General features: G+C 39.3%; 1 non-coding gene across 1 annotated transcript; it reads right to left on the bottom strand.

Annotated features, from left to right (window-relative positions):
• Positions 1-22,171: 22,171 nt before the first annotated feature.
• Positions 22,172-22,255, bottom strand: LOC149164384 (small nucleolar RNA Z102/R77). The gene has a single exon (XR_016261045.1). It is a non-coding gene; the product is annotated as a small nucleolar RNA Z102/R77 (small nucleolar RNA).
• Between the last annotated feature and the right edge of the window lie 49,834 nt (positions 22,256-72,089).

Below are 72,089 nucleotides of genomic sequence, written 5' to 3' on the forward strand. Positions count from 1 at the left end.
AAGATCTCAAAAGAGAATATGATAATACAAGAACAAGATGAAGAAAATGATGAAGAAGCTACTGTTGGATTTCCAATTGTAGATACTAGAGCAATTCTAGGAGAAGAAGTAAAAATGAAGAATATTTCACCTTCAAGTTTACCAAATTTTCATGGAATGTCTTTTGAAGATCCTGATTTATTCATTTTCGAATTTGATATCTTATGTAGAACTTATGGTTATATTGATGATACACATAAACTTCGTCTTTTTCCTGCTACTCTTAAAGCAACTGCCTTGAAATGGTTTATGGGATTATCAGAACACTCTATCACTGCTTAGGAATAAATGAAGAAAAAAATTCTGAAGAAATATCAAGCCTATTGCAGGCCTAGAGATACAAAAGAATATATTTTTCGAATATCTCAACAAGATGAGAGTTTGGAAGAATACTTGGAACGATTTTTGTATAACCTGCAAAAATCCAAACAACATTCTCTAAATCCATATATCATTAGAACAATCTTTCTTAAAGGAATAAACGATGAGTATCTTGATATTCTCAATGTAATGGGTAAAGGAGATATTTCATACATATCATTTGATGAAATAGATTAATTATGTCAAAAGTACTCTAAAGGTAGATCCAAAATAGGAAAAAGAGAAATAACGTATAGAGCTTTTAAATCAGCAACAGGAAAAGTAACAAGAACAGAAATAGAGTCTGTTACATAACTTTAAAACAGATCTTTTGAGCACCTTAGGAACACAAGTTGATGTGTTAAAAGAAAATAAGAAACAACAAGAAGAAGAACAAACAATGTCAATCTTTTGTCCTAAGTGTAGAAAGAAGCATCTTTTACAAGAATGTCCTTTGGATAACATTCAAGTGTGTGGACTTTGTACAAAAAATCATTCAACAGAAAATTGTCCAAAGCTTAAAGAAATGCAAATGAATCCAATAGAAGAATTACATGGAATAAATTCTCTTTACTATATGGCACCAAGTAGATCTTGGCAACCAAGGATTCCTCGACAATTCTTTCAACAAACTCCCCAGAATTATCAATATCCTCCTCAAAATTCATGGAATGCTCTAATGTCATGGAAAGCATGGCCTTCACAACAATACCAAAACCAACCTGCACAAAGTTGGTGAGGATATAGTTATGGAACTCAACCATCTCAACAAATGTATCCTCAAAAATATCAACAACCATATCCTCAACAGCCATTTTAATATCAACAATTATAGAAAAATCCTCAACCAATTCTATTTCCACTACAAAATCTTGCACCATTATTAACTCAACCACAACAGCTTCAGCTACCTTCTAACCAGCCCCCACCTAGGCTAACTCAATTACCAGCTCAACCAGTAGCAAATCCGAGTAACAAAGTGGAAAGACCAGCTTATAATGTGGAAGAAGTAACATATTTTCCTACATATTCTGTCATTCTTATACAAGATGTCCACTCAAGATCTAGGAAATTTTACACCAAAATTCTCCACCAATCATAGAAGAACAAACTGAACAAGGAGAAAAATATGAAAAATCTCATCTAGAAAATCAAATTAAAAAAGGAAAAGCTATTATGACTCAAACACCACCTTATCGAGAGAAGTTTGTAGAGCAAAAAATCAAAACTCCAATTTCTCTTTGTGAATTCGATATTTTAGATGAATTAAATAATTCTTATGTCAAAATTCCTTTGCTGCAAGCTATAAAAGATATACCAATCTATGCAAAAACAATAAAGGAATTATGCATTAAAAAAAATGGTAAAAATAAAAGAGATCCACCCACAATCCAAGTCATTGACCAATTAGCTAGTCTCATGTCTGTAAAGACCACAATTGAAAAATATATTGATCTTGGGATACCTATGGTTACTATTTTGATCAATGATTTTTCAGTTCCAAATACTCTAATAGGTTTGGGAGCGACTATAAATGTCATGACAACAAAAACTATGAAATATTTGAAATTACCCAATATTCGACTTACCACTACAATTTTAGAGCTAGTAGACAGAGAGGGAATATTAGAGGACATCATTGTTTTTCTAGATTCATGGAAATATTGTGTAGACTTTTTGATCTTGCAACCAAAAACAAATTAGGAAGACATCCTTTAATTCTTGGCAAACCATGGTTAGCCACAACAGATGCCTTCATTGGATACAGATCAGGAAGCATGATTATAGTACATGGAGATGAAAGGAAACATATTAAATTATATCCTCCTGCTCAATCTCCTTCTTTATTATCATGGCTTGATGATGAACAAGAAAACACTCAGCCTATTTTAAGCATTAGTCAAGACTTTAAATTTAGAGAAGAGGAAGAAGATGAAGGTGTAATAGATCTTTTTATCTCAGAACCTGATATTTCTAAACAACTAAGAATAACACAATATGAAGCTGCAAATCATCTTTTAAATCAAATGCTTTTAGGAAAATTGTACTATTCAATCATTGCATAATTCATTTGAAAGCATTTTTCTTGTTAATTCAATTACCAATTATCAAAGCAAAATTGTTGAAATCAATCCAGAAAATAATCTTAATATTGGTAATAATCTACAATCATCACAAGAACAACAAGTAATTGCAATATTACAGAAATATCCAAAAGCTTTTGCATGAGACTATACACACATGCAAGGAATTCATCCAAAAACATGTATTCACCATATCTATACTGATGATCATATCAAACTAGTGAGACAACCACAAAGAAGAATGAATCCTATGATGAAAGAAATAGTGAAAGAGACACTGCAAAAACTATTACGAATAGGATATATTTATCCTATTTCAGATAGTCAATGAGTTTAACCCTCAGTTGTAGTGCCAAAAAAAAATGGCAAATGGAGAATATGTGTAGACTATAGGAAACTAAACAAGGCAACATTAAAAGATCACTTCCCATTACCATTCATTGACCAAGTATTAGATTCATTAGCTGGAAAGAAATACTTTTCTTTTCTTGATGGGTTTAGTAGATACAATTAGATTAAGATATCATTAGAGGACCAAGATAAAACAACATTTACTTGTCCATGGGGAACATATGAATACAATGTTTTTCCCTTTGGGTTATGTAATGCACCTGCTACTTTTCAAAAAGCAGTCCTTGCAATCTTTGCTAATCTAATTCATGAATGTGTAGAGGTTTATATGGATGATTTCACTGTATACGAAAATACATTTGATGATTGTTTGAAGAATCTTGAAAAAAATTTAAAAAGATGCATAGAGAAAAACCTATCCCTCAACAATGAGAAATGTTTTATGATGTTAATTGATGGGATAGTGTTGGGACACCACATTTCTTCTTCAAGAATCAAGGTAGACCCAACAAAAATAGAAGTCATTGTAAACTTAATGCCACCATCAACTCAGAAAGAAGTAGGAAGTTTCTTGGGATATGCAAGCTATTGTAGAAGATTTATTGAAAATTTTAGTAAAATAGCTCTGCCTCTATTTAAGTTACTTGCAAAAGACATTGAATTTCGATGGACTATTGATTGTCAAAATGCTTTTGAAAAATTGAAAGAAAAATTCTCAATAACTCCCATTCTTTGTGGACCGAATTGGTCATTGCCATTCCATATATCTACTGATACATCTAATACAACAATAGGAGCATCACTTGGACAAAAATAAAATCAATTTAATTATGCCATATATTTCATAAGTAAAAACCTATCACAGATAGAATTAAACTATAGAAACACTGAAAAAAGAAATTCTAGTTGTAGTGCATGCAGTTAACAAATTTAGGCATTATATAATAGGCTATCAAGTATTTATTCATACAAATCATTTAGCCATTAAATACTTAATGAACAAAACATTTATTACTAGATGGTTGTTATTGATGCAAGAATTTAATCATTGTTTTAGATTGACCAAACAAAGATAATCAAGTGGCAGATTTCCTGTCAAGACTTCATTCATCTGGTGATCAAATCCCTGTTTTAGACAATTTTCCAGATGAATATTTATTTTCTATAACAACTTAAACCCCATGGTTTGCAGACATAGCCAACTGTTTATCATCTAAAACATTACCATCCCATTTCACCAATAAACAGAAAAGAAAATAATTATAGAAAGTGCTAGATATAGTTGGGTCAATGGTGACCTCTTTTATACTGGTTCTCATCTATTGAGAAGAAAATGTGTTAGAGAAGACAAAAATCTTGATATTTTGAAAGCATGTCATGATGAGCTATGTGGTGGTCATTTTGCAGACAAACAGACAACATATACGGTACTCAAACTTAGTTACTACTCGCCAGCCATCTTTAAGGATTCAAAAGTCTATGTTAAAAGATGTAATAGCTGCCAAAGAACAAAAAGAGCTACAATATCAGATGAAATGCCATTAAAACCACAAGTACTTATAAAGCCATTTGAACAATGGGCTCTTGACTTTGTGGGACCAATTAACCCACCTTAAGATGGAAAGTACATTCTGCTTACAACATCATGTGAGTGAGATAGATGTTTACGTAGCAAACCCAACTCATACACAAACCTTCAACATCACCAAAACAAGGTTGCAAGCACGACATAACAATCAACCTACTAAAGACGACAGTTGATCAAACAGGTAAAAAAGAAGCAAGGCATGTAGAGGAAACACATGAAATAACTTTTGTGTTTGCGCACAAGCATGTTACTGAAGGCCTGATGATATGACACTGACAAGAAATCCCACAAACTCAACTAAGATGTGTACTTCAAAAGGTGTTCTTTACTTACCATACTTACCCTCAAGATGATCATGCATCTGATAGAGTTTGCATGTGGTCTTCACCTTTACCATCACTTATTCTTCTTGATCCTTCTCCTCAACTTCTTGGGAGTGATATCAGCATGTCACCTTTTCATGTTATCACTGAGAGATATATTAGCGTTGTTCAACGGGTAGTGACTGTTGCCGGAATGATGCCCTGGGAGGCCCATCTGTGAAGTTCCTGCATGCAAGACAGACAAGGAAACTTGAACAACAATATTTTGTTTGATGAAAAATGTACAAAACATACTTTTCTTGATGCAACAACCTTCGTGACAAGAGCGAGTGAAGTGAGTGTGAAAAAGGTATATGAGATGATAGCAACTCACGCATGCATGCTTTCCCTTGAAGCAAAACAACATTCCCTTTACATGACAAGCAACAATCCCTACACCCAAAAAAGATGACACACGCTGCATAAAGACGAGAGCATGAACTCTTAAGATCAAGGAGATCATCAACTTACCAACAAGTGACCAAGGACGACCAATTACAAGATCCAAGGTTGGCTACACAATTTGTATGTGAGCCAAAATTTTGGAGGGTAGTTGTTACCACTACAATAGATCTCTTAAGAGTCAGTGAGCATTGAATTGGGTCGCCTCCCTATTTTCTAATATTCCTTAGATGCTCCTAGTCACCTTTTACCTACTAGACAAGAGTAGAACAAGATCATCAAAGATGCCTACAATCATTTCGTCCAGGTCACCTAGGTCAATCCTTTGGGAGGGTTGCACCCAAAGATGATTTTATACATTGAGCACTTCTTGGAGTTGAGAGACAAGCTCATTGTTCAACCCTAGTATACATTTCGTCATTGGATGCATGCTCTTCACATTCCTCTTAAGCCAATTAAGAGTAAATTCTCATAAACTTCAAGTTGAGATGGACCACCAAATTGATAGCCAAGACAAAATCTGCCAAGTATGTTATTTACAAAAAGTGGAGACCAAGGTCCACTTCATCTTTGGATGCCCTTTCCACTACGAGATCAGAGGAAGGTTTCATTACTTGTTCAATGATTCTCACTCACCAACTTTTTCAAGTATCTCAATCAGAGATGTTTGGGACTATATAAGCAAGAGGCTCTCTAGTTCCAAGCCCATATTATTCAACCTCCCATCAGTCCAGACCCCACACAGAGGATCACGACATTTTTCAAGACACTACCTTCAAAGAGGGGAACCAAGAGACTAGTTGACACTAGTTCATATCTAGAGTCTAGATTAATGAGGATCCATGGGACCTCACCCCACCACATGATATTTCAACTGCAAATTCGCCTTAAATCCATTCCTAGGAGACAAACTAGGTCCTCCGAACCTCAACACTAGACTAACTCCCCAAGCAACGATTTAGTGGACAGTCCAAACTTTCCATTAGCACTTCATCAAGACTCGAATGTTAAGAGAGATGGGTTTGAGATGGGTTTAATCCTCAAACCCATTAGCTCTTGGAACTTCTCTGTCACAACATTCCATACATGGTATCTTTTATGTTCTTGCATTGTACCTTTTATTCATGCATTGCCTTTTTTCTTATAGGAGACTATTTGATTCTCCCACATTGTATGGACATCATTGAAATCAATAGTCCCTTTGACCTAATTTGTGGTGAATAATTAGACATAATATAATTAACTTATCTTATCTTGTCTTATCCCTGAGTTTTCCACTTAATTAGACATATCTAAGATGAACTTCAAAAAGCAAGTACTAGGAGGAAAACAAAGCTACAAGGACAATGTTACCACTTCAACGAACATAGGTAGAGCACATCCTAGGGCTCCCTTGATCATCGAGCCTCCAAGGGAGGCCCAAGGGTTAAATATTTTTTTTTAGTTTAGATATGAAAAATAATAACCAAACATAGATATATTAGAGCTCTAATTTAATGAAGCATATGAAGAAAACCCAAAAATACATTACCCACCAACAATCATTTTCTTTTAAGAGCATAACCTCCTTGTGACAATAGGCGAAAGATTACCTCCATGTAGTCTTTGTCAAAGCAATAATAATAAAATCCTAAGCTAATCTCAATGATCGATCAAAATGCAAGGCAGCTAAATATTCTAACCTGTGCAAACTCAAAGGCATTAAGAGTGGATGAAGGGAGGAATAGGAACTCAAAGGCCTTAAGAGTGGATGAATGGAGGATGAAAGGATGTCCTGAAGATAAATCAATGGCACTAAAAGTGGATAAATGGATTCTAAGCATGTTAATCAAGAATGAGACTAAGAAAGATATATAGCCCAGTAACTTGAAGTCCCACTTTGGAAGCCTAAAGATCACAAGTTGTGGGAATTGAGGTATCCTTCCTTGCCCCCTAATGCAGATCTTGCAATAGCCTTAATTTCAATTCTACTCTGGCCCAGGAATAGACCCTACGCATCTATTTTTAGGATGGCCAAACACTCTATTTGTTTGGGATTAGGATGCTAACAGCCTGAAAGAATGTCTTGTGTATGGTTAGCATAGATAAATATGCAATTGTTCGTACTTGAAAGAAACTTTTAACTACTTAGGCAATAAGACTTGTTGGCCAGCATACGCATTCTCACAGAGATAATTGGATGTATATATAACTGTTTGTACTATAAAGAAAAACAAAAAATATTTTTACCCTAGAAAAAAAATGGGCACCATACCTACCATACATGAAAATGTGCAGATGTTTGAAAAAATCAATTGCTCCATAGGAATCATCTATTGGGGGAGATGGCAGGAAATGTGTTTCTGCCACATTTGCCCCTACATTAGCAAAATCTCCATGAGTTCAAGTCATCCCCAATAAAGACACCGTATGGATCATCTATAAGATGAATAGATGAAATTACAAGGCATTGGTGAACAATACATTGGAGAAGATTGCAGCCAACTATGACTGGTTATGAATAATGAGGACTACCTCCATGTAGTCTTTGTCAAAGAAATAATAATAAACTCCTAAGCTAATCTCAATGACCCATCACAAAGGCAAGGTTGTCGAATATTCTAACCTGTGCAAACTCAAAGGCATTGAGAGTGGATGAAGGGAGGAATAGGAATTCAAAGGCCTTAAGAGTGGATGAAGGGAGGATGAAAGGATGTCCTGAATATCACTCAATGGCATTAAAAGTGGATGAAGGGATTCTGAGCATGTTAATCAAGAATGAGACTAAGAAAGACTTTAGTGTTGTTTTCCTTAAATATGGAAAAAGCATAGCCAAGTAACCTGAAGTCCCACTTTGGAAGCCTGAAGACCACAACCTGTGGCAACTGAGGTGTCCTCCCTTGCCCCCTAATGTAGATCCTCCAGTTGGCTTAATATCAATTGTTCTCTAGCCTAGTGACGTACCCTGCGTGTTTGTGTTTAGGATGGCCAAACACTCTGTTTGTTTGGGATTAGGTTGCTAACAACCCGAAACAATGTCTTATTTATGGTTAGCACAGATATAGCTGAATGAATATACCACTGTTTATGCTTCAAAGAAACTTTTAACATAGGCAATAAGACTTGCTAGTTAGTAAAACACATTCTCATGGATATAACTAGATGTATATACAATTTTTTGTACTATAAAGAAAAACACAAAGGATTTTACCCTAGAAAAAAAATGGGCACCATACCTACCATACATGAAAATGCGCAGATGTTTGAAAAAATCAATTGCTCGATAAGAATTGTCTATTAGGGAGATGATATGTGGTTACTGCCACATTTGCCACTACATTAGCAACATCTCCATGAGTTCAAGTGATCCCCAATAAAGACACCATATGAATCATCTATAAGATGAATAGATGAAATTACAAGGCATTGGTGAACAATATATTGAAGAAGATTTCACGCCATTTATGACTGTTTATGAATACTAAGAACTACCTCCATGTAGTCCTTGTCAAAGCAATAATAATAAACTCCTAAGCTAATCTCAATGACCCATCACAAAGTTAAGGCTGCCAGATATTCTAACCTGTGCAAACTCAAAGGCATTGAGAGTGGATGAAGGGAGGAATAGGAACTCAAACGCCTTAAGAGTGGTTGAAGGGAGGATGAAAGGATGTCCTGAATATCATTCAATGGCATTAAAAGTGGATGAAGGGATTCTGAGCATGTTATTCAAGCCTGAGACTTCAGTGTTGTTTTCCTTAAATATGGAAAAAAATATAGCCCAATAACCTGAAGTCCCACTTCGGAAGCCTGACGACCACAAGCGGTGGGAACCAAGGTATCCTCCCTTGCCTCCTAATGAAAATTCTCCAATAGCCTTAATTTCAATTGTGTTCTGCCCCATGAACAGACCTTGCGCATTTGTGTTTAGGATGGCCAAACACTGTTTGTTTGGGATTAGGATTCTAAACGCCTAAAAGGATGTCTTGTTTATGGTTAGCACAGATATAACTGAATGAATATGCAACTGTTCGTACCTCCAAGAAACTTTTAACTAACTAGGCAGTAAGATTCGCTTGCCGGAACACACATTCTCATGGATATAACTGGATGTATATACCATTGTTTGTACTATAAAGAAAAACAGAGAATATTTTTACCTGGAAAAAAAATGGGCACCATACTTACCATACATGAAAATGTGCTGAGGTTTGAAAAAATCAATTTCTCCATAGGAATAGTCTATTGGGGGAGATCACATGAAATGTATTTCTGCCACATTTAACCCTACAATTGCAACATATTTATTGTGTCATCCACAATAAAGACACCGTATGAATCATCAATCAGATGAATAGATGAAATTGCAAGGCATTGGTGAACAGTATATTGGAGAAGATTGCAAGCCAATTATGACTGGTTATGGATACTGAGTACTACCTCCATGTAGTCCTTGTCAAAGCAATAATAATAAAATCCTAAGCTAATCTCAATGACCCATCACAAAGGCAAGGCTGCCGGATATTCTAACCTGTGCAAACTCAAAGGCATTGAGAGTGGATAAAGGGAGGAATAGGAACTCAAAGACCTTAAGAGTGGATGAAGGGAGGATGAAAGGATGTCCATGGGATTAAAAGTGGATGAAGGGATTATGAGCATGTTAATCAAGAATGAGACTAAGAAAGACTTCAGTGTTGTTTTCCTTAAATATGGAAAAAATATAGCCCAGTAAACCGAAGTCCCACTTTGGAAGCCTAAAGATCACAAGTTGTGGGTACGGAGGTATCCTCCATTGCCCCTAATGCAGATCCTCCAGTAGCCTTAATTTCATTTGTGCTCTGCCCTAGGAATGGACCCTGGGAATTTGTGTTTAGGATGGGAAAACACTCTATTTCTTTGGGATTAGGATGCTAACAGCTTGAAAGGATGTGTTGTTTATGGTTAGCATGGATATAACTGAATGAATATGAAACTGTTCATACTTCAAAGAAACTTTTAACTACTTAGGCAGTAAGACTTGCTGGCCCACAGACAGATTCTCATGGAAACTGGATGTATGTAAAATTGTTTTTACTATAAAGAAAAAAAGAAAATACGTAGATGTTTGAAAAAATCAATTGCTCCATAGGAATCATCTATTGGGTGAGACCACAAGAAATGTGTTTCTGTCACATTTTCCCCTACAATAGCAACATCTCCATGAGTTCAAGTCATCCCCAATAAAGACACTGTATGAATCATCTATAAGATGAATAGATGAAATTGCAAGGCATTGGTGAACAGTATATTGGAGAAGATTGCAAGCCAATTATGACTGGTTATGAATATTGAGGACTACCTTCATGTAGTCCTTATCAAAACAATAATAATAAACTCCTAAGCTAATCTCAATGACCCATCACAAAGGCAAGGCTGCCGGATATTCTAACCTGTGCAAACTCAAAGGCATTGAGAGTGGATGAAGGGACGAATAGGAACTCAAAGGCCTTAAGAGTTAATGAAGGGAGAATGAAAGGATGTCTTCAATATCACTCAATGGCATTAAAATTGGATGAAGGGATTCTGAGCATGTTAATCAAGAATGCGACTAAGAAAGACTTCCGTGTTGTTCTAATTAAATATGGAAAAAAAGTATAGCCCAGTAACCTGAAGTCCCACTTTGGAAGCTTGAAGATCACAAGCTATGGGAACTGAATTATCTTCCCTTGCCCACTAATGAAAATCCTCTAGTAGCCTTAATTTCAATTGTGCTCTGCCCCAAGAACGGACCATGGGCGTTTTTTTTAGGATGGCCAAAAATACGCTGTTTGTTTGGGATTAGGATGCTAACAACCTGAAAGGATGTCGTGTTTATGCTTAGCACGGATATAACTGAATGAATATGCAACTACTCGTACTTCAAAGAAACTATTAACTACTTAGCCAGTAAGATTTGATGGAAGACATACACATTCTCACGGATATAACTAGATGTATATACAACTGTTTGTATTATAAAGAAAAACAGAAAAGATTTTTACCCTGGAAAAAAAATGGGCACCATACCTACCATACATGAAAATGTGCAGATGTTTAAGAATCAATTTGCTCCAGAGGAATCGTCTTGTGGGGTGATCGTAGTAAACATGTTTCTGCCACATTTTCCCCTACAATGGCAACATCTCCATGAGTTCAAGTCATCCCCAATAAAGACATGAATCATCTATAAGATGAATAGATGGAAATAGTATTACAGGGCATTGGGGAATAGTATATTGGAGAAGATTGCAAGACAATTATGATTTGTTATGAACAATGAGGACTACCTCCATGTAGTCCTTGCAAAGCAATAATAATAAACTCCTAATAAGCTAATCTCAATGACCCATCACAAAGGCAAGGCTGCCGGATATTCTAACCTGTGCAAACTCAAAGGCATTGAGAGTGGCTGAAGGGAGGAATAGGAACTCAAAGGCCTTAAGAGTGAATGAAAGGATGTCCTGAATGTCACTCAATGGCATTAAAATTGGATATAGGGGTTCTGAGCATGTTAACGAAGAATGAGACTAAGAAAGACTTCAGTGCTGTTTTCCTTAAATATGGAAAAAATATAGCCCAGTAACTTGAAGTCCCACTTTGGAAGCCTGAAGATCACAAGCTGTGGGAACCGAGGTATCCTCCCTTGCCCCCTAATGCCGATCCTCCAGTAGCCTTGATTTCATGTTGGAAGTTTGACAACGAATTATGTAAGTTTGGGTAAAAATGTAACTAGTTAGTTTTATACTGAAATAGCAGTTATGTAATGGAGGAGGCTTGTATAAAACTAGTGAATGCCCGAGAAATGTAATCATGGAGAATAATTTTTGAATTAATAGAGATTCCAATCCCTTACCCCGTGGATGTTTCCTTGACACTCTATCAGGGTTTTACCATGTAAATCCTGTGTTGTTTCTTATGTGTGTGCATTCAGTTTTACCGTTAGTTATATTCGTTTCTTGGTCAATGTATAACTGTATAATCTTCATTCTTTATTCATTCACCTATTAGAACTACAAATGATATGTGAGTGAGGTTACTTGAGTTGCTGCATGCTGGGAAGAAATAGCATGGAACGAGGAGTCTAGAACACCTATGCGTGTAAGAACAATACGTTGCTAGACCTGCGTGAAGACTGACCTCTGCGTGTAAGAAAAATAGTCTGAGGAAAAAAAGCTGCCAGACCTACGTGAAGACTGACCTCTACGTGTAAGAAAAATAGTTTGAGGAAAAAAAGCTGCCAGACCTGCGTGAATAGTCTGAGGAAAAAAGCTGCCAGACCTGCGTGAATAGTCTGAGGAAAAAAAAGCCGCTAGACCTGCATGAATAGTCTAAGGAAAAAAAACTGCTAGACTTGCGTGAAGACTAGCGTGAGGCCATTGTTGGGTGTTAAGAATATCCGTTGTAGAGGAATAGGGTTGCTGGAGAAAAGCCCATTGCTGCCAGAACTCCATTGCTGCATGGAAGGAGTGAAGCGTGGTTTTGCTGCGTGTTAGTCTGGAATGGTGAAAGCCAGAGCCTGATCAACAAACGTGGATCCATGAAGTGTGTGCTGAAGAAGACCCTCTGCCCTGTGTGCTGGAGAAGATCCTCTGCTCTGCGTGCTACCAGAGCCTAATAAGCAGACGTGGATCTGTGAAGTGCGTGCTGAAGAAGACCCTCTGCCCTACATGCTTGAGAAGACCCTCTGCTCTGCGTGTTGCCAGGGCCTAATCAGTAAACGTGGATCTGGGTATTTTCTAAAAGAATTTTTTTGTCTCAGAATTTTTCTTTTTCTCAGAAAGTTATGAAAATAAAAGGGCGGATGTGTGTAAATTGAAGAAAAAAAAAGACAATTTTTTTTTAAGGGTTTTTTCTATTTAAATTGAAAATACTTTGGAGAAATAATGAAATATAAACCCTAGTTGAAGAAAAAGAAAATTTCTTGGAGAAATAAGGAAATATAAACCCTAGCTGAAAGACTGAAACCCTAGGAGAAGAACAAAATGGCCAAGATGTCAAATGCGAAATTCGAGGTGGAGAAATTCACCGGAAAGAGCAATTTTGCTCTTTGGAAACTTAAGGTTAGGGATCTACTTGTGAAACAAGGGTTGCACAAGGCAATCGATGGGGTAGCTAAGAAACCTGGAACCATGACTACTTCAGACTGGGAGGACTTGGATGCCCAAGCTCTAAATACCATCTGGTTATGCCTGGCGGATGAAGTTCTCTTCAATATTGTTGAAGAGACTACAGCTTCAGGATTGTGGGAAGAACTAGAAAAAATCTATATGACAAAGTCATTAACCAATAGAATTTATCTGAAAAGGAAGTTGTACAGTCTTTGAATGAGAGAAGGTTCAGAAATTGCAGAACATTTGAATGTTTTTAATACACTTATATGCTAATTAACAGATATGGAAGTGAAAATTCAGGAAGACGACAAAGCCATAACCTTGATGTGTTCTCTGCCCGAATCATGGGATCACTTCGTAACTTCAATTAGCTTGAGCACTGCTGATTCTTTGAAGTTTGAATCAGTCGTGGGAGCTCTCTTGTATGAAGAAGTACGAAGGAAATCTAGTATTGAAATAGCTGCATAAGAAGCTATGGTAGTAAGAGGACACCCAAAGGAAAGAGGAGAAAAACCAAGGGGGTCTTTCAGATCTAAATCGAAGGGAAAGAAGTGTAAGGCAAAATGTTGGCACTACAATAAAATTGGACACTTGAAGAAAGACTGTTGGAAATGAAAAGAATCTGATAACCCGAAGAAGGAAGCGAATCAGGTCGATTCAGGTATGATAGACAAAGTTTTATCTGTTGAAGAATTATGTATGATAGATGAAACTTCACCTGAATGTAATGTCTCTCAGGGTTTAGAAAGTTGGATGTTAGACTCTGGTGCTTCTCATCACATGTGTCTACACAGACATTGGTTTACTTCGTATGAAAATGTAACTGGTAGTTCTGTGTTTATGGGTAATAATGTGTCATGTCAGACTGTTGGGATGGAGAATATCAGGATTAAGATGTATGATAACATAGTTAGAACATCAATTAGTGTTAGACATGTACCTGATTTGAAGAAAAAGTTGATTTCTTTAGGAGTGTTGGATTCAGATGGTTATAAGTTTACAGGTCAGGATGGCGTCTTGAAAGTCTTTAAAGGAGCCCTAATGGTTATGAAAGCAAAAAGGTCGGAAATCTCTACAGGTTAAAAGGAAGTACTCAGGTCAGTGAAGTAGTGGTTGCGTCAGAAAAGGAAGAAGCAGATACTCATCTATGGCATCAGCGATTAGGTCATATGAGCGAGAAAGGTCTTCAGATACTGATGAAATGTAAATCTCTTCCCCTTCTGAAATCCTTGAAGTTAGATTTCTATAAACATTGTGTGTATGGTAAACAGTGTACGCAGAGGTTTAAAGTCGGAAATTATAATAGTAAAGATATTTTAGACTATATTCATTCTGATTTGTGGGGACCATCCCCTATTGTGTCATATGGAGGTGCTCTATTATTCATTCTGATCTGTGGGGACCATCCCCTGTTGTGTCATATGGAGGTGCTCTATATTTTTTAACGTTTCTTGATGATTTCTCCCGTAAAGTTTGGGTCTTTATGCTAAAAAATAAAACTGATGTATTCAATGTCTTTAAACAATTTAAAGCAATGGTTGAGAAAAGAACAGGCAAATATATTAAATATTTAAGAACTGACAATGGTGGTGAGTTCACTTCAATTGAATTTGAACAATACTGTAAGGATGAGAGAATTATTAGACACAAAACTTCTGTTTATACTCCTCAACAAAATGGTGTTGCTGAGCGTATGAATCAAACTCTTATGGAAAGAGCCAGAAGCATGATCAGCAATGCTAACTTGAAAAGGAGTTGTGGGCAGAAGCACTATCTACTACTTGTTATTTAGTTAACAGATCACCTTTAGTAGCAATTAATTGTAAAATTCCTGAAGAAGTTTGGACAGGTCAGTCTTGTGATTATTCACATTTGAGGATATTTGGTTGTGATGCTTATTCTCTTATTCCTAAAAATTAGTGTTCAAAATTAGATCCAAAATCGAAGTGTTATCTCTTTGTTGGGTGTGAATATGCAGTGAAAGGATACAGGTTGTGGGATCTTACATTTCGGAATATAGTCATTAGTCGAGATGTGACATTTGATGAATCTTCTCTTTTAAAATCAAATGTTGAAAGAATTGAACAGGAACAGGTATCGCCAAATCAACGAGTTTAGTTGGAGGCTAGACCTTTTGGTGACAGTGAAAAGGAAGGAGAGACTTCTGGAGAAAAAGGTGTTGAAGACACAAAGGAAGCCGTTGAAGCTTCTGAACCAGTTCAAGTTTATGAACTAGTTCAACAACCAGTCGCTCTAAGAAGGTCTACAAGGGAAAGAAAAACTCCCAAAAGGTATGAAGATTCTGCTTCATCTTTTGCTTTGATTACTGAAGATGGGGAACCTTCTTGCTATTAGGAAGTAGTAGATGATACAAATAGCAAAAATGGAAAACGACTATGGAAGATGAAATGGATTCCTTAGCTAAGAACAATACCTGGGATCTTGTAGAGCTTCCTGAAGGGAGAAGTGTTGTTGGATGCAAGTGGGTCTTCAAATTGAAACAGAAAGTTGATGGAAGTATCGAAAGGTATAAGGCGAGATTGGTAGCAAAAGGGTATTCTCAAGTTGAAGGTATAAACTTTCATGAAATTTTTTCTCCAGTTGTAAAACTTGTTTCTATTCGTACTGTGTTGGCACTAACTGCATTGCTTAACCTTGAGTTAGAACAGTTAGATGCTAATTTTTTTTTTCTACATGGTGATTTGAATGAAGAGATATATATGGAACAGGTAGAAGGTTTTGTACAGGGTCACAACAGAGGATTAGTTTGCAATCTCAAGAAATCATTGTATGGCCTGAGGTAATCTCCTAGATAATGGTACAAGAAGTTTGATTCCTTCATGGTGAGCCAGAACTTTATTAGAAGTGAGTATGATCATTGTATATACTTCAAAAGTTTTAATGGCATATTCATTATCTTAGCTTTGTATGTTGACAATATGCTTATTGCAAGCAAAAGCATGGAAGTGATCAACAGGTTAAAGGCTTAGCTTTCTAGGACATTTGATATGAAGGTTCTTGGAGCATCAAAACATATCTTGGGCATGGAGATACACAGAGACAAGAAAAATGGTAAGCTTTGGTTATCACATCAGAGGTATGTGGAGAAAGTACTTGAAAAGTTCTCTATGAACAATGTGAAACTTGTTAATGTTCCACTAGCTTCCCATTTTAAGCTTTCTTCGATTTTGAGTCCTAGAACTGATGAAGAAAAGCAGTATATGTCTCATGTACCATATGAAAATGTTGTAGGCAACTTAATGTATGCGATGGTATCTACAAGACCTGACATTTCACATGCAGTTGGAATTATTAGCAGGTTCATGCAAATCCAAGTAAACAACATTGGCAAGTAGTGAAATGGGTGCTTCGATATCTAAGAGGCACAAGTGACCATTGCATTGTCTTTAATGGTAGTGAAGGATTAGTCTGTGGATATGTAGATGTTGACTACGTAGGTGATTTGGACAAAAGAAGATCTACTATAGGTTATGTCTTTACTCTTGTAGGTGGAGCAATTAGTTGGATGTCAAAGCTTTAAGAAACAGTTGCGCTGTCCACTACCAAAGCTGAATATATAGCTGCTTCAGATGCCAATAAAGAAACAATCTGGTTAGAGGTTCTGCTCGATGAGATTGGAAGGATGTAGGAGAAAGTGAATGTACTTTGTGACAGTCAAAGTGCTATTCACTTGGCTACAAATCCTGCTTATCACAGTAGAACCAAGCACATTGATGTAAGGTATCATTTTCTGAGACATGTGATTGATGGCGAAAAAGTAGCTCTTCAAAAGGTCCATACGCGAGAGAATTGTGCAGACATATTCACAAAGCCAGTTATAGTAGAGAAGTTGCGATGGTTTTTAGCTTCTCTTGGCTTGCAGAAAAGATGATGAATGGGCATGGGAAATAGATTAGGAAAATTGTTGTCAAGGTGGAGTTTGTTGGAAGTTTGACAATGAATTATGTAAATTTGGGTAAAAATGTAACTAGTTAGTTTTATATCGAAATAGCAGCGTATATAAAACTAGTGAATGCTCGAGAAATGTAATCGTGGAGAATCATTATTGAATTAATAGAGATTCCAATCCCTTGTCCCGTGGATGTTTCCTTGACACTCTGTCACGGTTTTACCATGTAAATCCCGTGTTGTTTCTTGTGTGTGTGCATTCAGTTTTACTGTTAGTTATATTCGTTTCTTGGTCAATGTATAACTGTATAATCTTCATTCTTTATTCATTCACTTATTAGAACTACATTTCAATTGTTCTCTGCCCCAAGAACGGACCCTGCGCATGTGTTTAGGATGGCCAAACACTCTATTTGTTTGAATTAGGATGCTAACAACCTAAAAGGATGTCTTGTTTATGGTTAGCATGGATATAGCTAAATGAATAATATGCAACTGCTCGTACTTCAAAGAAACTTTTAACTACTTAGGCAATAAGACTTGCTGGCCGTGATACGCATTCTCACGGGTATAACTGGATGTATATACAACTGTTTGTACTATAAAGTAAAACATAAAATATTTTTACCTTGGAAAAAAATTGGGCACCATACCTACCATACATGAAAATGCGCAGATGTTTGAAAAAATCAATTGCTCCATAGGAATCGTCTATTGGGGAAGATTGCAGGAAATGTGTTTTTGCCACATTTTCCCCTACAATACCAACATCTACATGAGTTCAAGTCATTCCCAGTAAAGACACTGTATGAATCATCTATAAGATGAATAGATGAAATTGCAAGGCATTGGTGAACAATATATTGGAGAAGATTGCAAGCCAATTATCACTAGTTATGAATACTGAGTACTACCTCCATGTAGTCCTTGTCAAAGCAATAATAATAAACTCCTAAGCTAATCCCAATGACCCATCACGAAGGCAAGGCTGTCGGATATTCTAACCTGTGCAAACTCAAAGGCATTGAGAGTGGATGAAGGGAGGAATAGGAACTCAAAGGCGTTAAGAGTGGATGAAGGGAGGATGAAAGGATGTCCTGAATAGGAACTTAACGACATTAAAAGTGGATGAAGGGGTTCTAAGCATGTTAATCAAGAATGAGACTAAGAAAGACTTCATTGTTGTTTTCCTTAAATATGAAAAAAATATAGCCCAGTAACCTGAAGTTCCACTTTGGAAGCTCGAAGATCACAAAATGTGGGAACTGAGATATCCTCCCTAGCCCCCTAATCCAGATCCTCTAGTAGCCTTAATTTGAATTGTACTCTGCCCCATGCACGTTTGTGTTTAGGATGGCCAAACACTCCGTTTGTTTGGGATTAGGATACTAACAGCCTGAAAGGATGTCTTGTTTATGGTTAGCACGAATATAACTGAATGAATATGCAACCGTTCGTACTTCAAAGAAACTTTTAACTACTTAAGCAGTAAGACTTGCTGGTAGGCAGACGCATTCTCATGGATATAACTGGATGTATATACAACTGTTTGTACTATAAAGAAACAACAGAAAATATTTTTACCCTGGAAAAAAAAATGGGCACCATACCTACCATACATGAAAATGTGCAGATGTTTGTAAACATCAATTGCTCCATAGGAATCGTTTATTGGGGAGATTGCAGGAAATGTGTTTCGACCACATTTTCCCCTACAATAGCAACATCTCCATGAGTTCAAGTCATCCCCGATAAATGCACCGTATGAATCATCTATAAGATGAATAGATGAAATTATAAGGCATTGGTGAACAATATATTGGAGAAGATTGCATGCCAATTATGACTGGTTATGAATAATGTAGACATCCCAATAAAGACACCCAATGAACCATCTACCCAAAATTAGATGACAAGACATAGATAATTGGCTATGAATATGCCATTGGACAATATTGCAAGACATTGTCATTTGTTAGTTATGGTCTGGTGGTTATATGGCTCTATTTTCTCCCACAAAACCAATGCTTATGATTGAACCAGTTCTGCATATTTTGAATCTGCTATACAGGCTTGAAATGCATGTGAGGCAATGTGACCTTGCTTCAGAAAACAGAAAAATGGGTTTCTTCATACAACTGCATCTATATATCAATGTATGGCTGGACATTATTGATTTTGAAACTAGAAAAACATATTTCTTCACACAATTGCATCCATATACCATATCGTTGAGTATTTATTCTACGAGTTCCTTTCATAAGTTTGTAAAACTAAGCCTACAACTCTACAACAATATCTCCCGCAAGAGACATTCCACAAAAGCTTTAATGCAATTTAGTTTTACCTCGTTATATGAAGAGTTTTTTTTTTCTTTTCTGAATAAAGACTAATTCTATTAAGATTAGAAAAGTATAGTACAATCAAGCTTGCAAGCAAGCGAAGCAAAAAAGCAAGGGAGCCAAAGGTGAAAGGCTATCCACCTCGCTCCAAAGAGACAAACAAGGAAAGGGCCATAGAAACCACGGGAATACAAAAAGTTAGAACTAGCAGATAGAACTACCCTGAGAGGGCAGTTACTGCCACACGACATTTTTTGCCTTTTGTCTTGCTTACTTTGACCCATCCAGAGGAGCTTGGCTGAGTCGTGTCAAGTTGTAGACTATTCTGCCCTGGCGGTGGAATATCCTTATCAGAGTCTGAGGACGAAGATAAATGAGAACGTTTCTGAGAGATCTGAGATGCGGAGCGATTTGCTGAATCGACCAAGGGAGCATCCAACGGAATATCAGCATTCTGCCCATCTGCTACAATTTCCTCCTCATCTGAACTAGAGGAATCTGTATCGTCCATAGGAGGGCGAGGCACACATGGATTCCACCTTTTAGATTTGGGTTTGCGATTCAGAGACTTCTTTTCATCGAGGAACTGGGTACATGAACTCTGGAGGTGCCCTGTTTGATGACAATGGCGGCAACGAAAGGCTGTATTCTCGTAATCCAAGGTTTGAGTCCAGTGGAAATCTCCAAACTTGAGATTAATCTGGTTCGGAAGTCCTTTGCTAATATCTATTTCTGCACAAATTCTACTATAGGTGTAGAGTCCATTTTCCCTCCGTGAATAATCTACAGCCAGGTAGCGTCCTAAGGTGTCTGCAATGGATATGAAGACAGAGATATGCCATAGATGCACCCGAAGATTCGAGAGCCTGACCCAAATGGGAATCTTGGTGATGATAGTTGTAGAAGGGTCGACGTCTGGAAACCACGGGGTGAGGAAAAGCCCAGCCGAACCCCAAAACCGTGGTCCTCCCGTTAAGGCCTTCTGGTAATCTTCATTTAAGTCAAAAACCACAATGAAGAATCCTTTTGAACATAAGTAAATCTCGCTTTTTCTAGTCCAATTGGTATGGATCCATTGGTATAGATTTGATGTGCGAGGCCAGAGCCCATTAAATCTGCATATGAGTGCGGATTCTGCAAAAAGCTGATAGCGATCGTTAATCCCAGGATGAGAGAGATTGATGGAAGGAATTTCCTCTGATTTGTCTACTAAAAATGGCTTTGAAGTCCCAGATGGTTGGGCTGCTTTCGCAGAGGGCTGCGGTTGGGTAGCGTCTTTGCGGACTGCATCTTTATAAGAGAAAGAAGGGGCAGAGGAGGTCTACCTAAAGGAACCACCTCTTAAACGAAAGGTAGCCACAATAGAAGCGTCCTTATGAATGCTGTAAGAGGAAAGAGGAAGGGGATTCATAAGTTGCTTACCCTTGTATAGTAGTCTGAGATAAGAGGAGGGGATCCCCAGTCGGCGTTCGAGTTTTTGCAAAAGATCCTGTACGAGATCTGTTGCGCATACCCATTGCATGGTTGTTTTGCCTGAGAGATTGACTTGGATCTGAAATGCATGTGTTTCTTCAGGCAAATATGGCTGGTTCAAGAGAGGAAGCTGCTTCAGATTTGTCCTTGTCTGAGATTGCTGCCTGACAGTTGCATGCCCACAGATCTGGGTTTTTTTAAGGCTTCTTGTTCTTCTGGGCTTCTGATCTGTTGGTTCAGCGACAGATTTGAGCAACGCAGTATCAGTGCCTTCAAGCCTGCGAGCTCTGGCCACGTCTGTGATCAGGTTTACCTCCACACGATACGTCATCCCTGCAACACCCTCGAGAATCTTTATGCACGCCCTAATCTCCTCGCACATTTTCTTCACAAGCTCTCCTTTCCGCCCAATGATACTCCCCACCTTTTGCATCTGAACATTCAGCCTGAACACCGTCTCCCCGGGCCATTCAGGCCATTTCTTGTCGGCCGGAGCGTCCCCGAACTCGACCTCGTGACCTCGATTTTGGCCCACTGAAGGGTTGAGGCTCAGAGCGTTGGGGCTGGAACTGAACTCCCTCCTCCCGAATGCTATCCTAAGCCATTCTTGCCCTCGTGCGCGGCTGAGGCCATTTGTTAACAAGGCGTTGTTCGAACCTGCAACCTCCCTGATTCCAAATCACAAAGATGTTATATGAAGAGTTTTAATTAATAAAGGCCAAAACAATTACTGGGTCTAAACATATGGAGGCCTAAACATAAACTAAAGAACCTCCTGAACCTTTAGCAAGAAGCTATATTTTCCTAAACGTTAAATAAATGGACTATGAAATCAAAACTAGCATGAATGAGTTACATGGAAATTAAAAAACAAAAAACAAGCAAACTCATCCTCTTAGCAGAGGAAAAAGATAAAAACCGATGGTTCCAACACGGAAATTCAGATTACTTGGGTGCTTTGAAGAAAGAGTTTACCCACAATCCACCGTCTTCGTAACACAGAGTAACCTCCTATTTTTATAATTCATGTAAACAACCACCCTTTAAATGCGTGAAAGAAATTACTCACGAGAGGCCGAAATCTCCCAAAATTTTAAATGCACCCTTTAAAATGAAAACTCATAAATAATAAGCATAGAATGCTCGGCGTGCAGAGTGATTAGATAGACTAATAACTAAGAAAGCCACCATCCCGACACTCAAACCAATAGGGAATCATTTGCTCATCATTTCGCCCCTCCAGCATCCATAGATACACATAAAACCCAACCACAACAAGTGACACTTCACAGAATAAAGCGTAAAACAACACACTAAAAGTGAAAGAGATGACTGCAAATGAAAGAATGAATGATGACATCAAGTCTCCAAGGTGTGGCATCACGGTGTTCAACCACAAACTACCCATTATAAAGTTTCTCATCACACGCAATTCATCATTCATCGCGACAAACCCTACAGACTGAACCTAAACTTCACTTCGTTTCAGCGTCTACAGAAGATTAAATCGTAGATTAATAAGGAGAAAGCATTATCATATTCATAGGATAAACTAGATAACAGACAGGAATAGAGTCATGATAAACCCACTCTAAATCATAGATCATATTATATAACGTCTACAATTCATTTCAACCTGCACAGAAACGAAAAACAACAGCAGAGCCTATGGCGATATAGGGGATCATAACACCCTCTGCGACACATTATTCATTGATGAATCATTGAAAAATGACTTCGAGGGTGTGTTTTAAACGTATTTCTCAGATTTGGCTGGATCACGTTTAGGGTTTGCCAGAGCTAGGCTATACTCTAGGGTTTGGATGTGTTGATTTAAGGGTTTGCGGGAGCTGGGTTTTTTGCTAGGGTTTGATGGGATTGGGTTTACGACTTGTGGGAGCCAGGATTTTAAAATAATGAGGAAATCCAACGATGCATACCTTTGGTTTCAATCAACTACACTATACTCTAGGGTTTGATGGGTCCGATTTAGGGTTTGCGGGAGCTAGTTTGTTTTCTACGGTTTTATGGGATTGGGTGTTGGAATTGCGGAGGTTTGGAAGTAACTTGGGTTACATTTATTTTAAGTCCAGATTTATCACAGAGAGGGATCTAATACGATATACAAAAGCAGAGAAGATGAAAAGATATATGTATCATTGCAAAAACAAACAAAAGTGGGTATGCAAACATTATGGTAACAATCATGAATAAAGGATGGGTCAACCATTATGGTGAAGCCATGAACGAAGGATGGGTAGTGCAAGTACACAAACATTATGGTGGAGTCATGAATGAAGGATGGGTAGTGCAACTATGCAATTATTATGGGGGTGACAAGATGGGCATGTAAAGCTGTGAACGAAGAGTGTACGTGTAAATAGAGGCACGCAGTAAAAAAAATGGACACATGGGCAGTCAAGGGTACACAGTGCAAAAGTATGAATGGAGTGGTAAAACAGTCAAAAAAGATTCCTACAGACATTGTGTAATGCATTCAAATAGACTGTTGCCTCCATTCACCATTCTAACGCAAATTGAGCTCTGTGTTAGGCCTTTCTTCCACCATCACAGCTAGATTTAAGGAGAATGCACTGCAGTCATATGCACACATATAACACCCTTGTAGAAGGAGAAATAAGTAAGAAAAATGTAAAAATTTAAGAAAGGGTTGTGTAAGAACATAAAAGCTTGAAGAGTGAGGAATCTACAAAAAAAATAGGCGAGGAGATCAGAGGAGTTTGTGGAGAAATAAGGGAGGAATGCATTGGTTTCAACGAGAGAATTAAAAGTGGAGATCTCCTGTTTTCCAAATCAACCGAGCCTACCAACAACTCCAAGAATTCCACAGAGAAACAAGGTAAGAAATCATTTCCAAATTTCTCTCAGTAGTTGAACGAATTTCAGAAGTAGATAAGCTCGAGTTGGTGTTTGAGATATGTCATTTTGTAAGGAGTTAAACTGCGATTATTAAATCGAAATCTTGCCACCATTAAAATAACTATGCCACCTATGTAATGCAATGATCCTCGGAGCTGTTGAAGAAGAATTCTAATCAAAATGGAACTATTCAAAACAGGAATACAAGTCATTAACTCATAGCTAATTACGATTTTGCTTCTGGATCAGGTAATCAAACTTGAGTTTCGAATTTCCTCATGTATGGTTATATATATGAAAAAACAGAGTCTTATTTTGTATACATAGTGAAAATTTTCCTACACGTAGTGAACAAAATTTTCATATATATATACATTGAAAGTTTCGAGTGAGATTTTGTTTACACAGTGAAATTTTTTAGAGGAGATTTTCATAAAAAAGCATTGGAAAATAGAGATTGGAGCACAGAGTTCAAAAGCAGTGAGACATTGATTAAGATATGTATTTTTATATCTCTTTACATAGTGAGTAATTAAAAAAAAACAGTGGACTCTTTTTGCAGAAGAACAAAGGAAATTGAGAAAGATTCGAGCAAGGGAATCATTTTGTTTTTGTTCAAAGAACTTCAGAGATCAGGTAAGCCTATTTGACAACATCCATAAATCAAAATTACATGAATAAGAAGGTAGAAACATATATATACATGTGATTTTTTTTATAATGAGGATGTTAACAGTTCAAGGACACATTAATTGGTACAGAGAGAACATGGCCACTAGATTAGAGCCAAGTGAATTCAAGATAGAAAATTGGGGAAAAGAGACCATAGAGAAACTATATCAAGCAAGATTGATAGGATTCCTTCAAAATTTCAAAGGGCATAATGACAGGATAACAAAAGAGTTCGTAAACAATTATAGTCAAGGTCAAACAAAAGTGGGTAACCTATCTATTCCATTAAGCCTAGAATTCATTTCCGAAGCTCTAGATCTTCCACTAGAAGGTGAAGAATACCACAAAGGCTTGCATTTTAAAGACAAAGGGTGGACTTTCTTTTTGGAAAAACATAGAAAAGGATCATTTGATAGGGCAAAAAGCATTCGAAGGGATTGGTTGAATGAACCTTGGGCAAAGTTGGTGTTAATCATTCAGGGGTACTTTACATGTGATAACAGGTTCAGTATAGTCTACCTCTACCATATTAGACTACTTCAACATATCAAGGGAGAATAAAAAATTAATCTACCCTACTTCTTCTCTAAAAACTTGATCAAAATGACAGAGAGTGTGAAGAGTAAAACTGAAGCCAAGGAAACACATCTACCATCAGGGGCTTATTAGAATACTTGTAGAACATCAAATGAAAAGTAAAGGTTCAGCATGGAAGGAATTTTTAGTCCAACATCATTGTGAAGAACAAAGAGTAGAGGAGAAATTTGAGCCAATACATAAAACGAGAAGCATAATGAATTCTCCTTTGAACCTGAGGACTAGGTCCAAGAAACAACAAGACAATGTCATGATTGAGAAGGAGAAATCTTTTCTATCTATTCCTAGGAAGCCTATGAGGAAAAGCCAAGAAGAAACAAGTAGTAAGGAAAAGGATCTTGAAGTGCAAATTGTTGAACCTCCTCCCACTTCAAAAAGAATTGATGAAATCATTGAGAAAATGCAAAAGGGAGTCTATGAGGAACCTCAGAAGAGGGATTTATACTTTAACAATGTTGAGGTAGGAGCCACCTCATCACACTCATTTGCCAAAGATACATAAGAAGAGGAAAGAGGGTTGCACCTCAAGAAAATAAAAGAGTTAATATAGGAGTTGGAGGATAGAAAAATTCTAGAAAAACATTTGAAAAAGTAAAACAAGATGTACAGGAAAAACACCAAAAATATAATCAAAGAGAATAAAGAGTTGACTAAGAAGGTTAACAAACTTGAAACTAAAAACTCCCTCAGGTAAACAAGCTTACAAATGGGTGAAAGAGAAAAACACATGGCAATATAAGTATGAAAGGCATAAAGTCAAGACCACTATCTGCAAGGAATGAAAGTATGAAGGCATTAATTATCTTCTATAGGTTGCATGGGCAGAGGCTTCAGGATCAGGGTTAGTAGAGACATCGGTACTCAGAAGGTCAACCTCATGCTTGCAAATCAGCAAGGGATAGATGTTGGCCCTCATTTTCCATCAAATTTTGTTTATTAAAATACACCTAATTTCCATCATTATCAACCATATACCATCCATATACACCTTATTTTGACCAGTTTATTCATATTCAGGTATATAAATTATGTTTTTCAATTTTTAGACATTTTTGCAAAAATTGGGTTTTAAGTTTATTTCTGGATAGAACTGAAAATTCTCGTAATGGCTCCATTGAAGTCATACTTGCAGGACACCTGAGCACGAGCTGAGCATAGATATGGAAAGCTTGGGAACCAAGGATGGATGTATACCTATTGGTTTGGTCAAACAAGCTAAAACAGGCTTGATCAACGTTGGTGGTGGGCTCCAGTATTGTAGCAATAATGCTACAACTCCTGGAGCTTCCTATCTCTAATTCTATCAACTCGGTAGTTCGTAACAAACTTGGAAGCGACGGTGCTGTATGCACAAGTACTAGCTCTTGTCGCAGCTGTCACTTGGTCAGCTGGCACAAATCCGCTAGGGCTCAAGCCAACTTCTATATGTTCTCAGAAGAAGCTTTCTAAATGATGGACGAAGGCTATCTCAAAGGAAATTAACCTACTTTGCAAGAATGAACTGAAAGCCAACCAAAACATAGAAACCCTAGTAAACCCTAATCTGACTAGTTTAATCTCGATGATGCAATGGTGGGAGTGCAAACTTCTAGAAATGATGCCATTACTTCTAGTGAGATGAGATGCATGAATTTAAACTACATTCATTGAAGAGAACACATTTTTGTACTTTTGTTCAAGTGGGTGGAGTTATTGTGATTGTGCTTCTTACTAGGTCTTGACTGTGCAGGGGTAGTTCAAAGGGAGGAAGGCTTGGGAAAGGTCAGGAGGGTTTTGAGAGGTTCCAGGGGATCCATCACATCATTCCACAGAAGTCCACAACGTTCAGGTGCTTGGCAACCGTGTTTGTAGGCTTCTACAGGATGTCTGCAGGGGATCCTACAGGAAACTCGGGATTTCTACAGGAAGTCTGCTAACTTCTACAGGATGTCCTACAGTCGGAGTTTTGGGTAATGGAGGAGTGAAGGGACTGTATGGATGGATGGGTAAGATGAAAGAGGAGCTTGAGATGGCCTATGGACAGAGAGATGAGGTGGAGAGAGAGTGGATAGAGCTGGTTGGTCGATAGAAGGGTAGAGGCAATGAAAGGTCAAAAATATTGGGCAACGTGGATAATAGAAGGGTTGGAAGGCAAATGAGCTGAACAGAGGATGAGTAGGTGGCTCAGGCACGGTTCAGAAAGATAAGAACATGATGAAGTGGTGCTGCGCAGTGTAAATGAAACAAATTACCCTTATCTTGCATGTAAACGAAAGTTCACCAACCTATTCTAACTGTTTTATTAGGAATCAAAGAACAACAACGTAAGTTGAAAGGAATTCATGCATGATGCTGAACCAAAGAGTCATTACTCAAGATATAATCGCATGAACAATTCTTCAATCGAAAACATTACATCAATACTTGCATGCATATGTTAAAACAGTGTTTTTTTGGCAGTTGGCACGGTCTACACTTCCGGTCCCCAAACAGAGGTGAAAGTGAGCATGCATTCAACCTTTTTGAACTCAACTTAACTTCAATCCCCCTACGCTAATTCTGAACTAATGAAACAACTGCATTCATGAAACTAACCTACGTAACCAAACCGAAACAGTCAACTCAGCAAACTGTATTTTTCAAGTGCAAGTAAAGGAAAGAAATGCAATGACAAAAAAACAAGTAACAATACAAAGGAAAGGAGGTCTATTGCTCTCAGGTTGGGCCCTTAACCTGAGAGCTATAGCTCCCCTAAGAACTCAGAATCGAATCCAAATCTAACTGCCTTTATTAAAATATCATGATCATGAGTCTAACAACATGCCAAAATTGGCTTACAAAGAGCAAAAACAGAGCTACAGCTCGTAATCCAAAATCTATATCAAAAGTTCAAGAGTCTCATCGAAGGCTACAACCTTAATATTTATACATGATGAGGGCCAAGCTGGCCTCCTCAATTAGTGGAGCTTGGCTGTCCAACTAAAAGTAAACTGTTGTTCCTGTAGAATCCGTTGGCTGCCTTCTAGCTCGGTGGTGATAGCTGTTGGAGCTCGGAGTTGGGGTGGAGATCACGAGGGAGGTCATTCAAAGTTGTGGACAACCTCCCTATAAACTCGCAATGCCACCTTGGCTGTCTCCTTGTCTCCATCTGCATGGTCTTTGCTCCCTTTAATGCCAAAAAACCTGAAATCATCATGTATTAGCCACATAGACATAATGCCTACCCTTCTTCCTAGAAATAACACGAATATACTAAGAAAAGATGCATAAGTGATAAAAAATGAAAGGTTGAGTGAGGTAAGTAGGCCAAATGAGTCCAAATTGTTACCAAAAATTGGGGCTCATCATCACCCCCCCAGCTAAAATATTTGCTCATCCTTGAGCAATTTTGCTCCGGCTCCTTGTCCTTGGCCGAGAACTAGGCTCCAGAATACGCTCTTTCTTTCCTACCCTTGGTGGCTCTGCCTGTTCTACCCTTGGTGGTGATGAGGGTGCCGCTCCTTACCTCTTCTCTGTTTCCTTGACCTTGAGCTGGGCTTTTGAAGCCGATTGGTCTAACTTTCCCTTTCAGGTAGTTGTTTTTGGGCTCCCCCTCTCGTAGGTGACTGATATCTTCGAGGGGGACCTCTCACTGGGTGACGTAGGGGCATCCCCTGTAGTGATTTGGCTGCTGGATGTAGGCTGTGGCTTGCCCGTCTTTATTCTCACACTTCTTCGAGCTTTAAAGTATAGAGGGGTCTCCCTCTTTCTCTTCTCCTTTGGCTTAGGAGGTGTGCTGAGACCGGCCAGCACAGCTGCTGCCTCCCTTTCACGAATATCAGCTTTCTTCTCCTTGGGTTTCACTTTTTCAGGGCTTCCTGTAGAAGACCCTGTTTTAGTCAATTTCGGGCTTCCTGTAGAAGACCCTGTTTTAGTAATTTTCGGGCTTCCTGTAGAAGACCCTTTTTCAATAATTTTCGGGCTTCCTGTAGAAGCCGGTTTCGGCTTTCCTGTAGAAACAGGTGTTGCCGCCTTGGTCTGCTTTGCTGCATGAGTTTTTCTTTTTGACTTGGTTGCGGTCACTGTCGAGGCACTCTTGCTGATGTGGACCTTCTCAGCCTTGTCCACTCTGCCTTGCAACCTTTTCTCTCTTTCTGTCAAGATGGGTGTGTCATCTTTCTCCTTGTCATCCTTTTTCTCTTGTTTCTTTTCTTGCTTTTTCTTCTGCTCTGTGGTCGGGGTCTTTTGGCCTTTTTCTTTCTTTACTGCGGCCACTGACTCTTTCTCCTCACTGCTAGAAGAACCGAGCTCTTCGGTTAGCATCTTTATGTCCCCGTCCTTTGTCAAATTCCTGAAGGCTTCCCATGAGAGAGGAACCTTGTACGTGTGGAGCGCATCCTCCACGAGGAGTTTGATCAATCCATGGTGGGCTACCTGGTCTGGTATGCCTTCTTTCAGCTTGGTTGCACACTCAATTAGAGACTGTAGTAGAAAGTAAGGGAGACTGAGTTTGTTTTCTACAGGTAGCTCCATCTGGTGCCGTAATTCATTGAGTAACCGAAAGTGGTACCCGTATACGATGCTAAAACGACCTTCGCAGGTGATGTACTTCATAATTTGCAGGCTCACTTCATTCCATGGTGGTAGTAAGCTGGTTCTACGAACCCCATTTTTGTCTTCTGAGAATTCCTCCTCTGGTGGAAAGAATTCTTTCTTAGCTTGTTGGCTTAGTTTCCTTTCTTCTTTATCCCATGGTAATCCCATTGGGAGCTCCGTAACTCGGCTGATGAATTGTGGGGTGAGTTTGAGGCTCAGACCCCTGAAGGTAACGGTGGCCAACGTTTTAGATTTCGGCCTCAGAGCTTGCAAAAACTCTTCTGCCACTTCGTCATCATAGCCCTGCAATTTGTCACAAAAGGCTATCCATTGTGCTCGTGTGAAGAGCTCCACCACCTCAAGATTTTCTCTTAACTTTGTTGAATCAGTGGGCTCCCTTCTGATGAACCCACCCGGCATGGTGAAAAACTGTTGTGTTAGCTGGAGGTGGCAACTGGGAAAGAAATTTGGTCTACTGGAACAGAGCGTAGGATTACGCCTCTGTCATGCACATAATTCAGAAAGCTTACCCCCTGCAAACCTTTAACACAGGTAATTACACTGACATCCTGTAGGACGATAGTTCATGCACGACAGACAACAATTGCAACAATTTTTCTTCGACCAGAATGTAGACGACGATTCTGCCACCTTCAAAAACAAATTGCATGGAGAGTTCAGGTTTACCTTTTAATCCACCACCTTTTGACGTGAGGAACCCGACTTCCTGTAGAAACAACTTTCCTGTAGGAGCAGCTTTCCTGTAGGAGCAGCGCACGATTTCCGGGGAATACTGCAGTGGGTCTGTGCTCTTGTTGTAGCTTCACAAGCGTTCTGATGGCCAAAGACTCGGAGTATCGGGCTTCAGAGGGATCCGGATGATTACTCGAGTCGCCAACGGTGAATGATAAATGCATGAGGTTGATAATCTAGCCGATTAGATTTGAATCGGCGGAATCCGTGGCGCGGGGGTGAGCTGTCCCTGCCGGACCGTTGGTCGACGTCACACCATCATTCTTCTGCACGTTTACTTACTGCCGCATCATTCCCGCAGATCCGCTGCCGCCATTCTCGTTAGAACTCGTTTCTCCCCGAGTGGATGGTTCTCACGTGTCCACTGCCCATTTTTTCCCATGGCCACCATTCACACATCCAGCTCAACCAGCTGACTGGTCGACGTGGCCAATCGATTGACCATACAACCGCTCAACCCATCCATTTCACACTTTGCAAACATTTTCAAAGTAAAATTCATGCAATTCGTTGGAAGAAAGGGTCGAGACACTTACCTGTGCGGCCGCAACACGATTGTTCAGGCTCTTGGACGACGATGAGTGGATTTATTTGCTGCTGGTGGATTTGCACAGGCCCGGAGGTTCGTATTCACAGGTCGCTGACGATGGATTTGAGGCTTCAGCTGCATGCGCCCACGTCTTCATTGTATATGGTGTGCACTCTAGCGGGCTTAACTGTTACGGGACTCCTACAGGATGTCCTGTAACAGTTTCTTCCTCCTCGGGTGCATGCTGCACGACGAAGGCAATGGCCCCACGATCACGCTCACAGAGCTCATGGACGGCTGGGATGGATATGGTATGACATCTCAACATTTTTTCCATCTCAAAAATTGCTTTTCTCTTGATAACTCAATGATCTGCTTTGATGGTGCAGGTAACTTCATTGCATGTCGACGGGGATGGTAGAAAGAGGTGACAACAATGTATAAGGGTGCCAACAGTAGCTTGCATGCGTCCAAACCGACCCTTGGTCATTAGATCTCCTCATAAAATGAATTCTGGCCCGTCCCGAACTTCTACAGGAAGTTTCCTGTAGAAATACAGAACTTCCTGTAGAAGGGTTGCGTTTCCTGTAGAAAGTCTGCACCTTCCTGTAGAAAGTCTGCATCTTCCTGTAGAAAGTCTGCCATGATGAAATTGTGCACATACCTTGGAGGAACTGAATATTCTTGGAGGAGGTGCTGGTGAGGTCCCCTGGCAGCATGATAAGGATCTTTGGCTTTGCATTAAGACCTCCTCTTCTTCATAGAATACCTGCAACTTGCATGCATTTTCACATTATGAACTTGTTGTCCCTATCTTTTTGCTTATTGTTTTTTTATTTTTCTCTCTTTTTTTTTTTGAAAGATAACAGGGGCGCCTCAATGAAGTTTTCACTCTTGCCATCTGCCTTAAGCGCCTCAGAGAGGTTTTCACTCAAGGATCTTTTCAAATCTCTCTTTTTTTTTTTTTTTTGAAAGACAATAGGGGCGCCTCAATGAGGTTTTCACCCCTACCACCTGCCTTGGGAGCCTCAGAAAGGTTTTCACCCAAGGATCTTTATTATTTATTATTATTATTATTATTATTATTATTTTTTAAATCTTTCAGGGTATGCCCAAAGCAGAGGCAGAACCCTTCTCTATGACCAATACAGATTTCTCCATAGTTTTGATGAACTCTTGTCTTGAGAGAGGTTTCCTGTAGATCTTCAATCGATGCCCATTGACAAGCATGGGGATGGCTTCCTCATCAATGGTTCGAATAAGAACAGATTCATTGTCATGGCATTTTTCCACTGCATATGGTCCTAGCCATCTGGTTCTCAGCTTCCCCTTGAAATCTTTGTATCTGGAGTCATACAACAGGGCCCAATCTCCCGGCTGGAATTGCTTGTCATGGAGATGTTGGTCATGCCACACCTTTCTCTGAAGTTGAACCACTTCTGAGTGAAGGAGGGCCTGCATCCGGTGTTCGTCCAGTCCATTCAGCTGCAATAACCTTTCTTGTTGTGCATGGCTGAGATCTAGATCTAGCTGAGCTGCCATCCTCAAAGTGTTGTACTCGAACTCAATGGACAACAAAGCTTTCTTCCCATAGACCAGCTCATAAGGTGTGAAGCCGGTGGTGGTCTTCCAGGTGGTGTTGTAAGCCCATGTGGCCTCAACCAGGCAATCTGTCCAATCTTTCCTACTGCTGCTCACCACCTTAGTCAAAATCCCTTCCAATGCTCTGTTGGTGACTTCCACTTGCCCATTTGCTTGTGGATGATAGGGGGTGGAAGTCCTATGCTTGATCTTGTGGTGAGCTAGTAGGTCTTCAATCAAGTTGGATGTGAACTGGCTCCCTTGATCGGTGACCAGCTCTCTTGGGTAGCCAAATTTGTAGAAGATGTTTTCTCTTAAGAACTCGGCCACCTTCTCTTCTGTTGCTGCCTTGATTGCTTTAGTCTCTGCCCACTTTGTCAAGTAGTCAGTGCACACAATGATGTAAGACCTTTGCCTCGAAGGAGGGTTGATTGGACCCACAAAATCCATACCCCACTTCTCAAATGGCTCAAGAGTCACTTGAGGTTGGAGAGGCATCTCATCCCTTGGAGTCGGTTTCCCCATTCTTTGGCATCGGTCACATTGGCTGATATATCTTCTGACATCTTGATGAAGTGTGGGCCAATAGTAGCCTGCCTGCAGGATTTTGAAGGCAGTCCTCTTTGCTGCAAAATGTCCTCCACAAGGCCCATCATGACAGGTGAGGAGGATATCAAAGACTTCCTCCTCCCTTACACAACGCCTTAAGATCTGATCAGGGCCAAGCTTGAACAGATTGCCCCCGATCCAAGTAAACGAGGCACTTTTTCTGATGATTCTGCTCTTCTCTCTTGAAGATAGGTGCGGAGGGAACTGTGCGGAAACAAGGTAGTTTGCTATATCAGCAAACCATGGAGAGAGTACTGAGATAGCAAACAGATGTTCATCGGGCATCTGGTCATCCACTGTTCCATCCTCATCTGCAGACAAATCCAATCTAGATAAAAAGTCAGCAACAACATTTTCTTTACCTGGTTTGTCAACAATGGTCAAATCAAACTGCTGCAATAAAAGTAACCATCTAATAATACGAGCATTCACATCTGGTTTATTCATTAAATATCTAATTGCAGCATGATCCGTATGTACAAAGGTTTGATAGCCAGTAATATAATGTCGGAACTTGTTCAATGCATGGACCACAGCCAAGAATTCTTTCTCGGTTACAGTGTAATTCAGCTCGGCTTTGGACAAGTTTTTGCTAACAAAGTAAATGGCATATGGAAGTTTCTGTTCAACTTGTCCTAAAGCTGCCCCTATGGCTTTGTTCGAGGCATCAGTGTGGATGTGGAAAGGTAGGGCCCAGTTTGGGCCTCTCAGGATTGGGGCTGACACCAACTTGTCCTTTAATTCATTCAAAGCCCTCTGACAATCGTCAGTCCATTTAAACTCCACATCTTTTGCCAACAGGCCAAACAATGGCGAGGCTAGCTTGCTGAAGTCTTTAATGAATCTCCGGTAATACCCTGCTAATCCTAAGAAACTCCGGACATCCCTTACCTTTTGGGGAGGTGGAACCTTCTTGATGAGAGCAATTTTGTTAGGATCCACTTGTAACCCTTGGCAAGAAATGGTATGGCCTAGCACCGTCCCTTCAGTCATCAGGAATTCACATTTTTCAGGACTAAGGGACAAGTTCATCTCAATGCATTTGGTTAGGACCTTTCCTAGATTGGACAATGCTTCCTGGAAGTTGGACCCATAAGGAGTGAAGTCATCCATATAGATTTCCACCGCATCATGGACCAGTTCCGAGAAAATGCTCAGGACAGCTCTCTGGAAGGTAGCAGGAGCATTGCATAGCCCAAAGGGAAGAACTCGGTAGGCAAAGGTACCCCAAGGACAAGTGAAGATGGTCTTATCTTGGTCTTCCGGGCTGATTTGGATTTGGTTGTACCCGCTAAACCCATCCAGGAAAGAGAAAAACTTCTTTCCTGCCAGTCCATCCAGCACTTGATCTATGAAAGGTAGAGGGAAATGGTCTTTCTTGGTAGCTTTGTTCAGTTCTCGGTAGTCCACACAGATTCTCCACTTCCCATTTTTCTTGGGAACCAATACCAGAGGGGACACCCATTCACTATCTGAGATGGGGTAAATGAATCCGGCATCCAACAGTTTTTGCAATTCTTCCTTGACAATGTCCTTAAGGGCTGGATTCATTCTCCTCTGAGGTTGCCTAACCGGTTTACAACCCTCTTTGATGTATATATGATGGGTACAGACTGAGGGATGGACTCCTTTCATCTCCTTATAGCTCCAAGCAAAAGCATCTAGGTGACTGGCCAACAGGCTACACAGCTCCTTTTCCTGGGAAGGAGATAGGGAGGAGCTGATCTTTAACGTTCTCTCAGGGCCGAACTCCACATTCTTGACTCTGGGAGTGACAGGGTTGGTGGCACAAAGGTCCACTAAGGTGCTGGCTTGGGCATCCTCCACCAATTTCTCTAAGGATAGTGCACTGGAAGGTGGATTCTGGATCAAAGTCTCAATCAAGTCGTCCTTGGTTGGGGGGTCTCTTCTAGTGGTATCTAGGGTGCACAAAGGTGCTGAGTACACCTCATCCTCTTCTCCTTCCTCCAACCACAGTGGTAAGTCATGCTCTAAGGAGGGTTGGGCAGGAGGGTATAGGACTAGCTGCTTGGACATAGGACCGTTTTTGATGGTCATGTTTCCTGCACGGCAACTGATGTAAGCATCTGCAGTGGCTAACCAAGGCCTTCCCAAAATAAGAGGATATCCAGTAAGCTTTGCCTTGGGTTGCAGAACCAAGAAATCTGCAGGGTATTCCCAAGAGTCGACAGAGACCAAGACATCCTCCACAATCCCTTCGGGAGTCACAGTGGAGCGATCTGCTAGTTGCAGTACTGTCGAGGTCTTCCTCAAGGAACCCTGAAGATTGAGTTTGAGCATGGTATCCCTGGTCATCACATTAATGGCAGCCCCCAGATCAATCAAGGTGTGAGGTATGATGGTGCCATTGATGTGGACATCTACTACAGGACTCCCAGGATCTAGGTACTTTGGGCAGATGACTTGTCCTAACATAAGATCAGACAGTTGTCCTAAGACATTGATGGTTGAAGCATCTCTCTTTCGCCTGCCTGGGTGTTTAAAACACTTTTCCTTAACCAGTTTGTTGTATATTGGCACATCCTTGATGGCTTGGAGAAGTGGTATTTTCACACACAACTGCTTGAGCTCTCCCAGAAGCTCATCCTCCTCTGGGTTGGGTTGTGTGGTGGCTGTTAGTCTCTCAGGAAAGGGTGGAATAGCCTTTGGTTCACTTTCCTGTTTATCCTCCTCGTCCTCTGGGGGAGGAGGTTGGCGATCTGGAAGAGTCTTTCCAGATCGAAGATTGATCTCCTGGATCTCCACAGCATAGGTAGGACATGATGTTTTTCCAGTGTATACCTGCTGGGCCTGTCTATTGTTGGGGTTCGGGTTCGGTTGAGCAGGCATTTGAGGTTGCCTTGGAGGAGCAGGAGGTAATGGCTGAGGTTGAACTGGTGGTGGAGGCAAAATGGCGGGAGGAGTGTTTTACTGGGGCCTCCACCCCGACTGAGGTGCATTCCACTGAGGTTGTGGCTGGGCATGTGAATGATATGAATGAGTAGTAGGTTGAGTAGGGTACTGAGGTGGATAAGACCATGGAGGAGGCATAGACCAGGAAGGATGAGCAGGGGGACCCCAGGAAGGCATAGGAGTCGATTGGTTGGGGCTGTAATAAGCTTGAGGTGCCCCTTGCATCCCCTGCTGGTAAGGTCTAGGTCCTTGTGGCCTCCTTTGGTTGAGGTAATAGAGAGGTTCAGTGGGAGCTTCTGTCCCTTGGTACATAGCTTTAAACCCAGGTAAGGTTGGACATTGATTTGTGGGATGGTCCTCCTCACAAACGAAGCACACTTCAACCGAATGCAATGGGCATTCGTTCTTAGGGTGTCTCCTTGTACATCTAGGGCAGAAGATAGCCAAGGCCCTCTCAGCTTCTTCCTTCTTCTGCTGGATCCTGAATGTGTCCAGTTGCATGGCGATGGTCTGTCTCACCTCACTCTTAAGATCTTCTAATTGATTTGCAAATTCATGCTTGGAGAAAGGAATACCAGCTGAGAGAGGGTTGCCTCTACCTCGTTTCCGGGCTGCCCTAGAGTGGTTTCTGAACACAGTCTTGATGTCCTCATAAGGCAGCTGGTAAATATCTCCCCCAGCTAACATGTGAAGGGTATCTAAAAGGTCTTCAGGGACTCCTCGGAGCAGGACCAACTTGAGGGATTCAGGGTCAAGTGTGCACCTGGCCCGCTTATAGCTAAGTTGGAACCTCTCCTCATAATCCTCTAAGGACTCATCATTTCCCATGGTCATCCGAAAGATTTCTCCCTTGGTTTCCTTGGACCTACAGTAGTCCCGATACTTGGTATTGAAAGCTTGCTGCATCTGAGTCCAAGTGGTGATACTATTCCCAGGTAAGCCCATGAACCAGCGTAATGCTGCATCCTTAAGAGTGGAAGGGAAGAGTTTCAGCTTCTGCTCATCTTCAGTATAGTCATAGGTTCTACAAAGGACAACAAACTCAAACAGGAAGGTATCAGGATCTTCAGTAGTCAGTCCATGGAAGTGAGGTAGAGCGGAGGGACTAATGTTTTTCATTTTCATGTCTCCATTGGTCTCTCGGATGGGGAAGGCACCTTCTATTCTCTCATCTTCTCTTCTATTGTCAGCCATAGCTTCAGATGGGATGGTCTCTAATTCTTCTTCTGCTATAGGATCTTCGTATATCCCAGGAGGTTCACCTATAGGTTCTTCTGGATCACTGTCACCTAAGAAGAGAGAAGGGTGACTCAGTGATGTGGTGGGGGTGTTGGGTAGGAATTTGCCTGTTTTATCTCGGTTCCTACGAGGCATGAAATGGAAAGACTTTTTGATTGCTTTTGTTTTTTTTCTCTGGTACCTGCAAAACTGAAACAGATTGATCTACAACTAACTATCTTGCTGAAATAAAAATGCAGAATTGAAATGAAAGCAGGAAAGGACTAATCTATTTTGCTCAAATGAAATTGCAGGAATGGAAATGCTAGTCTACGCTTGCAGAATTGAAAGGCTAATCTATGCTTGCAAAATTGAAATTGCGGAATTGAAATGCTAATCTATGAAAGCAGGAAATGTCTATGCTACTTTTGCAGAATGGAAATGAAATAAACTACTTGGCAGAAGATTGTAGTGGAAAATAGAAGAAAAGCAACAATTACTAATACTCTGACGCTTCCCCGGCAACGGCGCCAAAAAGATGGTGGGCTCCAGTATTGTAGCAATAATGCTACAACTCCTGGAGCTTCCTATCTCTAATTCTATCAACCCGGTAGTTCGTAACAAACTTGGAAGCGACGGTGCTGTATGCACAAGTACTAGCTCTTGTCGCAGCTGTCACTTGGTCAGCTGGCACAAGTCCGCTAGGGCTCAAGCCAACTTCTATATGTTCTCAGAAGAAGCTTTCTAAATGATGGACGAAGGCTATCTCAAAGGAAATTAACCTACTTTGCAAGAATGAACTGAAAGCCAACCAAAACATAGAAACCCTAGTAAACCCTAATCTGACTAGTTTAATCTTGATGATGCAATGGTGGGAGTGCAAACTTCTAGAAATGATGCCATTACTTCTAGTGAGATGAGATGCATGAATTTAAACTACTTTCATTGAAGAGAACACATTTTTGTATTTTTTCTCAAGTGGGTGGAGTTATTGTGATTGTGCTTCTTACTAGGTCTTGACTGTGCAGGGGTAGTTCAAAGGGAGGAAGGCTTGGGAAAGGTCAGGAGGGCTCTGAGAGGTTCCAGGGGATCCATCACATCATTCCACAGAAGTCCACAACGTTCAGGTGCTTGGCAACCGTGTTTGCAGGCTTCTACAGGATGTCTGCAGGGGATCCTACAGGAAACTCGGGATTTCTACAGGAAGTCTGCTAACTTCTACAGGATGTCCTACAGTCGGAGTTTTGGGTAATGGAGGAGTGAAGGAACTGTATGGATGGATGGGTAAGATGAAAGAGGAGCTTGAGATGGCCTATGGACAGAGAGATGAGGTGGAGAGAGAGTGGATAGAGCTGGTTGGTCGATAGAAGGGTAGAGGCAATGAAAGGTCAAAAAGATTGGGCAACGTGGATAATAGAAGGGTTGGAAGGCAAATGAGCTGAACAGAGGATGAGTAGGTGGCTTAGGCACGGTTCAGAAAGATAAGAACATGATGAAGTGGTGCTGCGCAGTGTAAATGAAACAAATCACCCTTATCTTGCATGTAAACGAAAGTTCACCAACCTATTCTAACTGTTTTATTAGGAATCAAAGAACAACAACGTAAGTTGAAAGGAATTCGTGCATGATGCTGAACCAAAGAGTCATTACTCAAGATATAATCGCATGAACAATTCTTCAATCGAAAACATTACATCAATACTTGCATGCATATGTTAAAACAATGTTTTTTTTGGCAGTTGGCACGGTCTACACTTCCGGTCCCCAAACAGAGGTGAAAGTGAGCATGCATTCAACCTTTTTGAACTCAACTTAACTTCAATCCCCCTATGCTAATTCTGAACTAATGCGACAACTGCATTCATGAAACTAACCTACGTAACCAAACCGAAACAATCAACTCAGCAAACTGTATTTTTCAAGTGCAAGTAAAGGAAAGAAATGCAATGACAAAAAAACAAGTAACAATACAAAGGGAAGGAGGTCTATTTCTCTCAGGTTGGGCCCTTAACCTGAGAGCTATAGCTCCCCTAAGAACTCAGAATCGAATCCAAATCTGACTGCCTTTATTAAAATATCATGATAATGAGTCTAACAACATGCCAAAATTGGCTTACAAAGAGCAAAAACAGAGCTACAGCTCGTAATCCAAAATCTATATCAAAAGTTCAAGAGTCTCATCGAAGGCTACAGCCTTAATATTTATACATGATGAGGGCCAAGCTGGCCTCCTCAATTAGTGGAGCTTGGCTGTCCAACTAAAAGTAAACTGCTGTTCCTGTAGAATCTGTTGGCTGCCTTCTAGCTCGGTGGTGATAGCTGTTGGAGCTCGGAGTTGGGGTGGAGATCACGAGGGAGGTCATTCAAAGCTGTGGACAACCTCCCTATAAACTCGCAATGCCACCTTGGCTGTCTCCTTGTCTCCATCTGCGTGGTCTTTGCTCCCTTTAATGCCAAAAAACCTGAAATCATCATGTATTAGCCACATAGACATAATGCCTGCCCTTCTTCCTAGAAATAACACGAATATACTAAGAAAAGATGCATAAGTGATAAAAAATGAAAGGTTGAGCGAGGTAAGTAGGCCAAATGAGCCCAAATTGTTACCAAAAATTGGGGCTCATCAGTTGGTCAAACATGACCTATCTTTTTAGGAATCCTTAGGAAATAGGTCAAATTTAGTATTTTGGGGATTTTCCAAATTTTGTGTAACTGAATGGATGGATTCGACCAAGATAAATGGGATTAGGATAGATATGACTATTAGAGATATTTTAATCAAGTTTGTTTATTATTTCTCTATTTAAGCCAAGACCATTGAAGGCTTAAAGGAGTAGAATTTGTATAATCTGATATTGAGACTCTTTGAAGACTAAAAGTTAATTGAAGAACCTGTTTCATTTTCATTTGTTGTTCATGCTTGGTGATTGACTAAAGTTGTTGTAGCTGGACTGAAAGTTAATTGAAGAACCTGTTTCATTTTCATTCGTTGTTCATGCTTGGTGATTGATTGAAGTTGCTGTATCTGAAATTTATTCAAGTGTGCAAGGCAAGAGTGGAGGGTCCCCACACCAAGCTAAGTGCACTTCTTGCTTAATTTAGCATAAATTTTCATAATCTAGTTTTTGCTTCAGATGTATTTATATGTGTAAAGATTTATTATGATTGTTGGATGAATATTGGTTTACTTCTAATCTACAAATGAAGGGACAAACAAGAATTTAAGTTACATTCTCCTTCTATTTGATCAGGAATTATAATTGAAATTCATCCTCTTTTCCTTGTTTAAAGTTATTTTTAAATTTCTAGTTTTAAAGCAATGGTGACAATGATAAAATAGAAGTGTGAAGAAGGACAACGTGGATCTCCTTAGTTATGAGCCTCTTCTCTTACATCTTCTACATCATAAATTGTTGTTATTATTAGTGATTTGGGATTTCTCTTCATGGAAGTAATATTGTAGGGAATGATAACCTGGTTCTCCTAAGTTAGGAACCTCATCCCGCACATATTACATATGAATCGTAAATTACTTAATTAGATTTTATATTTGTAATATGCATTTCCTCCAATATTTATATTTCATCTTCTAAAATTGACTACAACTAAAATCCATATACTTTGGACATGCTTCCAAGATTACAAGCCTAGATTGATAATTAAATACTTGTGCTAATTTGCATAGTAAATTGACACAACAATGTGTCCCCCACACTGCCACATCAACATCTGTATCGCCACGTGGAAGAGAGAGAACGGGTCCACCCAGCCTTGGTTTTTCCATGAAATTCCTTTGTATTTGGTTTTCGTCTTTCCTTCGAACTTTTACACTATATCACAAAATCACACCTCACAAGGTTTTGGAGTGGTAGCCCTTCTATTCTGTCGATCCACGGATATTGCGACACTGCGAGATGCAAAATTTACCATATTTTGCCACGTAGAGGAGTGAGAAGGGGGTGGCCCAGCCTTTGTTTTTCATGGAATTCCTTTGCTAAACTTTTTCTACCCTCCTCGGCAATTCCCCCCCCCTCCCTGCAATTCCTTAAGGATGGCCCATCAGGTATTGCGGGGGCCATGCGGGACTACAGATTGTGGAGTTTTGAGAGGGCCGATATACGAGATTCATTGTGAAGTTACGAGATTGCGGGGTGTGGGATTGCGGAAGTGCTAGATTTACCGTATTCTGCCACGTGGAGGAGAGAGAAGGGGGTAGCCCAACCTTTATTTTTCATTGATTTTCAGTGTAAATCGACCTCTACCCTCCCTGACGCTTTAACACTATCGGCGTGTTTCCCTTCCACAATTACTTAAGGATGGCCCATAAAGAACTGCAGGGGTCATGTGGGATTCTGAGGCTTCAGGATTCCCAATATGATTGACTTGCTATGCTTGGGGCCCTGTAATAAGCTCTTTTCCTTCACTTTAAGGCAACAAGACTTTTGATCTTCAACAGGCCGTATCTTTTGATCCAAAAGTCCATTTTGGGACTTCTATATACCGTTGGAAAGCTTGTTCTGGGAAATATGCAATGGAGAGGGCATAATAAAGATATGATAGCTTATATGGCTTAGGAAATGGCTTCAACTTCACTGTTCTATTGCATCCTGGACAACTGATCATTTGCAAAGCAATGAGTGACAACCACAGGGGCTTCGATGGGGAAGCAATATCATACCACATGCATCAATATTAGGGGATATATATTGAGGAAAAAATGACATAATATATTTAGAATATAATAGGGGGTAAAGGGTTTTTATATTGGAGGGTATAAAAAATGGAGCTCAAAGTTAATGAAAAAATATAATGGGGTATAGAAAATGTTAATGAAAAAATGGAACCTGCAATATCTAGTGAAAATAGGGGTTTTTTAAATTGGGAAGATGTATTGGATTTGTATTGGTAGGGGGTTAAATAAAGTGATTTTTAAAGGTATTTTCCAATATGTAGTCAAATTAAGGGTATTGTTTAGTATGCCATGAATGCACATGCTATGTCAGAGGTTCATTGAGTGAATCCCCCGTGGTGACAACATTGGCTCCTACTGGTGACAGTGCCTTGCTGGAAAGGTGTTGAGAACTTGCAGACCAGTATCCTTCACCATTGGGCATGGAGTCAGTAATATATGAATCTTTATAACCGGAAAAATCTCCATGGGAATTTCCTCATAAAAAATGCAAAAATAAAAATTTTAACAACAAAGAAGTAAATGCTCAGTTAGTGAGCTTATTTATGTACAATCCTACTTATGCACAGAGCTTAATTCAGCTAAGTATGTTCAACCTTCCAATAGAGCCAGGACATCATTAGAGTACTAGACCATATGTCTTCACACTGCTGAAAAATAAAAATCAAAATAAGTATGCACCATGAAAAATCAAGAAATGAAGAACCTGATACATGTTTCTGGAATAACCTCTCTTGTTGGCTTAAGAATAGACTCATGTACTCAACCATAGGGTCATGGAATAGGCAAGGAAATTTTGTAGCTACCTTAATTTCATAAGCAGTCTATTGACCAATATCCTCTTGGTCGGGGCAGCCACAAATGTTGAAAAGTGTGCAACAAGAAATGCTTGTTGAGAATGCAACAAGATGATGGAGCTTAGTGCAAAGGAATCGCCTTCACTAAGCGGGCCCACAGGCAAATTATGGCGCAAGTTCTATTTTTGATCCCAGCAGGAATGATCACAATGTGGGTGACCACAGTATGAGTGATCACAGCATGGGTGACCACAGTGTGAGTGATCACAATGTGAGTGATCAAAGTCTATTTTTAGACTGGCTGTCAAATGAAAATTCAAATATTATTGTCTCATAATAATATTTAGACTATAAACTTGATCTTATTCTCTTGGAGCACTTCAAGATGAGCTACGGATGTGGTACATGCAGATCCCAGAGGGAAATATGTGGTTACCTATGGGATGACTAATATTTGCATGCAGGACTTCAGTTAGAACTCAAGTGAGTTGAGTTTAGTGGACTAGAGGTGCAGTTGATGGAGTTGTGTTCAGTTTAGCCTTGTTAAACTAGTTGTATTTAGTTTAACTGATCAATAGACTAGAGATGAGTTGGGTGAATTAGTTATTAATTAATTCACAAGTTATTAACTCATAATACGACTATAGAGTACATAAGTTAACTCAGTTGCATGTCAGTGAATGTTCAGTTCGGCAGGGACAAGTGTTAGAGGATGAGATTGCTATCAGTTGTGACTATAGTTGTGCATGATAATTTGCACAATCAGAGGGATTGAGTATGCCAATGAATTGGCCAATATCAAGAATTGTAGCCTGTGCTCACGTCCAATTGAGTGTGAGTGATTATTTTCAAGTCAAATACGAGTTTGGTAAGCCATTCTCATCAGTTCTTGAGCAGGTATTGAGCTAGAGAGGCAGGCAAGCAGTGGAATAGATTTGGAGATCAGATCTAAGCTGTATTGTGTGTAACAGGTGGAGCTGGTACTGGATTGCTTGTGATAAGCATTATACTATGTAATGTTACATGATTCAATCAATATAATATACAGATAGTTGGGGTTTTTAGCGAGATGCTTTCCTCGGGAAATACTGTGTTAATGAGTTTGATTGATGCTTCTATGTGCGCCTGTGAATGTTTCTTCTTCTGTAAATTGATGATCAATGTAGAGGAGGTTATGTATTATGCATGTTCCGCTTATAAGTGTATAATCAGGATAATCTCTGTGAATATGTGTCATATTATTCAAAACTTCTACAACAAACACCTTTGAGCTCCTCAACTTCAGCCTTTTCAAGAAAAAGGGTTGTTGATCTTATATTGCCCATTTTTTAATGGGACAACTATCTTGGAAATATGCAACAGACTCTTCACTGTTAGAACTGTAAGAGACATAGATTGGAGGGTCTGTTGAGAATTCTTGGCAGAAATATTTCTGCAGCAATTCAGCGTTGGGCTCTTCTTGAAAAACTTGCTTTTGGGAGCTTTCTCACCACTTGCTGGTAAACGGCTCCTTTTGCACCTTCATGACCATTTCCTCCTCCTCTGAATCATAGATCGAAGGAGATCCTTGATCCTGCTCTCCATGCAAAAGATATGCATCATGGACTGGAGCCTCTTTTCTGACCTCCTAATGGGCCTCTTATTCTTGCTCAAATTCCCATAACTACGAGTATGGTAGCTCTGCCTCACTTGACTCTCCATCAAAGTTATATTCATCATAAGAAGGAGAAACATCATACTCAACTGAATAAGCCCTCTGAGAGTTTATTGGCATCTCAATGGTATTTCCTTCTTCTCTTTCTTTCTCCCAGGGAGATGCTTCTTGATGTGAGTAGATATATTCTTGGAATGAGATCTCACATACATCTTAAACATGATTATTTACCTCGAGAATATCTTCACCATTACAAAGTGTGCAACAATATTCAAATAGACCATTCGGTGGATAAAATCTTTTGAAATATTGATAGAATGTTGTATGAAAACATTTCAAAGAAGATATGTTGCCATGAGGTATCGTTTTAAACCAAACTCTAGCATTCTCATCTAAAGACCTCTTGAACAACTTCATTTGTACATCTTCGAGAAAAATACCTTGTTGCTCCATGCATTCATGAAAGTCTTTGAGGTGTTGGTCGGGTCTTCTCTCTATGTTCCTATTGAATCTAGGCAAATATGAATTCCACTCATGACATGCAGGGACATGATTGGGATAACCAACAATAGAAGAGAAATCCAGTGGGGAAAATTGGTTGGCCAGGAATTCAGGAAGGGCCATCTTGAAAACCTCCCTATGTGATTGATTTTAGCTTCAAAAGTAGGGAGAGTTTTGGGTTGTTGTAGCATCTGAGTATGGGGCTGTTTGAAAGCTAGGATGATTGAATAGAGATAGAGACAGAGGAGTCACCAAGATGTTTACCATAAATTTGACAATGGAGTCGCCAAGGTGAGAGATCTTCAACCCACACTTCCCTTGCGCACCTAACAGGGGAAATGTAAAACTTTGTTGTACTCAGGGAAAAATATTACAATTCGTTCCCCGAAAATAGCGCCAGAAAGATGTTATAGCTACATCTTGCACCTGCAGCACAAGTGCAACATGAGCCAAAGAAAGCTCCCTAGAGACAACCTTTGGGTTGATTGTAGACCAGTGCCTAAGACATATTAAATAGAGGAGCGCATGAAAGATTATATGTGAGGGGTTATCAACACTCCAATTGTCACGTAAAAAGGTAATAAGAGGGGCTTGGTTCAATAAGCCTTCACTAAGGTGGACTCAAGCCAATACATGGATTCAAATGAGGGAGTCTATCGAGACAATATTAAAAGAGAAATGTCTTCTCATAGTGGTCGACACACAGCAATAAGACAACTTTAAAACTGAAGTTGGAGTAGTGGTGGAAAGGAGGAAAATAAGGATGGTGTTATCACTGTAAAACTTCCTTAAAAAATTTGGAAAACTTACATGGTTTCTCAATTCTTGTATCAGCCATGGTCAAGTCATGGTGAAGTCATTTTTATGTTTTAGAGTCTAAGTCATAGGGTTAGAGTCTCATGTCCATCTTCAAATAAAGTTTGACAACCTCATTCCATGTCCTAGAAGCCTCACCATGTGTTTAGAAGTCATATCTCACATCATTTTGGAGAAATTTTGAAACTAGCTATGAATCCACGTTTTCATAGTGCAGATAGTGTAAAAATCCTATTTTGCGCTATGAAATCAGTGTTTTCGTAGCGCGCTACGAAACCCCTGAAGCAGCCTGTTTCAGCAGAAAAACTGTTTTTACTAGTTAACTTCCAGAAGCTTTCCTGAGCAGCTGAGAATTCAATTTTTCAAATTGAAAGAGGTTTTTCTTCCTAACATGCTGAAATACAAAAACCTCTTTCATTTTCTTCAAATTCATTCTGAGGTGGGAGGAATTTATGGTTAAACTTGCGCTATGAAACTGCTGAAAGTCAAGCTTTGTCTTCTGGTTTTAGCAGTCTTTTTCAAGATCAGTTTCTGGTTATAGGAAGACGTATTTTGGAATTCTAAGGGAGTTTTCTCTTCATAAACTCTCCAGCTACAATAACCTATCTCACTTTATTCATAATTTTTTTCAGTTGGGAGATACTAAGCTTTCATTGAGACCCTAATTTCAGAAAACGGATTTTTCCTGTTTGACACGTGTTTTTCAAGGACAAATTCTGGACAGCTGGAGGAATTTTTTAAAAAACCAGGAGAGGTTTTTGTTTTGGACAACATGGGCTACAAAAACCTCCTTCAGTTTCATAAAATGTGTCATGGATGAGGAGATAAAGGCTCCGTCCCATGTGCCAATTTTCAAGGATCTAAACCTAAAAACAGGGAAACATGTTCCCTAATTTCTAGGGTTTGTCATCAGCAGTTGGGTGACCACGTGGGAGGCTTCATCAAATTCAACTTCATGAGGTTTCAGCTATCAAAGAATTCATTTAAATTTTTAGATAAGGTTTTTGTAATCATAATAAGGAGTTACACTCGTAGTTGTATTAGGTCACTAGCACTCCTAGTTAATAGCTAGTTCTAATTAATGGTTTGTTTTATGGTTAGAATAGGTGTCACTGATGGAAAATTCGAATTATCTTGATGAGGGATGATGGAATCCTAATTGTAAATGCTATATAGAGTAAGAGGTCGAATTAGCAAAGTTTTGGAGACTTTTTGGCTCAGCTGCTGCTCTATGTGCAGACTGTGTATATTTTTAACCTAATGCAGATTTCTACTTAGATAACTCAAGATTCATGAAGAGTTCTTGTATGTTCTTTTTATGATGGCATCTTCCAATACTTACATTGCAGTGGTGTTTACTTATGACACTCAGAACTCATCAATGATGCTCTGACTTCCTTCATAGATAAACTAACTATGTTTCATTGTTTTGTATTTTCATTTCTGCACTTGAACTCTATAATGCCTTGACTTCCATGCTAGGTAGAATGCTTTGGATTCACTACTCAGGATTCAAAGAGAGTTTTTAATGTCATATTGTCTCATGGATTTCCTCTTTCACTTACTTGCAGTGGTATGAATACATGTTACTTAGAACTCACCAATCATGCTCTAACCTCCTTCATGTATTTATAAACTGTGTTTCCTTGCATTGTATCTTTGTTTTGTTGATGCATAAAAACTCTCTATGCCCTGACTTCATGTTAAGCTGATCTTGCTGTGGTACTGAAACATACTTTGACTCCATAGCCCAATGGTAGCGAGCCTTCATCTTTCAACCTATAAACATATACAATTACAAACCATAGAGTTAGCCATCTATTCATATCTTTAATCTAAATCATTAACCCTTTGAGAGAGCCCTCTCAAGTTGAGGAGGCTAAGCCTTAGCCAAAAGTTGGTTTGAAATAGTTACTTGAAGTTTACCTGATCAGCAGCCTGTCAAGGTCTGATTTTGAGATATAACAGATGGAAACATATGCAGAGGGTTGTAAATGAACAAAATCCTTAGCAATAATATTCTTAGAAAGGAAGGTGAAATGGAAGAAATATTTTATCACTAATTAAGGTTTTAGGCTACATATTAATATGGGTGTCATTCTCTGCTTAAAAACCAAAGTAAATCTGAGCCACCACAGGTACTATAAGCTAATCACAAACACAAGTAAATCTGTAATTCTACAGGTACTGGTTGCTAATGAATAATAGAGGTAAATTTGTGATATGCACAGGTATTGTTTACTATTGAGAATATAAGATAAAATCAATGAACCAGGAAGAAACAAACAACTCCATTAACACTATTTCATGGAAAGAAATACACAAGTGAAATTAAATTACCAAGAGAACATGTTGCACATCCATTATGCTTGGAATCAATAGGGAGTTTCATTAATCCAAAAGGTCCAAACAACTAGTCCATACATTAATCCCAACATCAGTTCAGTCCCCTCCTTGAATACAAGTAAAACAAATGGTATCTTAGAACTCGGACATAGTGGGTGAGAAATTTTGGAACCAGCCAGCCTACCCCACCAACCAACCAACCCCCCCTATATTACAATGTTGCTTCCCCCTATTTATAGGAGGAGGGGGAGCGTATATCAAACATGATTCAATATAAAAGTATCCTTGGGCCAAGTCTCGGCGGTCAGATCAGTTGGTTGTCTCGACCAAGGTGAAGCTATGTTGCCCAAACTATGATTACAATAGGGATTTCTTGCATTTCTTGGAATCTTACAGAAATTAATGAACAAATAAGGAAGTTGAAAATAGTAAGGAGGAGATGTCCCTCTATTGTTCTTGTGGAGACCTTTGGTTGAGCCATGTCCCTGTCGTGATGCATTTCTCTATTATTGAAGTGGTTCGCTATTTATTCTCCTTTAAATTCTTCTGGCACCGACTCTAGAGGCGTATTTCAAACTGATCCTTCCTTAAATGCCCCCATACCCGTTTTGAATGCTCCACCCCCCATGATTTACTGCTAAAGCTGCTTTAGGGGCCGACTCTAGAGGCGTATTTCAAACTGATCCTTCCTTAAATGCCCCCATACCTGTTTTGAATGCTCCACCCCCCATGATTTACTGCTAAAGCTGCTTTAGGGGCCGACTCTATTGTTTCAGCCTTAAACCTCCTATTGAACATAAGTGGCGCCCTGATCTGCTTGGGAATATGTATTACAGTGAAGTAGAGTAAGCTTTCAGGTACGACTTTTATTGCGGAAACACAAGAAACAAGCGAGTTCTGACTTTTTTTTTATTTGTCCCTTAGCCCCTCACGTTTTCAGCCCCTTTGTGCCTTTTTCTTATCGCAATCGCAGTCAGGGACGATATCGGCGAGGAACTGAATTTTCACTTTGTGCGATCGTCGATCCCTAGGGTGATGTCATCACTTCCACGTGTCACCTTGTGAGTGGTGACATGTGTCACACGAAAATGGTCCCATTTGACCCCTGAAAACACTAAAACTGATTGACACATGCCCCCTCATTCTGCCACATCAGCATCTGTACCGCCACGTGGAAGAGAGAGAAGGGGTCCACCTGACCTTGATTTTTCCATGAAATTCCTTTGTATTTGGTTTTTTGCCTTCCCGAAACTTTTACACTATATCACAGAATCACACCTGCAAGGTTTTGGAGTGGTAGCCCCACTGTTCTGTCGATCGATCTGCTAATATTGCTGAGCTATGGGATGCCGGATTTACTGTATTTCACCACATGGATGAGTGAGAAGGGGACATTTCGACCTTTGTTTTTCATGTAATTCCTTTGCTAAACTTTTTTAGCCCTCCCCGGTGATTTCACATTATATAGGAAATTCTCCCCCCCACCCCCCCTCCGCCACAATTACTTAAGGATGGCCCATTAGGTATTGTGGGGGCCATGCAGGACTACGGGATGTGGGGCTTAGACAAGGCCGATATGCAGGATTCACTATGAAGCTATGAGATTGCAGGGTGCGGGACTGCGGGATGTGGGATTGTGAATATGCAGGATGTGGGATTGTGGGACCTATGGGAGTGCAAGATTTACCGTATTCCTCCACGTGGAGGAGAGAGAAGGGGGTGACCTAGCCATTTTTTCATTGATTTTCAGTGTAAATCAGCCTCTGCCCTCCCCAGCGCTTTAACGCTATCGACATGTTTCCATCCTGCAATTCCTAAAGGATGACCCATAAGGAACTGTGGGGGTCATGCAGGATTGCAAGATGCCCAATATGCTTGACTTGCTATGGGCCCTCTAATAAGCTCATTTCCTTCACTTCAAGGCAACAAGACTCCTGATCTTCAACAGGCCATATCTTCTTATCTAGAAGTCCATTTTAGGACTTCTATATACTTTTGGGAAGCTTGTTCCAGGAACTATGCAATGAAGAGGGCATAATAAATCTGTGATAGCTTCTATGGCTTAGGAAATGGCTTCAAATTCATTGTTCTTATGCATCCTGGATAACTGGTCATTTGCAAAGCAGTGAGTGACAACACGTGATCTTATATATTTTTACATGGAATTTTTACCAGGGTTGTTACAACCCCCCCCCCCCTTGAGGGACACCATCCTCGGTGTTCTATGAAACCTATAACAAACAAGACTGTTGAAAACAAAAGACACTTCCCATGGAGCTTTATAACATAGGTCATTGCAGTATTTACAATGAATGACCTGCTCAAAAGAAAAACATCATGACAACATGACTAGATAAAAACCATACGGCACACTGAAGCTTTATAACACATCTCATTATGGTATTTACAATAACCACATATACACATTTGCTAAACTAGAAAATAAAGGATATGATGCCTACATTCGCAACAAGGGAATCCAAAGGCTCACACCTCCATCCTTGAAGTAATACCAGGATTCACCTCCTTCCTAGGAAGTCCATAATCCACTGCCACAGTCAAAGATGCATCCAATGTCCAGTGCTACAATCTTGCGCCACTTGTCCTCTCAGCGAATAGTTATCGGCTCATTGTTTTGGGGCGCACCCCCAATGTGAATCTGATTCCATCTGGCAATGCTCATGACCAAAACAAATATATCCTCGACCTTTCCTTCTCCACTACACAGTCCCTCGGGCAATCCAGTCACCCCTTCTGTGCAATCACTCATCTTCCAAGTTCGCCGACATCCTCTATCATGGGTGATCCATCCCTTGGCAAGGCTTCCTCGCATTGGAATATCAAAAATCCAAGGCATATACCTACCTCAAAACGATCATACCAGTCATAGCATGCTCATGGCAATCAATGCACACTATTGGGTACCAATGTCCCACAATGGCCCTGCTCCTGAAGTGCTTTACCAACACACTGATGCCTATTCCAATTTCTTTCACTGTTGCTGCTAATTCTTGCAGTTGATTTCAACCATCCAATAAAGCATTTATGTGCTTCCTGTACCAAGCACATAACTTCCATTAGATTCAAAATAAATTGAAATAACTTCAAATCATACCTCATTGGTAGCTCCTCAATAAGGTATACTTGCAATCATGTTTACTTCCTACCACAACAAGTCAAACTAGCATCTTTAACCAAATCATCATGTATAAACATATCATATCAGGTTAGCGCAAACACAACCATCATAGCTAAACATCATAAATCACATGTAACCATCATAAACCAGAATCATAGATCACATATAATCATCATATTCCATAATCATAAATGAAATGCATAATAAAACTAAATAAAATGTTGATACTTATCCTTTCATCAATCCTTAGCTTCTACCTTTGTCTTTGTTCCATACGCACTCTGGATCGGTTGCCACACTAGACAAACACCCAATGCCTTCTCCTAAACCATGTGCACGTGCACGTAGTGTGCATCACAATCATACAATCACACACGAGATACAACACCATGCAATACATGCACCTACATCTAACATACAACACATATACCTACACCCGATGTACAATACAACACAAATATGTATATAGAGTGCAACACAATGACTGCATATGTCACAATACCATGGATACACAATGCACATACATAGTACCGCATGCCCGCAACACAACGTGTATGACATGTGTTGTAGCATTTTTTGGTTTTGATAAGTTAAAATAAATTAGACAAAAAATGAAAATGTATTTACAAAATGTTAAGATAGGATATGGACAAAAAGAATGTTGAATAAAAAATGTTAGGAAAATATTTTTATAGATATGTCCATATCAAAGAAAATGTTAGGGTAGATGCCCTAAAAAATGAAGGTAAAATAAAATGCTAGGTTAGACAGAAAAGAAAAAGAAATAAACTCTGAAAGTGTTGCAAATCTAAATGCCACTACTTTGTTCTAAATTCAGTTTGAAAAAAATAGTTGTGTGCAGTATGTTTAGATGCCACATTATTTTATTTTATTTTTCAATTATAGAGTTACATCGTAATTAGATTTGTTTTAAGTTAATTCTCATAGATATAAAATAATTTGGCTCAACAGTTTAATCTGAGCCAATGGAAGAAATAAGGTATAGAGATAGATTGTTTATAAAAAGAAAATATTGGGTTACTAGTTCAAATGCACTATGGAAGGATAAGTAAAGATGTTAGGAATAGAATGGTAGGTAGAAATGTGAAAGTTTGAATGGTTATTTCCTAAAGATCCATACCGCATCACATCATTCATAAGTGAATAAACCGTTGGGTAGAAGAAAGTGCGATGTGCGATATGCGATATCACTGTCAACCGTTCGATGACTGCTCAATCCTAACCGTAGGATCATATCGCATCACATCATTCATAGCTGCATGAACCATTGGGCCAATGAAAGTTTGATGTGTGATATGCTATCATTTCATTAATTAAATCACCCGAACCCACAGCCGCCGCGTCCGCCTATCATATCGCCACCCCACCATTCATTCCCCGCTCATACATGTTAAACTCCCTCCACCTCACCTCTCATCCCGCACACTCCTCCGCAATCACATGGCCCACACTCCCTTTCGGCCCTCATTCACCATCCAAAGTTTATGGGGGGGGGGGGGGGGTGGGGATGGGCAGTGTTTAATACCGCCCATATATACCATGAAAGTGCCTTTTAGTCTTTCGGGACTAAAAATCCCAAAACCAAAAATCGCTCCGTCTTACCCCCGAACGTGGTATCTTTCATAGCCGTTACCACTGCCCCACGTCACCTCCATGTCACGCTCCAATTCATATCTCTCGTCCAATCATCGACCGCCTAACCGTTGCCCATTCATTTCCGCTTTGGTGCATTTATAACCAAATGTTCATTAATTAACCCATTGGTAATTAATGAACTTTCAAACACTCGATGCCACCCTTCCACTCCATTTTTCTCTTTATAAGCACTCTGCCATACATTTCAAAGGTTACACAGTTAACTTCTGCGACTGAGAATAATCTTCAAGCTCGCCTGCTCAACAACTCAGCCACTGTCCGACATTCTAGCAACCATTTGTCCTGTTCGCAAGCACACCTTCCAGGTCCACTTGTCAGTTAACTGTTTCCGCTTTGTTTACTCTTTTTATTATATCATTCTGTCATTTACAGTCCACAGTTTCATTTTCCAAAATTCCTCCCAAGGGAAAAGCAATTGTAGAAGTGTCAAATCCTCTAATCAAACCACAGATTGATTTCCACCATACTCCACTAGTTGACAAGGATTGCAAAATCATTGAGACTTCTTCTCAATTTGATTTGTTTGAAATTTATTGTTGGTGGGAAGAGTAGCTGATTGACCAGAGTGATGAAATTGGGCTCTGGGAATCCCAATTACCCCATTATATTTTTCCACAGATACACAAAGCTCTAGAGTTTGTGAGAAAATGCCATGAATCCTATGATCCTAGCCAGAGAGCCATTATCTCACCTACTGGAGAAACCCTCTGTCCTATTAACACTGATTCAATTGAGAAAATGTTGCAGGCCCCTGCCACTACACCAACTCATCCTTTTTCTCATGAAAACCTGATAGAAGCTTATAACAAATTGGACTTTACCAAGAGATCCCAAACCCTGGAACTATTTTTAGCAATTGGTACTTCTCTACTAAAGAAAAACTCGCCTTATGATTCATCTATGTTTCCTGATAGAACCAGGCATATCATTGCTATCTTATCCTATTTGCTTGTTTATCACTCTGATCAGTCTGTCAATGAAGCCATCCTTGGTTTCTTATCCATGTTTTCTTCTGATTCCAAGCCTATTGTTATTTATTATTTTGGTCATTCCATAGTTGAAACCATACATGAGCAGTTTGTTAAATTCAACAATGAAGAAGTATTCAAGTATGCTTCAGTACTTGTATATCTGTTTATATATTTTTAGGGGGGACAAATTCCCATTTTCTTTATAGAAACTTGATGAAGAAGGATCGCCACAATCAGTGATTTTCTGGACTTCAATGGGGATGAAGGAGAAAGAAAAATTCACATACAAGCAGTTCATATAACTATTCATTCATCCAACTCTCAACCTTATGAGCAACACTACATTACCAAGGATCAATGAAGGGATTGTCAAAGAGCTTTAGTTCATAGATCAAGTTGTAACAGGAGATTGGTATTGCTACCAGAACTACACAGAAATTAGGGTTTTTGGCTGTGAGCTTCCACCCTACAAACTGCCAAAGTACCTGTCAGACCAGGAGTAACTCCAGACTAGGCAAAAAACTGATTCATATATTTCATTAGGTAGCTATTGTTATATACATGAATGTGACTGATCAGTTCATCTTCTTGATGACTGTTCACATTCCACATTCACCCAATCACAGAGGATTAGGTGTCAACATTCCCCCCCTTAATCTGAAGGGATGTTGGTGAGTCCAAGCATCGTTCTGAATCTTTCAAGCTTTTCTCTTCCAAGCGCTTTGGTGAAGATGTCTGCAATTTGCTCATTTGTGGAACAATGATGAAGATGGATTGTTTTGGCCTCAACATGATGTCGGATCAGATGATATTTAGTATTGATGTGCTTTGTACGATCATGGAACTTTGGGTTCTTGGCCAAATTTATTGCAGAGGTGTTGTCAATCATGAGTGGAGTTGATTGTACTTGTTTTACCTGCAAATGTTTAAGAATTTTCCTGAGCCACACAATTTCTTTCGTTGCTTCAGCTGCTGCCACGTATTCTGCTTCTGTTGTGGAATCTGCTGGAACTGATTGTTTGCGTGATCTCCAAGAGATAGCTCCTGATCCAAGACTCATAGCATATCCTGAAGTAGATACTCCAGTTTCTTTGTCTCCATCGAAGTCTGACTCAGAGTATCCAATCAAGATGAAGTCGTCCACCTGTGTATACTTGATTCCAAGGTCTTGAGTTCCCTTCAAGTACCTTAGAACTCTTTTTGCAGCAAACCAATGTCCCTCACAAGGCTTTTGCATAAACCTGGAGAGGATTCCAATAGCAAATGAAATGTCTGGTCTGGTAGTAGTGAGGTAGATGAGACTTCCTATAAGCTGTCTATACTTTGTTGCATCCTCAAATTCCTTTCCTTCAATAGATGTGAGCTTTAAGTTTTGTTCCATTGGAGTAGAAAGAGGATTGCACTCTGTCATGCCAAATCTGTTTAACAAATCTCCAATGTATTTCTTTTGAGAAAGAAATATGGATTTTGGATGTTGGGTTACTTCAATGCCAAGATAGTAATGAACATAGCCCAAATCAGTCATTTCAAAACTTTTTCCTAATTCTTTCTTTATGGATGCAATATAGCTTTCAATGTTCCCTGTCATTAAAAGATCATCTACATATACCACAAGATATACAACTGTTTTGCCAACTTTCTTGACAAATAAAGTTGCATCATCAAGATCAAAATGATTGAAGTTGAGTTTCAGAAGATGCTCAGTTAATTTTTCATATCAAGCTCGCGGTGCTTGTTTGAGGCCATACAAGGACTTCACAAGTTTGCATACTTTTTGTTCATGTCCTTTCACAACAAATCCTTCAAGCTGGGACATAAAAACATTCTCTTTTAGATCTCCCTTCAAGAATGCAGTCTTTACATCCATTTGATGGACTTTCCAACCGTTCTGAGCTGCTAGTGCAAAGAGTGTCCGGATGGTGGCCCATTTTGCTATGGGGGAAAAATTTTCCTCATAATCGACCCCTTCCTTCTGTGCAAAACCTTTTGCCACAAGCCTAGCTTTGTTCTTGTCAAGTGAGCCATCAGCTTTGTACTTGTCCTTGTAGACCCACTTGCAGCCAATTGGTTTGGTTCCAAATGGAGGGTCAACCAGCTTCCAAGTGCCATTCTTTATGAGGGCATCATACTCCTTTTTCATCGCTTCTTTCCATTCATCATGAGAAGCAGCTTCTTTGAAGGAAGTTGGTTCAAAATCTGTAGACAAGTTCAATTCACAATCATAAGTAACATCCATATCAACAGGTGAATTAGAGTCATCTACATCACCTCCATTTTGTCAGTTTGAATGTTTGGTTCCTGTTTTTCCAATTTCATCAGGATGAACACTTTCAAGTGTCTTTGTCAGCCACTTTGGGGGACCTTTCTGAGATGGTCCAGGCTGCTCTGTTAATTGAGTTGGGACTGAATCAAGATTGAGTCTCCCAATTCTATCACTTAAAGCATCATCCGTTGTTGGAGTTTCATGCAGGGGAGATTGTTCTTCAGAAGAAGATTCCACATGTTGTTCTAGTATAGGAATCCCCCCTTCAAGATGTGGAATCTAGTTATCAAATTCTTGAAATGATTTCGTTTTTGCGAATCTATCCAAGCGATCAAGTTGCCGCTCAACAACATTGTCAGATTTGGATGATTCAAGAAAAATGACATCTCTAGATACAACAAACTTTTTATTTACTTCATCATAGAGGCGGTATGCTTTAGATGTGTTTGAATACCCCAGGAAGATACACTTACGACGTCTAGCACCAAGTTTGTTTCTATGTACCTTTGGTATCAAAGCATAACAGGTGGAACCAAAGATCCTGAGATGTTTTACCGAAGGAACATGTCCATACCACAATTCATAAGGAGTCTTGTTTCTTATAGCATTAGATGGACATCTATTCTTTATATATGCAGCACATAGAACAGCATCAGCCCAAAACATTATCTTTACATTTTTGAAGAAAAGCATGGATCGTACCATATTCAAAATTGTTCTATTCATTCTTTCTGCCACACCATTCTGTTGGGGATTATAAGGTACAGTTGTTTGATGTTTAATCCCATGTTGGCGAAGATAGTGTTCAAATTCATTTGATGTATATTCTTTTCCATTATCAGTGCGAATAGACCCAATATGACATTGTGCATCATTTTCAATCCATTTATGAAAATTCTTGAATGTTTGAAAAGCATCAGATTTGTTCTTCAATAAATAAACCCAACACATTTTGGTGTAATCGTCAATAAATGTCATGATATATTTATTTCCATTTGCAAAAGGAACAGGCATTGGACCACATAAATCTGAATGAATGAGTTCAAGCTTCCTATGTGCTCTTGAATGTGAATCATGAAAAGACTGTTTGCTATGCTTTCCTAGAATGCAAGCATCACATTGCTTATGTTTCCTAGGAATTGTAGGCAAACCAACAACACCATTTTTCTTCAATAAGCGGAGACTATCATAGTTTAAATGTCCAAATCTAGCATGCCATAATAAACTTGATGGAAGTGTACCTTCTTCATGATGAGAAATATATGAGAAATGTTGTGCATGAGCAGAGGTTCCTTCCAGTTTGAGAAGCCTTTCTTCTTCTATTCCCGTCATGACAAGTGAGTGGTCAGATGCTTTTCTTACCTCAAGCTTGCCATCAAACATATGAATGGAGTGACCTTGCTGGCGGATGTGGACCAAAGATAGCAAGTTTCTCTTGAGCTGTGGGAGATATAGAACATGATCCAGAAGAAAGTCTGGAAGACCAAGCGGTTTAAGCCTGATTGTGCCAAGCCCTGATGGCTTGATTTTTGACTGATCTGCAAAGTATATTGCTCCATCAACATTGTCAGTGAAATCTTCAAAAAAATCTTTCCTATGAGTCATATGACAGGTTGCTCCTGAATCAAGCAACCAATAATTTTTCGAAGAAGCAAGTGAAGCATTAAACAAATATTCATTTACTCCAATGTTACATTGTGCCTCAATATAGTGAGCGGATTCAGGTGCTTTACCTTTGTCTGTATCATCAGTTTTACCTTTCTGCTGGTTTCTTTTCTGCTCAATTTTGTCCCATGGTAGCTTGCATGTAGAAGCATCATGTGATCCATTTCGTTTGCAGTGAATGCAATGCAGATCTGCTTTTTTCTCCTTGAGAATGTTTGCCCCCCACCTCTGAAGTATCTTCCTCTTCCTCTTCGTCCACCTCTTCCTCTTGTAGAATCTTGAGCAGGATGCTTTTCTTTATGAGCAAGGCAAACCATCTCTTCAGAAGATTCAGGGACTATCTTCTTTCCAAGGGCTTTCTCTCTTTCAGCAAACTTTTTCACAAGAGAGTCAAAGGTTATATCTTTAAGATTTCCATTTGCTTGTAAAGACTCAAGATAATTGGAGTAAGTAGGATAGAGTGCCTTGAGAAAAGCAATAAGAGGGATATCCAGCTCAACCTTAGTGGATTTGATATCATGCATTATGGATTTAACTTCAGATGCAAGAGCAAGAGGATCATTATTTTTTAGTTCAAGAGTGAAGAGTTTAATCATGAGCTGAACAACTTCAAGTGCAGAATGTGAGTCATGGAGTTCTTTGAGCTTTTGTAAAGCTTCAAAGGCAGTTGGATATGATGAAATATGGCGACTTACTTCTTCATTTACAGATGCTACGATTAATGCATATGCTTTGTTGTTCTTGTTATTCCAAATGACGAGCTCTTTGTCTGATGTAGGCTGTACTGGGTCATTGTCTCCTTCTCCGACACACACTCCCTTCCACAACTCATTGAATATGAGGGTGTGTTTTATCATCCGGGACCATTCAGGATAGTTCTCCTTGCCAGTGAGAACTATCCCTACCATAGAGATGATTGAATGCATTCTGTAAAAATTCTTCTGCTGAAAAAAAAATCCTTATGTCACAGCCTTATGCACTTTATTTTCCTCTAACGTTTGATAGAAGCATCAGCATTTCTTTGTACATATCACTTCAATATATCATGCACTACTATTTTGAAAGCAGCGCAGTATATGACTATATCATTTCAATGTATTAATATATCACTTCAATATATCATCCAATACTATTTTGAAAGCAGCGCAATATATAAACGCTTTAAAATTTTTGAATGATACTGCACAATACTCAAACGTTTTGAATGATACTGCACAATACTCAAACGTTTTAAACTCTCAGTCTTCACTGTTTCAGCAGATTGAGTCTCTTCCAAGCGCAGAGACAGTGTACTCTGCTCCACCGTCGGTCAATTTGTGAAATTGCTGTAGCGGCTGCAAAACATGGAAAGCGGCTTTCGTTGCACTCTGGCTGGGGATCGCATCTCCATGGATCAAGTTGCTCGGCTCAGTATTGCCAACCCAAGAGTTTTTGTACTCGATGTCTTTCCCTTGCTTTTGGCATAGCTCTTGAAGCTCAGTCACAGGATGCAGTTCAAGTGTATCTGGACTCACTAGTGGTTCTAACAGTGGCTTGAAATCTCCACAACGGAAGGATTTGGATTCGTCTTCAATATTTTTCAGAAAGTCCTCGATGATCTGTTGCAGAGCCGGTGCATCTTGTGTGGAGAGGCAGTGAATCCACGATGGAATATTGAGCCTTTGTCAGCAGTGGAGAGGCAACGAAACCACGATGGAATCTTGAGCCTTTGTCAGCGGTGGAGAGGCAGCGAAAAGGGCTCATAACCGATGCGCAGAGAATCAATGAGACGCAGGATAGAGGCAGCGCTCAGGTATTCATGCGCAGAGAATCAATGAGAGGAGTTAAGACTATTCTTAGGACTGGTTCTGATACCATGTCAGACCAGGAGTAACTCCAGACTAGGCAAAAAACTGATTCATATATTTCATTAGGTAGCTATTGTTATATACATGAATGTGACTGATCAGTTCATCTTCTTGATGACTGTTCACATTCCACATTCACCCAATCACAGAGGATTAGGTGTCAACAATACCTCCCTATTAGAATCTTTGCACTGGAGTACTTGAGGCAAAAGTTGAATGCAGATGAAGTCCATTTTGTAGCTACCAAAAAGAAATCACAATTCAAACTCAAAGCTCAAGTTGGTCCCTTCATTTGTAATACCAGGGCAGCAGGGGAGGAAACTGATAAGCTGCTAAAGGAAATGAAATTTGCCCTTAGTTTCTCTTGGTCATATGACCCATTGGGAGTCATCTCCAAACTCAGGGTGGAAAATAAGTTCACACCATATCATCATACAACAAGGCCTAAGATAGAACAGTTCAAAAATCAGTTGGAATGGACAGAGAATACCCTCCAGGAGGCTGAGAAGCAGGTAGTCTCTACATTAAATATCCAAACTCCAATTGCACAGGAAAAGGCAACCAAGAGAGGGAGAGAAGAACAATCTTCACCTGCAACAGAGGTAATAATCCAAGGCTTCAAGGTCTTTCACAGGAAAAAGAAACAAAGAGTCTCTATGAATGTTTATTCACAGTCTAGTGAACGGTCTATACAATCTCCAACTCAGTCCACTACTTCTCATGAACAAAAGAAGGAGCTGAATAGCTTACTGAAGTTGTTCAGAACCTATCTATCCAGACATGAGAAATCAATAGATTGAAGGATGAACTCAAAGAATTACGGCTCTTGAAGTCTATATCAGACAGTACACACACAACTGAAACAAACAGACTTAAAGGCCAAGTGGAAGTGTTGAAGAAAGAACTCACAGATTCCTTCATAGGAAACAAATTGGGTTTAGCAAAAGAAATTTTGTGGGAGGAAATTACAGAGGCAATCAAGGAAATTTGGCCCTCCATTAAGATAATATTCAACCAAAAATATCTCTTGGAGAAAGCATAGGAAGCAGTGGAATCCATAAATAGGCAGCTGGAGGATATCCCAGAGACTGCCTCTAATGTAATCAAATTTCTGAATTCCAAGGATGATTATGAGCTTGAGGAGTTAAGGATAAGTGACAGAACTGCAACAATATTATAAGTAAAGAAGGTTATCACTAAAAGAAATCTCAACCTTCAGCTGCAAGAAAAGTGCAACAATGTTAACAACATGGTTTAGAGATTCTTCAACAAAATTGAACCTTTGATCAACAAAGGTTTGCCTTCCATGATGGTTATTAATGATAAATTGATGCCAATTGAAGATTATGTCAAGAAGTTAATAGAAGTGGGCACCCATGCAACTTCAGTAGCCAATATCAAAGGATCAACAACACCAGCTCTCATATAAAAACACTCAAGGATTCTTTCTTCATCTTGGGTGAAATCAAGCATGTATTCTTGGTAAAACCCACTTTTACCAAATACACTGAGATGGATGAAATCTATGGGAGGGTAACAAAGATTTCTATCCCAGATAAGAAACGTTGGGAAGAATTAATAGATTTACTGGATTGAGGATAATGGAACAACATTCAGTTGTTGTGGGAACAGTCAACCAACTCCAACCATCTTTCAACTTTTTCAACATTAGTCATCAAACAACGCAGTACCAAAGCAATGCCAAATCATTAGACAATTTTATTTTTTATTGTGTAAATAATTTATTTTTGTAAAAACGGTTTAGGATATTTTGCATCCTACTATTGTATAAATAACTCTCTTCATGAGTTATGAAGGGTTGCACCCTTGAAGAAGCATTTTTAGACATCTGATGTAATTAATATTTTAGGAACATCAATATGAAGCAAAGGGTTCTGAATTCTGTTTTGTGCATTTTGTGTTTCCTGTAAGTGTTTCCAGTGTCATTCATTATGTTTTTCTTCATATACTTGTGTCTTGCAGAGATAACTAGGTAGGAGTAATTGTATCTCAATTTATCCCTATAATCTTTCTGAAGTGATAATCTATAAAGAGAATGAACTAATGGACTATTTGTTTAACTAATTCCCTCAAAATCAATAAATCATCAACATCTTTTGTAAGTGCATGTGTATTTTCCTAAACCTGTAAACATAGTTTAAAGGTTTTCATACTTATGATTATCTAGCTTTCTATTTGAAAATTGTGGCAATCATATTACTTTTATGTTTCTACTCGTAATCTTAAAATCTATTTCACTGTGCAAATATTTATAGTAGCCCTCTACTAAGATATTGATATTATTCAAGAGGTTAGGCACATCAGTTCTATATCTGTTTCATCCATTGGTCTCCCAAATTAAAACAAAACCCTCAAAACATTTATCTTAGATGCTCTGGCATAATAGCTGACCATTATTATCTCAGAGGTACAACATCAAACTGATGCCGTTGCCAAGGACAATATACAATGTGTACACAATACCACATGTACACAGTACCATGCACACAATAGGTTCGTGACACCACATATACACAGTGCCACATGCATGACATGTACACAACACCACGTGTACAACATGTACAAAGCACCACATGCACACAACACCACTTGTACAATCATGCACACAACACCTTATATACATAGCGCCACATGTACAACATGCATGCAACACCCCCTGTACATAACACTACATATCCAACATGTACATAGCATCTGTACACAATAGTGCATATCCAATGCATACAACACCATATGCAATATTCACACAACACTATATGTACCATCATATACATAACACTAAATAAACAACATGTACAACACACTATATATACACAACACTGCATGTGCACACATCATAGATGCAACATGTAGAAGATATACAACATATGCACAACAATAGTACCACACAACCAAAACCACATTGCCCTAACCAAGAAACCTTGCTTTCAGTGTCTTATCCATGCTTATCCTAGCATGTTGTAGACCACACTGCTTTCATTTTGTTGATGTACCCCTCGGTATAACCTGTCCATAACATAAGCATGACATAATACAAGCATACAATATAAATTCATAATCACATCATACTAACCTCATATATTTGTCATGATTACTCTTCTCAATTGATTCCTCGTAAAACCAAGAACCTCTTCATGCCATTCACCTATGTAAGCAATAATTCCTCCACAAGGATGATTCCTAATGACCTTGTCAAACAGTGACATAGATACATAGATACATACATATATAATCATTAGCATAAAAAATCATCATTTTGTCAGACAACGACATACATACATACATACATGTATACATATATAAACATCAACATAATCATGATCATAAAATAATTACCAGATAACATAAGGTCTAGGTTAAGAGAACTTCCTTATTTGTGCAGAGCTTGCACAACATTGAGAACCACTGTTCCCAAATTATTCAAGCCATCTACCACCTCAGGTCCATTTACTTTACCTTTTTTGGTTACCCTTCTCATGACTTTACTGCCACCATCCTTTTACCACAATGGACCCATCCAGTACAACCGACTGTCATAGTCATACCTTCCGTTGCGCTTACTCATGCACAAAGCTTCATTTGAGTCTTACATTACCTATTGGGTACCACACAACTCTCCCCGAGCTCCATTTATTTCATCTTTTCCCATCTAATTCCCAAGACTTTCAAAACAATAAAGGAAATACCAAGAAGAAAACAAGAAGAAAACCATGGAAAACCAACAACAATACAACACCACAAACAAAGTGGCATGATCATGCACTAGACATAACAAAATTGCAAATCAAGCACAAGAAAATCACAAAATACCAAAAGCACAAGACTAACAATAGACACCATGACTCAATCCCCATGGTTCCCAGTGATTCCAAAGGAAAGCTCAACCTGAGCCTTCTTCAAGATTTCATGGAAGTCTCTTTGCCATGCAATCCCCTGCATCATACCGCCATAAACACATAAATATCAGTGCATAAATAAACATAACAATACACCAGATACCTTATCTTATTGTGCCAATCACGTTGCCTTGTAGTTGAACACATCCATGCCATCTCTCAAGGGACTCCTATCCCCTTGACAAATCCACCTATAACTAGATACTAGCTAATATACCTATCAAATACATGTCCATGAATATAACACATATATACATAATTTCAGACAAATCAAGGTTAAGAAGACTTCCTATGTGCAAAGCACTCATTCGTTTGGAATTAGGGTTTCCAAACATAGCCAAAGGAATTCTTACCTAATTCCTTTCTTTGACCTTTTCCTTGTTGCAATTGAGTGTTACTATGCACTATCACATTACTCGGCTGTTAGTGATATAAACACATCAAATATTAGCTTTTCAAGCTAATACCAACATGTTTCCTGCAACTACTTACACATGTCAACCACATGTTCCAAATATCGAGACAATAATATCTATCAATTTGAAATAAACCTTTACCAAGACTAACAATCATATCATAATCCATAGTCAACTCATAGTCATTAGACATAATGCTACCACTGTCACCTACTTACACGCAAGTACATATAAACTATCTCAACACACATGTATTAGTACAACCATCTTAAAACAAGATCATTTGTACACATACTCATATTATGCAATTCATCAAACATTCAACCAACTTGCAACTATACCATGTTAAATAAATCCAACAAGACAACATAATCAAGTAGTCAAGTACTGAATATATGACATAAGCAAACTCATACCTTAATGTATCTCAGGGGAGGTGATCTTGTCTACAGAATCAATCCAGGTTAGCACGATACAACTTCACAACATATCAACTCAAGCATAAATCATGATATCCATAACAGTAACTAACTCACATGTTCACATCATAAGCTCATAAGCATTTTTCATTCATGGTTAACAATCACATATGTACGATCAATCTAGATTAGTACGACACCATATCATAAATATGTCGGCTCATACCTGAATATAGCAACCATAATAATCTGCATAGGTCAAACCAGGTTAACACAATACATATAACATCAAGATCTTCAACGCAATGAACATAACCATCATGCATATGACCAATCCAAATTATAACATCAAGATCTCTTAAATTTGGAAACTAGGACCAAACTCCACCTTGGACAGTTCATATGATGGAGATGATATTTTTGTTGGATTACTCTTTTTGAGAGGTCTAGGATTGATCTAAAGATCATCTAATTCTGACATGTATAAATGGAATTATGAATTTATTTCTTCTATGGACAAATTGTCAAGATCGGCCAACAATCTAATGTGGGCTCAAGAAACCCAAAAGTCATCTTCTCACACACATATCTCTCTCTCCTCATCTTATTGGGTCATACGAATTTTAGGGTAGCCTTCTTCTCCTCCACATGTGCGAAGGGTTTACTGTGTTTTCTATTTTCTTGCATTGACCAAGTTGTAGCAAGTTTGACCGGCATTGACTAGGCAACATTTGACCTTGCTTGACTATGTTTTTCTTGGGAGGATTTATGTTTGGGCAAGCCGCGTTATTTGGCACAAATTTCAAGAGTTTTTTGGCAAGTTGACCAGTGTTGACCGCAGGTTTGACTGTGCGTTGACCAAGTTTGACTGATTTCTTCAAGACTTTTTTGGTTGATTTGGACTAGTTTGGGAGGTTGAATTGACTGGGTTCGATTGAGCTGATTTGGAGGAGTAATTCTATTGATTTGACCAGCATTCACTTTCTGGTTAGGGCATCCTGTTGATTGTAGTTTGACTGGACATATTTGACTGTGTTTGGCCAAGTAAATTTTGTATATTGTACTCTCTCTGTGCTGAACTTTTGAAGAATAATAAGAAGATTTGATCAAAGGGTTTTCCCCACATTGGGTTTTTTCCCTGGCATCTTCTAAATATTGTGTCCTCTTGTCTTGGCTTGTCTTCTGGTTATTGCTTATGTTCTATTTGCATTTACTATTAATGTTAATATGATTTCTAAATTGAAAATTGATATTGGGCTAATAAGAAAAATTGAAGTAAATTGTTCTTAAGCATAGAACATACCATTATTATCTAAAATTAACATGGAGCTGAGGTGAAGACAAAGCCCAAGCAAGAGTGAGAAAAGAAATCACTAAGATTTGTTAGACAAGGGCAAAATTCAATGGCCTTCGCATCTTACTTCAAATCTGATGACAAGCTCAATGATAAATCTGATTATCATGCATGGAAGATGTCTCTTGACTTGACTTTGGAAGAGAAAGATGCTATGGACTATGTGTAGGGAAAGATTATGAACCTCCTTCAAATGCATCGGTTTCTGCTAAGACAAAGTACAAGAAAGGTGAAGTCAAAGCTAAGAAGTTCATCAAGGATTGTATTAATAAGCATTTGGTTGCATACGTCTCTGATTTGAACACATATAAGGAGATGTATGATAGGTTGGTTGTCATGTTAAAAGTTAGCAATGCAAACCAAGTCCTCTTTCACGGAAACAAGTTGAAAAACATAAAGAATGGAATAGGTGAAGATATCCAATCCTACTTCATGAGGATTACCGAGATAAAAAACGATTGTGTTTCAATTAGAGAAGTTATTGCTGATAGCGAGATCACTCTCATTTCCCTTGGAGGTCTCCCTCATGAATGGCATGTGTTCAACACTACTATCCTCAACAATGACAGGATTCTAGGTTTTGATGAATTGTTGACTAGATGTACTCAAGAAGAGACAAGGATGATGGAGAGAGACATGCCTTCAAATAGGAATGATCCTACTGCATTCTCCGCTCATGCTAAAAGAAAGAATAATGCAGGTTCAAAGAAGTAATGTCAAGGAAGATCGAGATTAAAATATGGAAGGAAGGGAAGATGCTTCATTTGTAACAGGGTTGGCCACTATGCTAGGGAGTGTCCTAATATAAGGGATACACTTTGGGATGATGACAACAACTACCACAACAATTTCTGAGGCATCAACAATCAAAGGAATGGACTAAAAAGAAAAAGGATTTGTGGATGACTTCTCTCGCAAAACATGGATTTATTTCTTGAAGAAGAAGGATGAAGTGTTCACATGTTTCTGTTCTTTCAAATCCTTGGTTGAAAATCAAACAGGGAAGAAGATCAAAATATTGAGAATAGATTATGGAACCAAGTATGAATTAAATGAATTCAATGACTATTGTAGAGAAGCTGGCATTTAGAGGGATACTACTACTAAATATACTCCTAAGAAAAATGGTGTTGCCGAAAGGAATAATCATTCCATTATAGAAGCCACTCGTGCCATGCTACATGATCAAAGCCTTCCAAAATTCCTATGGGGAGAGGCTTCCAACACTATCATGTACATTCAAAATAGATGCCCTCATCAAGTGTTGGACTCCAAAACTCCTGAAAAAGTTTTCACCAATAAGAAACCTAATGTTTCTCATTTCAGAATTTTTGGTAGCCTTGTGTATTTTCACGTGCTAAAAGAAAAGAGAAGCAAATTGGATGCATCTAAGAAGAAAGGAACATTTGTGAGATACAATGAAACTTCTAAGGCATATAGAATCTATGTGCTTGATCATAGAGAAGTGGAGATAAGTCATGATTTCACCTTTGATGAAGATGTTTCCCTTGGGAAGATTAGGAACCTTCCTATTCCAAGGAAGGACAAAGAAGCAGATACATGAAACCAGGGAGAACCGTGGGATGAGCCAATGCTCGATGTTGAAGGACCAATGGATCCCATTGATCCACCTCCTCATGAGACCTCCTCCTAAAAAAGGAGACCCCTATGGCTTAGGGAAACCCTCAAAGATGTCTAGAGACATATTGCACCAAGGGGGACATTTCTTGAAAGTAAGAAGTTGAATAGGTACCAAGGGTACTTAACTTCCATGAGCGCCATCATTCAAACTGAGTCGTGCACATTCAAAGAAGCTGTGAAGCACCAAATATGGAAGGATGTTATGAACGAAGAGTATGAGTTGATTATGAAGAATTATGTCTAGGATGTGGCCCCTAGACCCAAGGACAAATTTGTTGTCACCTCTCAATGGCTCTACAAGATCAAGCATGGAGCTGATGGAAGTGCTGAAAAGTTCAAGGCCAGGCTTGTTGCTCGAAGCTTCTCTCAAAAGGACGGTGCAAACTATGATGAGATATTTGCACCAATTGCCCAATATACCACCATCCATTCGATCATTTCCCTTGCTTCCTCTCAAGGATGGAATTTACATCAAATGTATGTCAAAGTCACCTTCTTGCATGGTCCACTTAAGGAGGAATTCCATGTTGAACAACCCGAGGGGTTCAAAGTTCAAGATCGTAAGACACATGTATGCAGGTTGAAGAAAACCCTCTATGGGTTGAAGCAAGCTCCCCAGGCTTGGTATGAGAGGATCGATAGTTATCTGATGAAGCTGGGATTTACAAGAAGTGAAGTTGATCTGAACCTTTACTTTAAGGTTGAAAATGATAGACCTCTCATCTTGGTACTTTATGTGGACGATCTCTTTCTGACAGGTGCAGACCCTCTTATTCATCAATGAAAGAGGGATTTGGCTTGCGAATTCGAGATGAAGGACCTAGGACTGATGCATTATTTCATAGGGTTGGAGGTATAGCAAAGGCTAGGTGAGATTTTCCTTTCTCAAGGAAAATACATTGTGGAGCTACTTGAAATATTTGGGATGGTGGATTATAAGTATGTAACTACTCAGATGGAACTCAACTTCAAGATGTTATGCAGAAGTGTTGTTGGGCCCGATTTTGGAAATCCTTTCAAATATCGTCAACTCGTAGGGGCCCTGATGTTCTTGGTGAACTCCTGTCCGGACATATGCTTTGAATACGTTGAGTCAATTTATGGTCGAGCCTCATCACATGCATTGGATTGCTACAAAGAATCTTTTGAGATATCTTCGGGGCACAATCACCTATGGATTGAGATACACTTTCAGGAATGTGAGGCTCCATGGTTATTCTAATGCTTACTGGGCTAGAAACATGGTGGATCATAAGAGAACATCAGGATGTTGCTTCTCACTAGGTTCTGATTCATTATCTTGGATGAGTAGAAAGCAGAAATCGGTTGCTATGAGGACCGTCGAGGTCGAATATATTGATGCTAGTATGGCCTCCTAGGAAGCCGCTTGGTTGAGGAATCCCTTTAGTGAGTTGTTTGGACATGTGTTAGATACCGCCATGATATTTTGTGACAACCAAAGTGGGATTCATTTTTCTGAGAACCTCATGTTTCATGACCGCTCCAAGCGCATTGATATCAAGTACCACCTTATCCGGGATATGGTACAACAAGGAGAAATAAGGCTCCATCACATTGGGACTAATGAATGGGTCACATATATTCTTTCGAAGCCCTTGGGGAAGGTAAAATTCTTAACCTTCCATGAACGGCTTTGATTCATGGAGAGACCCTCTTATGAGGGTCCTGTTTGAGTTGGATATTGAGCTCTGGGAGCTCCGAGGGGCTTGGGGTACTTCTTGGAGCGATGAGCAACTGTAGGGTGAGTGGTTCACCTTCCCTTGTGATACCCCATGATGGTTGATATATGCATAGGATGAGTGGTTCACCTTCTCTAATGGCATATGAGCAAGATGAGTGGTTCACCTTCTCCTATGGCATATGAGCAGGATGAGTGGTGCACCTTCTCCTGTCTATACATCCTACCCATGCAGTTTGAGACTCATGGGAAGTACCTCTCATCTGGCCAATGATTAGGGAAATGAGGATAGGGACCATATTACTACCAATAGATACATCGTGTACTACCGTAGTCCCTATGCTAGGAGGCTTGATATTGATATGGGATCAATGGAGACTAACTTCGGGTTAGTGGAGAGTGTTATGATACACTCTCAATCATTTCTTGTTAATTATTTCTTCATGGTTCAGCAGAGCAAGGATGACAGGGATGGTACAAATTGTCAGATAGTTTGGAAAGTGGAGCTCTCCCTAGTTGAGAGGGAGTATTAAATTTGGCAACTAGGGCCAAACTACACCTTGGACAACTTATATGATGGAAATGATATTTTTTTTGGATTCCTCTTCCCGAGAGGTGTAGGATTGATCTAAAAATCATCTCATCCTGACATGTATAAATGGAATTATGAATTTATTTCTTCTATGGACAAATTGTCAAGGTCGACCAACAACCTAATGTAGGCTCAAGAAGCCCAAAATTCATGTCTCTTCACCCTCAACGTTGCATATAAACAGAAGGAGCATCTACCTCATTTTGGACATTCATCATCTCACACATATCTCTCTCTCTCCTCATTTGATTGGGTCATACAAATTTTAGGGCAACCTTCTTCTCCTCCACACGTGCAAAGGGTTGATTGTGTTTTCTGTTTTCCTGTGTTGCCCTGTTGCAACAATTTTGACCAACGCTAATTAGGTAGCATTTGACCTTGTTTTACTATGTTTTTCTTGAGAGAATTTTTGTCTGGGCAGGCCGCATTATTTGGTACATATTTCAAGAATTTATGGGTAGGTTGAACAGTGTTGACTATAGGCCCTTTGACCGCAGGTTTGACTATGCATTGACCAAGTTTGACCAATTTATTCAAGACTATTTTGGGCTGATTTGGACTAGTTTTGGAGGCCGAATTGACTGGGTTTGACTGAGCTGATTTGGAGGAGTAATTATGTTGATTTGACCAGCATTGACTTTCTGGTTAGGGCACCCTATTGACTGTAGTTTGACTAGATAGATTTGACTATGTTTGGGCAAGTAAATTTTGTATATTGTACTCTCTCTCTCCGTTGAACTTTTGAAGAATAATAAGAAGATTTGATCAAAGGGTTTCCCCACATTGGGTTTTTTCCTTGACATCCACCAAATATTGTGTCCTCTTGTCTTCTGGTTATTTTTTATGTTCTATCTGCATTTACTATTGATGTTAATGTGATTACTAAATTGAAAATTGATATTGGGCTGATAAGAAAAAATGAAGTAAATTGCTCTTAAACATAGAACATACCATTGTTATCTAAAATTAACAAGATCCCAATGAAATAACCCTAATCATCAAGTTAATAGTATATAACAACAATAAGATATATATCATGCCCTCCACAACATATAACATAATCATCAAGTTATCTAACATAAAACAACAATAGTAATGCATACAACCACATGTTACCATCATTCTTGACTATCCGACTCATGTGCATATGACTGTGCTAATCAACTATCATATATCATGTATGTAACCATAACATCAAAAGACATGTACAAAAACCTAATGTATATAGCCTAATGCATATAATAATCCTTAACCTACATACCTACATGGCCAACATATAAACCTGTATGACGACATGCTCTTGCCTCGAGATCCAATGCTGCAACTTCACTTTGATGATCTGCATCTCCTGCTTTACCTCTTTCAACACATTAGCATCATAACATACTAATAGCACCATGATGACCTAAATTGCATACCATGACTTCACAAGGCATGTTTGACCTACTATTCATGCATAACTATAACCAAGACCATACATGCATAACAACTGCATATAGACATATAACACATGAGTACAAAACCATATACACATCCTTCTAGCTATATTCCAGTCATCAATGCATGACCATATCAACTTCACAAGCCATGACTTCATGCATGGCAACAATTATTACTCCAATGTACGCATTTCCACATGCAGTCATCAACATGCATAAGCAATGCATAATCAACTACACATACACATTAACACATGTAGTCGAGCATAAGCGATCAATACTTGTAACCAACCTACAAGACTGATACATGTAATCAAACATACAAGAATGAAACCTCATATACATGGATGAAATCAAGCGACATACAACAACATGTAAGCGACATATAACAATATGTAACCAGTCATATACTCATGATGATGCATTCCAAAAAAGCAACATCAAGTTCCTCATAACAACCTTACTACAAAACTGATAAACATTATGCAATGCAAAAAGCACATGGAATGCAAGTGTAAGAGACACACGTGCAACTGACATGCATGCATGACCAACACACAACCCATCCAGTCTGAGGGGTGAACCATGTTATCATACGACTTTGTAACACCCTCCTCACACACCTACCCAAGTAGCTAGCCAACTTGGGTAAACATGAGATGAGAGGCTACTATGATTGGATTCGACCTCCTATGTGACCTTAAGGAAGTGGAATCAATGGAAACATCACACACAATCATCCAACATTAGCTTCAGAATCCTCAGGAGACAAGTTAGTCACTTAGACAACCTGTCCTTGGGTCCCACTGATGTTCTGGACATCTTAGGCCTCAGTCGCTTCCATGTCATGGGCAAGAGAGCATTAAGAAACCCAAAGTCACTCTCACAGGCTTGCCTGCCAGTGAACAAAGACTAAAATTTC

This window comes from Pinus tabuliformis, chromosome 5_1 (assembly GCF_031772625.1).
Source record: "Pinus tabuliformis cultivar Carrire ecotype Pingquan chromosome 5_1, CPIR1, whole genome shotgun sequence".
NCBI classification, from domain to species: Eukaryota; Viridiplantae; Streptophyta; class Pinopsida; order Pinales; family Pinaceae; genus Pinus; species Pinus tabuliformis.